The 60,948-nt window shown below is 48.1% G+C and overlaps 2 protein-coding genes and 1 non-coding gene across 9 annotated transcripts; 1 reads left to right on the top strand and 2 right to left on the bottom strand.

Moving 5' to 3' along the window:
* The first annotated feature begins 3,216 nt into the window (after nt 1-3,216).
* Nucleotides 3,217-22,152, top strand: DLST (dihydrolipoamide S-succinyltransferase). Its single transcript, XM_040226087.1, has 15 exons — nt 3,217-3,354; nt 3,934-3,967; nt 6,731-6,779; nt 9,488-9,543; nt 9,677-9,751; nt 9,992-10,047; nt 10,538-10,649; nt 12,170-12,325; nt 12,693-12,769; nt 13,625-13,722; nt 17,000-17,130; nt 18,539-18,612; nt 18,919-19,002; nt 19,395-19,562; nt 20,549-22,152. Exons 1-15 carry the CDS (start codon nt 3,292-3,294, stop codon nt 20,681-20,683), a joined length of 1,368 nt encoding a protein of 455 aa, XP_040082021.1. The 5' UTR covers nt 3,217-3,291; the 3' UTR covers nt 20,684-22,152.
* TRNAW-CCA lies at nt 8,775-8,846 on the bottom strand. Its single transcript has one exon. It is a non-coding gene; the product is annotated as a tRNA-Trp (tRNA).
* A 1,095-nt stretch (nt 22,153-23,247) lies between the features above and the next one.
* On the bottom strand, nt 23,248-39,563 carry RPS6KL1 (ribosomal protein S6 kinase like 1). Of its 7 annotated transcripts, none has more exons than XR_005718627.1 (11): nt 39,420-39,520; nt 37,734-38,018; nt 36,305-36,429; nt 35,274-35,366; nt 29,374-29,421; nt 28,857-28,989; nt 27,320-27,928; nt 26,800-26,889; nt 26,549-26,631; nt 25,065-26,405; nt 23,248-24,807 (listed from the first exon to the last, which is right to left on the bottom strand). XR_005718627.1 is itself a non-coding variant. In XM_040226086.1 (11 exons), exons 2-11 carry the CDS (start codon nt 37,996-37,998, stop codon nt 24,697-24,699), a joined length of 1,653 nt encoding a protein of 550 aa, XP_040082020.1. In that variant the 5' UTR covers nt 37,999-38,018; nt 39,420-39,520; the 3' UTR covers nt 23,248-24,696. The 7 variants fall into 7 exon arrangements, 1 of the variants encoding a protein (XP_040082020.1); XR_005718628.1 differs by having other exon boundaries at nt 25,065-26,400; XM_040226086.1 differs by having other exon boundaries at nt 25,065-25,160.
* Between the last annotated feature and the right edge of the window lie 21,385 nt (nt 39,564-60,948).

The raw sequence follows: 60,948 nt of genomic DNA, 5'->3' as shown, positions 1-60,948 counted from the left end.
ATACCAGAGACTGCATCCTGTGCAGAGCATTCAGGAAAACAAAGTCAACTCTTTCCTCCTGCTACTCTGCCCAGTAGAGGAGACAAACAGGTAAAAATGACATTACACTGCAATGTAGGGATACAGGCCCATGCTTTGGAAAAACGGGAAAGATGTTAACTCTGCTACATGGGATTCGGAAGGGATTCACAAGGTATATATAGAGAGGATGATTAGGAGTGCCTAGGAGAAGGCAATGGCACCCTACTCCAGTACTCTTGCCTGGAGAATCCCATGGACGGAGGAGCCTGGTAGGTTGCAGTCCATGGGGTCGCTGAGGGTCGGGCACGACTGAGCGACTTCACTTTCACTTTTCACTTCCATGCATTGGAGAAGGAAAAGGCAACCCACTCCAGTGTTCTTGCCTGGAGAATCCCAGGGACGGGGGAGCCTGGTGGGCTGCCGTCTATGGGGTCGCACAGAGTCGGACATGACTGAAGCGACTTAGCAGCAGCAGGCAAACGGAAGCTGGGAACAGCCCAAGCAAAGATATGAAGGAGTGAAAGAAAGCTACTAAAGCTCAGAACCTGTGAGAATGGGGGTGGGCAAGTAGACAGAGGATTACAGCATAGCCAGAGGCCAGATTATCTGGTCACACTGAAGAGTTTGGACTTTATCCCACTGATAGGGAGAAGCAATCTAAGGACTTTAAGCAGGGGAGTGACAGGATTAGATTTGCATTTCAAAGACATCTTTGACACAAGTGTGGGGAATGAGTTAAGAGAATTTGGGAATGGCTCTCTGGGTCCTTTCGGGAAGCTTTTTAAAATAATCCAGGTGAAGGATGTCGAGGACTTGATCAGGGGCAGAGGCAGGGCAAGGATGTTTTCTCTATTTCAAGTTACGGCTTCTGCTCACCCCTCCAGAATTCCAGGGGAAGTGCTTTCAGGGTTTGCATCATTGAAGGCACCAGAAAGTTCCTAAAGACCAGGCAAGAGGACTCAACTAAAGAAACCAACAAGAGTAGGCACCAAGTGGCTCATTCATTCATTCTTAATTCAACCAGAAGCATATAGAACACCTTTTCTATTAGGACAGTGAACTATGAAAGTGAATACTCAGGAGCCTGGGACTTTAAGGGAGGGAAAGCTAAAGAATAGAGGGAGTGCCATGTGCTTTCAGTTTGAAGCAGGGCAGTCCAATTCAGCCCAGAAATTTTTACTGCACATCTAAACTATCGCAATCTCTGTTCTAAGTGCTGGGGATACATTATACTTCAAAAACAAACATAGAGAAATCTGACTTGTGGTTACCAGAGGAAGGGTGATTGGACTTCCAGTTATAAATAAGTACTAGGGATGCAACATACAATATGATAAATTATTTTGTATGTTATTAATATATATGAATGTTTTAAAGAGCATAACTGCTAAGAGTTCTCATCACAAGAAAAACATTTTTTTTTAATTTCTTTAATTTTGTATCTATATGAGATGATTTGTTGTTCAGTTGCTAAGTCATGTCCAACTCCTCGAGACACCACGGACTGCAGCACACCAGACTTCCCTGTCCTTCACTATCTCCCAGAGTTTGCTCAAACTCATGTCCATTGAGTCAGTGATGCCATCCAACCATCTCATCCTCTGCTTCCCTCTTCTCCTCCTGCCCTCAATCTGTCCAGCATGAGGGTCTTTCCCAATGAGTTGGCTCTTGCACCAGGTGTCCAAAGTATTGGAGCTTCAGTATCAGTCATTCCAATGAATATTCGGGGTTGATTTCCTTTAGGATTGACTGGTTTGATCTCCTTACAGTCCCAGGGACTCTCAACAGTCTTCTCCAGCACCACAATTGGAGAGCCTCAGGCCTCTTTATGGTCCAACTCCCACAACTGTACATGACTCCTGGAGAAACCGTAGCATTAACTAGATAACCTTTATCCGAAAAGCTTTTCAATACGCTGTCTAGGTTTGTCATCCCTTTTCTTCCAAGGAGCAAGTGTGTTTTAATTTCATGGCTGCAATCACCATCTGCAGTGACTTTGGAGACTTTATTAAGTCTGTCATGGTTTCCATTTTTTCCTCATCTATTTGCCATAACGTGATGGGAATGGATTGCCAAGATCTTAGTTTTTTGAACGCTGAGGTGATGATGCTCGCTAAACTTTTTGTGATAATCACTTCATGAGATGCATAAATCAAATTACACTATCTTAAATTTATACAGTGCTGCTGCTGCGTCGCTTCAGTCGGGTCCGACTCTGTGCAGCCCATAGACGGCAGCCCACCAGGCTCTGCCATCCGTAGGATTCTCCAGGCAAGAACACTGTAGTGGGTTGCCATTTCCTTCTCCAATGCATGACAATGAAAAGTGAAAGTGAAGTCGCTCAGTCGTGTCCGACTCTTCGCGACCCCATGGACTGCAGCCCACCAGGCTCCTCCGTCCATGGGATTTTCCAGGCAAGAGTACTGGAGTGGGCTGCCATTGCCTTCTCCGTAAACAGTGCTACAAGTTAATAATATTTCAACAAAAACTGTAATTTTAATAAATGGCCGGAGATATAAGAAGTGAACAAGATAGACTACGTTCCTAATCTCATGGAGTTTATATTCTAGGGGTAGAATGACAAATGAACAGCCTCCAAAACGCGCAAGAGGTATGGGGAACAACCAGCTCGGCTGGAGTTTGAGCAGGGACGATGAGACAAGGATGCAGAAGGCTTGCTGAACATCTTCAGGTCAGTTAAAGGGCAACGGGAGCCCTTTAGAGGTTCCTCGGTGCTCCGTTTCTTTGTTCCGGGGTTAGGGAGCGAGCGAAGTGTTTTGTGTGTGTGTGTGTGTGTGTTTTTCCGCTCTATCTTTGAGGAAACTGAGGCTTAGGGAAGCAATGTCACCTGACCAAGGCCACACAAAGTGTAAGATCGCACAGGCACGTCAGCCAAGGTGCGAGTCCGAAGAAGCCCACGCCGCCTTCGGCTTTTTGCCCCCCGGGAACGTGGAGGTGGAATGGCGCGGTGCCCTGGGTGGGAAGGTGTCCCAGGAGAGATGGGCGCCGAGTTTATTCGAACGCTCCGCGGAGAGATACGGGGAGGGTGGGAACCCGGGGCGGGAGCGATCTGTCGCCGGACGGTCTCAGGAGCCTTCGGGAGGCCGGGCCTGAGCCGCAGCAGGGCCCCCCCCGTTCCTCCCGCCAGTGGTTCGGTCCGGACACCCATTCGCCCCCCTCCCCGCGCAGCGGGTGCCGCGGCCCGCCCCGCTTCCGGTTGCTGCCGGGCCCGATATCCGGTGTCCGCCCGCCCTCGGCTCCGTCGCCGTGATGCTGTCCCGGTCTCGCTGCGCGTCCCGGGCGTTCAGCCGCTCGCTCTCCGCCTTCCAGAAGGTACGGTCCGACCGGGCCGGGACCCCCGGCGGGTGAGAAAGTCGCCGGCGGGCAGACGAGGTGGGGTGGGGACAAGGGGCGTGGCGCGCCGGCCAGGCCGGGCACCAAGGGCACTGGGACGCGGAGGCCGCCGCCGCGGGGCTGGGCGGCCCGGAGCCGCTGTCGCCTCCGGGGCCGTCTTGTGGAGCCTAGAGCCGCCGGCGCCGCGGCCCCTGCCGGACCCCACCCTGCGTCCGCGCGGGCGGAGGAGCCGCCCAGAGCCGCGCCCGCCGGGACACCAGACTCTATTAGAGCTCGGGGACTGGGGGCGGGAGGCGCCGCGGAAGCCCCCGACTGGATCCCAGGGCCTCTTTTCTAATCTGTTAAAAAGCCGGTGGGTTATCCCTCCCGTGGGGGAAGGTTGAGATAGTCTGGCGGGCCCGGTGTCCCGCCCGCGTTGTTGCTGTTGCCTTTGCCTTTGGGAGGAGGCCCGAGGTTCACCTGTCACCAGTCCCGGGGGCAGCTTTAGGTCTGTACTTGAAAAAGCTGTTTCTTCCCTCACTTTTCGTCTCGGGTGACTGACGTCTTCTTTCTCAACAGGGGAACTGCCCTCTAGTGAGACGTTCCCTGCCTGGTAAGTTCTGCCCTTTTGCCATCCCCTAAAAATGCTCTCGCCTCCTCCTGGGCAGAGCCGCGTGTGAGGAAATTGGGTGCCTGTGTTTCTCCGCCTCGTGTTCAGAGAGAGAGGAGCGAAACAAAAGATTCTTTTATTATTTTTTTAATTATTGATATATTTGGCTGCACCGGGTCTTAGTTGAGGCACTTGGGAATCTAGTTCCCCGACCAGGGATGGAACGGGGATCGCCGCCCCCCTCCATCCTCGCCACCCCCAACCCCTGCCCCGCATTGGTTGGAAGTGCAGAGTCCTAGCCACTGGAAGCCACCCCAAATGCTATTTAGTAACAGCTGCCGTTTGTTCATTTAGCACATAGTTACTCAGTATCTGCTCAGTGTCAGGCACCTGTGCTGCTAGGCACTCACAGGGGATATAGCAGTGAAGAGGGGGTGGTGGGTTTCCCACCCTCCAGGAGCTTACAACCTAGCTAGGGAAAGACAGTACGTAAATTGCTCAACAAATGGACTATCCTGAATGCTGAAAAGGAAACAAATGACGCTGGACACTGAAGCTGTGACCCAGAGGATGTGACAGGCCAGGAGCCATTCAGATGAAGAGCAGGAGAAGGAAAGGGAATGACATGTGTAAAGTCCTTGAGGAAGGAAAGTGCTTGTCAGTATTTTGGAACTAGCAAAAGAGGTGACTTGGCCAGAGCATTTTGGTTGAGGGAGAGAGTGGCATGAGATAGAAGATGGCAGAAAGACGAGTGGAAAGAATTCAAGTTTTTATCCCAATAATTTTTTTATATGCCTGGCATAAATATTCATTGAATGAGTTGATTTTCTTATGGGCATTCTATGTGCCAAGTATTGTTCTGAGTGCTTTCTGTGCATTTTTTCAGTTACTCATCAAGAAACAGTAAAATAAATATTTTCTCTATTTTACAAATGTATGACTCAAGGCTAAGAGAGGTTAAGTGCCTTGACCAAGGTCACTGTGCCAACTATTGGTCAAGCCGAGTCTGCTCCTCAGCCTGAACTCCTAACCCATCATATTATCATTTACTCACAATGAATAGATTATTTGTTGAATTCTCACTACATGCCAGACACTATGCTAGGTGGCAGGGATAGAGGTGGTCTCTACCCTCCAGGAGGGTACAAAAGTACCCTTAATTACATAAGTACATAATTACATTGTGATTACTGTGAAAGAGAAGTAGGGAGTAGGATGATATAGCCAGGCTTGGGAGGGTGGAGAGTGAGGTGGCACCATCAGTAAAAGGCTTCCCCAGAGAAGTGACATTTATGCCAAGTCTTGGAGGATATGTAGGAGATGGCCAAGAGAAAGATATTTTAGACAAAGGGAATGGCTTATGCAAAGTTTTCAGACAGAAAGAGGCATGACCAGTCATAGGAATGGAAAAGAAGTTTGTCTGGAAGGGCTGGACAGGAACTTGTAAAGGTTTTGGACTTCATCCTTAGAGTGATGAGATCATAAGAACTGAGCACAGTGTTAGCTCATAGGGGTCTCTCATTAATAAACTGTTTACCTTGGAATTTTGAAAAATGTCAGTAAACGTTTTCTCCATTTTATAGACTGGCAGGACAATGGGAAGCGCCTTGTTCTTGCCTTTTGTGTTGTGGTTCAGGGCTTCTCCTTGGGCTAGCCACTTAACCTCCAAAAGCCCTACTGATACATGAAATGAGAATAATGGCAATGGTCATTCCACTTCAGGGAGTGTGAGATGAAAATCAAAATGAGGTCATTATGTGAAAGCTTTTTATAAATTCTAAAGCACTGTACAAATGAAACTTGCTGTAGGATAAACTCTAAAGTGAACTTAGAGTTCCAAAAATCAGTATGGGCTGCTTGCTGGCTGCAAGCTCATCTACATGCTGTGTTTGGGATTTGTACTATAGTTGTTGGCTATTGGACATAAAGAGGTGACTTACTTGACTGAAACCTTGAGGATGTTTGTGGGAAGCTGGGACAAGAGAGAATTGTCTTCCAGTTGGTATTTCCTGTGCCCATGGTTCAGAAAGAGTTGTTTTTGATCTGAAAAAACAAGACACATGAAAGAATATAATCAGGTGAAGCAGATAGAGTAATTAGTTGTCTGTTGCAGCAGTGCGATTATTTGTAATAAGGACAATTGGTGGGGCAGAAAGAAGCTCTCACCTTGTTAAGTGTGACCAGAATGGAAGGTCTCGGCAAGAGTGGAAAGGCAATAAATGGAAAGGAGGTGTAATAGTTTGCTTGAGCAAGCTGAAGACCTTGGGCCTGAAGTAGCCTAGTCTTTGCTGTTGGGATTCAGGCAACAAAACTTCCAGCTCAGTGCATTTTAAGTAACCAGGGAAACAAACTCGGACCAAACTTTCCACTGCTTCTCTAGGCTGTGTGTAGTCACAGGATAAGCTATCATGTGTCTCAGGCTTCCATTGTATTTGAAAACTTGGGAAGTAGAGGCATTCTGTCATGAAAACATACAGGGATAATGAAAGTTTATGAATTTCGAGATAAATAAGATTATAGAATTCTCCCCTTTCTTCCTCAAACCCATTCCCCGCAGTCTCACATACCTGTTGTTCTCTGCCATTACGATTACTATGGTGGAAAAGTTTAAGAGGCAGGACTCTGTGTGATACAGATTATATTATTGCCTGCTGTTGATCCTGCCCTATCTCAGAGTTAGGGGGTGAACAACAACTTCTTCATTCCCAGCAGGTATCCTGTATGAGATAAAGAGTTGTTGGTTAAGAGTTGTTTTATTTCTTGCAGGGATCTCCTTATGTCAGGGACCAGGTTACCCTGACAGCAGGAAGACTGTGTAAGTATCACTGGGGAGCACAGATATGTGGACCCGGGGTATTGAAGACACCAGTTTGACCATCTGCTTTCTTTCCTGTCTTTCAAGCCTAGTAATCAAGCTGGTTATATTGAGTCCCTCGACCTGACCTTGATGTTAATTTATGATATGAGCCTGAGCTTCAGCCCCATGTGAAGTATTGGACCAGGAGTGTGTCAGGACCAGGTGTTCAGATTATAATGAAAGTGGAGCTGGAATCCTCTTTTTATGGGAATTGTTAGAAGGGTGCTCCTAAATATTCTGGTTGGATGCAAGTGAAGCTGAAGGACTGGAGGTTATGTTTATTGTGGAGGTTAAGAGCATCCTTTTGGTTGCATAGTTACGCATTTTAGAAACAGTAAAATCAAGAGACTAGTACTTAACTCCTGGGACTTTGACTAGTGTAGAGGGAAGGAATGCTACTATTGCATAATGCAAAATTTGGAGAGAGGCCACCCATGTGTGTTTCAGATTAACTTCTGCTTATGAATGTTGCTTAATGCTACTTTGCATTCCAAGTATTTTCAGGGTGGTAGTAAGAGGACGCTCTTTAGTTTCCTGTTGAGCAGCTGTCAAGCTATTTTTCTCTATAGGTGGAATCTTTAAAATGAAGGGTCAGCAGATTGCTCCTTCTTCACTGTGCATTACAATGGCAATTTGGCATTCATAAGTCTTTGAACTGTGTGTACCTTTTGATCTAGCAATCCCATTTCTAGGACTCTGTACTGAACTCCTAGTGTACCCGTGTTTCTCAGAATGGTCAAACAACAATGGATTGGTTAGGCTATGCTATGTTATATGTTCATTCTGTAAGTGGGAAAAAGCAAGTTATAAAATTATTCCTTTTGTTTTGTATGGTATAGTCCCATTGTAAATGTTCTTTTTGCTCTAAGTTTGCTACTGTTAACATCTAATACTTTTGTAAATTTAAAATTATTTAGGGAGTGTCAAAGTGTGTTTCTCATCTACAGTTTAAATGAAAATTAGAGCGACCACAAATCCTATGCAATAAATAAAACAAATAACTATTTGAAAGTAAATTAGTCTAAAAACCCCTAAACTTTGAATGATGAGGATCACAGATTAGGGTATTACTCTAATCTAGTAACTTTTTGTATTGTATCTTGTCTTTTTTCTGTGAATAAGGTACCCATTTTACTAAAAATCTTTTATTGTAAAACTATGTTTGGTTTTTTGTTTTTATTTAATAGGTTACACATTTACATGGTTGAAAAGTAAAAAGAGTGTCCATGAGAAGACTTTATCCTGTTCTCCCGTGCTACTGCGTTCCTATTCCCAGAGATAGCTGATGTGCTAGATTCTGGGTGTCCTCAGAGAGCAGTCTCTGCATTGACACATTACCCATTAGTTATTGCCCGTGAACATGTACCTATACATGGTTGGAAACTTTTATGCAGAACACTTTGTATTCTGTATTTTTTTAAATAACACATTTTCCCTTGATTTTACATAGAACTTAAAAATACCAAAGGCAACTTAAATCTGTTTTACTTTTTATTGTAAAGGTGCTCATTGTAGAGTATTCAGACAGTCTTGAAGTATAGAAAGTGAAAGTTCCCATCAGTCCAAATCACTCTTCCAAAATGTATGTATGTGACAGATAACCACAGATACCATATACCAGATACCATGATTCTCCATGGTCATATCATTCTCCAGGTTACGTTATTTCAGGTTAGTGTCATATCAGAGAATACCTTGCTCTTTTGAGGTTCCTCTTGAATGAGTCCAGAGTGGACTGATGTGCTGCCTTCTGGCAGGAGAACAGGTGATTATGAGGTTTTCAGTGGGTTTTTTGTTTGTTTTTTATTTTGCGTATAAGTAAGTAAGTAAAGTCACTCAGTCGTGTCCAACTCTTTGTGACTCCGTGGACTGCAGCCCACCAGGCTCCTCAATCCATGGGATTCTCCAGGCAAGAATACTGGAGTGGGTTGCCATTTCCTTCTCCAGGGGATCTTCCCAACCCAGGGATCGAACCCGGGTCTCCTGCATTGGAGGCAGAAGCTTTAACCTCTGAGCCACCAGGGAAGCCTATTTTGCATATAACACCTTGTTTTACTTTCATCTTGCTGTCTTATCTAAATCTTTAATCACATAGACAGAAATTCTGTTTTACTTGGCAAAGTGGCAAGTACCCTGAGGGCACACAGTTTTATCTTACTTGGATTTAGTTAAGAAAAAACCTAATCAGGAAGCTGAGTCCTTTTGTGATTGTGCAAAGGACCAAGACTCTGTCTTTTTCTTCAAAGATGCAAACGTAAGTCTGTTCTGGAAGAGCTGGCATTTCACTGCAGCACATTTCACTCACCCAGGGGCCTCACTGCTTGAGGCACCCAAGTAATCCAGGCTTTACTCTAGACCTGCTGAGTCAGGATCTCTGGGAATGGGGCCTAGACAGGTATGCTTTGAAAAAGTTCCCCAGGTAACAGTGATGGGCGCTCCTAGTCAAGAGTCACTGGTTTAAAGGGAAGGTGAAAGAATCTAAAAAAGAGTGGATATTTGTATAACTGACTCACTTTGCTGTACAGCAAAAACTAACACAACATTGTATATCAACTATACTCCAATAAAAATGAATTAAAAATAAAGGTGATTCATCATGCCTTTTCTAGACTAAAATGTGAATGATTCACCTGTTAAAGGAGTGTACTTTCATGTTTGTTTTGTAGCATTAACAGCAGTAATATCTTCAGCGTTCGCTTCTTCAGAACTACAGCTGTATGCAGTAAGTACCTTCAGCTCCCTGTGTTCTTGGGAATGGAATTTTAATGAGAAGAATAGCAATTGACTGAATTTAATGGCAGAAAAAAAAGGAGAAATATGGACTGTGTGATTTCCCCCCTCCCCTTTTTTCCTAGAGGATGATGTGATTACCGTCAAAACCCCAGCTTTTGCAGAATCTGTCACAGAGGGGGATGTCAGGTGGGAGAAAGGTAAGATTTACTGCCTTCTCACTTTTTAAGTTTAAATACTTTTGAAAAGTCCCCTTTACTCCCCTCACCTTCATGATGATCAGTGGAACCTGTGGCTCCACTCTTTTCTTTACATGCAGTGTACTTGCCCCTGGCCTGTAAGAAAGGGGTCCTGTAACACCTGCCAAAGGGGATTTTATGGCTACTTTTCTTGTTACCCACTGCTCACCCCTAACAGGTAGCCTTTGACTGTCTTTTCAGCTGTTGGAGACACAGTTGCAGAAGATGAAGTGGTTTGTGAGATTGAAACTGACAAGGTAGGCTTGCCCTGTTAGTGCCATCTTTTCACGGTCTCCCCTTGGTGTCTTAACCTAATGAAAGGAACATGGACTTAGTTGTTTGAAGATAATTGTTAGCTGCCTCAGTAAAATTGTTGGAATAGCTCAGTAAAAAGAGAAGCATTTAAAGTTTAATTTTAGATTGTTCTAGGTGTATGTACTATGTACTTTAGTAGCTTTAGTTTTATAGCTTTTATGTGTGTATACATGAACTGTTTCCAGTTGTTTTTTATGTATCATTTGGCAACACTAACTGAATCTTGCTTTAATGTTTCTGGGAGAGGACAGACAAGGTGCATCTTCACAGTAGCATTGATTACTCTTATTCTGAAAGTGTGGCCTTGATGTTTATGCAGGGTCTTGTATATCTGTGTTGCAACTCTTGTGACTCATTTGAGATTCTATACAATTAATTTTCTAATGCTGAGTAAAAATTTGGACTCTTTCTCCATCTGTCTTCCTTTTGAAGACCTCTGTGCAGGTTCCATCACCAGCAAATGGCGTGATTGAAGCTCTTTTGGTACCTGATGGGGGAAAAGTAGAAGGAGGCACTCCTCTTTTCACACTCAGGAAAACTGGCGGTAAAGAAGTTCTCCTGGTTGTCAAGGTCTCCAGTGTTCCCCCTTGGAATTGGGGCTGAGCATAATAGACTAATTCCTTGATACATCAAATACCATTTTGCACTCCCTCTGCCTTTAGTGAGGCAGTAAGAGGAGATATATATATATATACATATATATATATATATATATATATATATATATAGTGTGAGCTTTAAATGTCAAGTTTTAGAAGAAAAGGGTATTAAGAAAATAAACCTCACAATAGTGTTCTTTTTGGTGCTGGACCTTTTCTTAAATAGGAAGGAAGAAGATTCTAGAGATAGTGTTTTTTTTCCCATCCCCTTGCCCCACCCTGGCAGCAGAGTCACATGGGGGCTTTAAAAATAATACAAATGCCCAGATTCTGAGGCCAGGGGATTCTGATATATTAAATCTGGGGTTTTCAGATCCTGGTTATCTATCATAGTTTTTGTTAGTGTCTTTAACACTCTCCAGGGGATTCTGATACATAGCCAGGGCTGGGAGCCACTATTCTAAAGTGAGAAGCAGCAGTGTTTGATTATGTCTATGATGGAGAATTTTGGATTAGTTTTTTCACATCTATTCTGTCACAGCATTTTTTAGGGAGGGTTGAATTTTTCTTGGGAAGAAATGAGAAATAAGGAAATGAATTTATATTGGATCTTATAGTCAGTATATTAGAGATTAGGGAAGACTTTTGATTCTTAGTTAAATGCTGTAACTACTAAAGTCTATTTCATGGTTAAGATAGTTAAGTAGAAAGATGGTAGATGGCCTCATTATGTTCGATCAGGATAAGATTAGAAGCCCAGAATGGAAAGAACATACAGTAGAAGACTAGGGAATAAGATTGATTCTTCTGGTTGGAGAATTTCATCTTCTGACCATTCCTTAAGAGGATGTTCTTCTGATTTAAATATAAACCCAGATGGTGATATCCAAATGGGTAAAGTAAAAAAAATATTTAAAGTTGTGAATTTCATTGCTTGACCACCTCATTGGTTTCTGAGAGTTATTCTAGATAAAATGCTTTGAACTCTTTAAGTCTAAATATGTCCTTCATTATTTAAGCGTTTATTTTTTAATAGTTAAGAGGGTTCTTCCACATGTGATGTTAAAATAGGAGACAATCAGTATTACTGTAACTGGAAAGTTGTTGCTTTTATGTGTGTGTTTCAGCATCTTAAATTGCTGGGTTTCTTTTGCTTTGAAGTCTATTACCATTGACTTAGGTGCTTTGAAAGTACTGGCTGAATTTGATGACTAATATTTATGCAATCAGGAAGGCAGCTGAATTCAGCCAGTTATCTAACGTAGGACGTCTAGGAGTCCTGGGGAAACAGTGCCTTAAATCACTCTGTGTATCTCATAGCCTTACACGTATACCAGGTACTCAGGAAGCATTTGCTGATTTGTGAGAGAGAGAGCTTTTGCTGCTAAATTCTACTTAGTATCTGCAGTTTGGTTGCTTTCCATTCCACATAGTGCCAATGGCATCTATTTTTCTTGTTTTCCAGCTGCTCCTGCTAAGGCCAAGCCAGCTGCAGCCCCTGCTGCCGCAGCCCCAAAAGCAGAACCCGCAGTGTCTGCCGTTCCTCCTCCCCCTGCAGCACCTATACCCACCCAGATGCCACCTGTGCCCTCGCCCTCACAGCCACTCACTAGCAAACCAGGTAAGCCTCTGCCTCCCACGTGTCTTTCTACAGGAGACCATCTCATCTATTGCCACGTTCCCTCAGAGGGCAAAGTCTAAGACTAATTATGGCTCTGGACAGGTTTCATTGGCTGCATTGTAGAAGAAACTCCAGACTTTGTATCAGAAGACCTGAGTTTGCATCTCAGCTTTCTGTGTATAGCTGTGTGACCTTAGACTAGTTATTTAACTTCTCTGACCAGATTGTTCATTTGTGAAGTAGGAATGGCTAATATATCTCAGCATACCTTGAAGCTTAAGTGACAAGTGCAGTATGAAAGCACGGGCATGTACTCAAGTAAATGTTTCTCATTTTCTGATGCAGTGTGCCCTCTCTTCATTTACAGTGTCTGCTGTTAAACCCACCGCTGCCCCTCCAAGAGCTGAGGCAGGAGCTGGTATAGGTCTGCGTTCAGAACATCGGGTAAGCCTCTAAGGACCACTTCCAAGAAAGAAGCCGAGGAGCAGTGTTGAGATTAATAAAATATGGGTATGCTCTGCCTGCCTTTGAGTGGCCGGCAGCTGATTCCCTTGGCCTGGCAAGGAAATTCAGTTTAGGAAGTGACTCGTTCATTCATATGACTGTCAAATGATAAGACTAGAACTGGAGGTCTTCTGAACACTTGTCCATTGGTTTTTTCCCACTCTGTCATGCTACCACTGAAGTGCTGTGGGTGAGAAAGGTGTATGCGGGGGATGGTAGCCTAGTAACGCATCTCCTTCCTCCCACACTTCAGAGAGGTGGTTTAGTGAGCTCTATTCCTGTTCTTCCCGGATGCTTAGCTGAGGGCTGCCCAGTGGCAGTCAGGGGCAGACATAAAACCTCAAGGAAGTATGGTCAAGAGTGTGGGTTCCTCTGCCTGAGAATACCTCCTAAAAATACGATAGCCTGAAAAATGTGTTGCTTCTGAGTTTCCATTCAGCAAGTAGCTATCCTCATGCAAGTCTCTATCATCAGAAATGGCCTTGTCTGTGACGACTCTTGGGCTGGCTAGCCCTGCACCACACTCTTCCTTTCCATAAACTGGTTTTGGTTTATAAACCAAACCATTTCCTGGGCCTCTATTCTTCATCAGACTTCAGGGCACATCTGAGTGAGTAGTTTTTGTCTGTCTTTCCTTGTTTTTGCTCAGAGGAGCAAGCCACCACAGGAAAGAGGAAGCCTGGGTACAGTCCTTAACTGTCCCCTCCCAGCAAGCCCAGTGCCCCTGCAGACTAAGCGGGAGGGCTAGGTCCAGAGGCACCAGGTTGGCAACGCCTGCCCCACTCCCTCTTTCAGGAGAAAATGAACAGAATGCGGCAGCGCATCGCTCAGCGTCTGAAGGAGGCTCAGAACACCTGCGCGATGCTCACCACTTTCAATGAGATTGACATGAGGTGAGAGCTCTAGTCCTCCTCCTCCCTGTGCTCTTTTTCTTCCAAAACACTTGAACTTGCCCAGAACTAACTTAACAGGAAAGAAGTACTTCTTTGCACTGTTTCTTGACTTATACAGAGTGACCCACTGGTTTCATTCTCTGATTGACTTTCCTAATACTATGCCTGCCTCCTCTGTGACTTAAAAAACTTAGCCTTGTAGATGTATACCTGAATCCTGTGATTTCTGATAAACGAGGCTGGTAATAGTCTTAAGCTCTAATGACCACTATTAACAAGTAGAGAGAGGGGAGCCAGGCCAACAAGGCTCCCCGTCAGGATGGAGGATTGTTTGATAGCACGCCCAGAGTCAAGGGGCCATTCCCTGCTTCCTTCTCACTCTGACTGCTCCTTACGTGTGTTCCTAAGCGACTCAGGATTGAGTGGGTAGAAAGGCATAGACTTTTTATATCTATCACCTTTCTCAACTTCGACAATGAAATGGGAAGCAAGTTTTGCTTTTAAAGAAAAAAACCTCAGAATATTAACCAAAGGGGCTGATTCGGTAAGCTCATTTCTATACTGAACTAATTGTTGACTCACTTTTCTTCTTCAAGACTTTGTTTACAGATGTAGGGAAGAGAATGTAGTTAAAGTCAACAGATGGTTTTTGAGTGCTTACTGTGCACAAGATATTACACTATATTTTGGTGGGATGCAAAGATGAGTGATAAAGAACCCTTAGCCTGGAGCTGCCATCTTGTTGGATAAATGCAAAGTAAAATCTAGAAAAACAAGTATCAGAAAAATACAAAAAGTGTGAGGTGGAGGAGAGAATGAGATCATTTGTTTTTGAGGTGGAGGTAGGAGTCAGGAAAGGCTTCCTGGAGAAAAAGATCTTTAAGGGGCCTTAACGATTCACATTTTGACATAATGGAGGAAGGTCATTCCAGAAGATGTTAACAGTATGGACCTGGCACAGATAGGAAAGTACAGGACACATCTGAGAAACAATCACTGTGAGGAAGATGTGTAGGAAAGAATGGTAAAGAAAGTTGCATCCATATTACAGAATGTTTTAAGGGGCCAGGGTAAGAGTTCGTATCTAATACAGGAAGTAAAGTCATCAAGTCTTTAGGTCATCTCTTTGCTTTTTATCCCAAGTGCTTAGTCTGCTAATCTGCATTTCACTAGGGTAAACAGTTTCCTTTGGAAAGGGTCTGAAAAATGTAGAGAGGGAGAAGATTTAGTCACAGCATGCTGTAGCATTGTTCACAGAGTAGGGTTCTGTGGTCCATTTCACTGGACGTCATCCATTCTATTATGAAGCTTCCCCAAAAGACTAGACGTCATCCAAGCCAAAGATTTCTCTTGTATCCATAGGATGTAGGCAAGGACCTTGACTGATGAATCACAAAGGCTGCAGCTTATGTTTCAGTGCATTAGGGCCAAATTGTACACAAATTGAATTGGATTTTGAAATTCTACCCAATTCCTTAAGACAAAACATGTAAATATTTGTGGCCTTGAAAGATGCAGTTGGCCCAACAGCTTTGATTGGAAAGTAAGTACAGTAGTTGGATCTCCTTTCAGCAGCTAATTGAGGTCTCACTTAATGATGGCCTGGGGTCCCTCTGCAGTCAGTAATCTGGTTTAGATTGAGTGCCCTTTGGGTCTTATGCTGATCAGCTAACCCATAAGGGGCCTTTCTGAGACTGCCTCCTCTCCCCTGTTGTCCCAGCCTCTGCCTCCAAGGACAGAACTCTGAAATAGAAACTACTTAATGACCAGACAATAGCATTTGGGCAGTTTTGAGAGCAGAGATGTTTATCGCTTCTCTTTCCCTCTTCTGCAGCTCTTGTGTCTTGGGAACCAGTAATGTCTTTAGGGTGGTAATCCTAGCACTAAATGTAGTTAGACTCAGGAAAACAAACATTTTAAACCCAATCAGTCCCCCTAGGAAAACTTCCGTTTTAAAAAACAAGAGGTCTAAAGAGGGGAGTTAAAGTTATACCATCTTATCTTTCGTGCTAATGTCAGATTAAGCCATTATAGGGAGAAAGAGAAAACTGAGCATTTGGGCCTGAGATAAAGTTAAATTCAATTTCCATCACACAACTGTCTTCCCATAAATACGGAGATTTCTGCAGCAAAATGATGGGAAAGCCATTTCCTGCTAACTCTAGTACATGTGTTGTATGTTTGTGAAAAACCAGCCCCAAAAGAACAAAGATTGGTCTCACTGCAAAGGTTTCCCAGTAGCCTTGTTGCTTATACTTTAAAAAGCTTAGGTCTACACGTGGTCACTTTTCTAAATAACCAAGGAAACTATGTTCATTATATTAATTTTAAGGGCGAGAACTGTGTATTATCTTTATGTCTTGGTGTCTTGCATTGACCACCATGTGTGGTGGGTGTGAGTGCCCATTTGAAGGAACCAAGCAGATGGAACTGCTCACTCTGGGGAGATGCATGAATATACTGACTTCCTCATGAGCCTAACACAACACTGGATTGTATCCATCCATAGGTAGTTAAGACTGTTTTTGCTCACATGAAACCTGTGCACGTGTGTGGTTTGGGGGTTTTTTTTGTTTTCATTTGTTAGGAATGTCACAAGAAAGTCATAATTAGGTTTGGTGGTATTTTGAAAATAAACAAGAAGTATTGAATGAAAAAGTTAGTCACTCAGTCATGTCCAACTCTTTGTGACCCCAAGGACTGTAGCTTGCCAATCTCCTCTGTCCATGGACTTCTCCAGGCAAGAATACTGAAGTGGGTTGCCATGCCCTTATCCAGGGGATCTTCTCAACCAAAGGATTGAACTTGGGTATCCTGAATTACAGGCAGATTCTTTACCATCTGAACCACCAGGGAAGCCTGTTTAATAAAAAGAATGGTGCTTGTTTTGTGGACTTTATGCTTTTAAGAAAAAAAACAAAACAAAAACTATTTTCAGAGTAGATAGCTCACGAATTCAGTGTAGCTGGAAGGCACTTTGTCATCCAGGGTGAAACTGTTGATGTGCTATGAACTCATTCATTTTGTCTGTCACAAAATCTCTGACTTCTGGAGCATGAAATCGTCGTTACACAGAGTAGATCTGATTCCTTTGGATCCAGGCTTTAAAGGAATGAAGTAATTGTGTTAACCTCTAGTGGAGTATTTCAAAACTTGAACTTACATGGTCCAGAGTAAGGGAAAACTTTACCCAGTTGTATGCCTAGCGTTAGAAACCAGTGTGAAAGTCAGAATTGAGGCTTTTGTGGTCAGTTTGTTTTGTAATGTGTTCTTGCAGTAACATCCAGGAGATGCGGGCTCGGCACAAAGATGCTTTTCTGAAGAAACATAACCTCAAACTAGGCTTCATGTCGGCATTTGTGAAGGCCTCAGCCTTTGCCTTGCAGGAACAGCCTGTGGTAAATGCAGGTGAGTTTGTGATGGCCAGAATCAACAGAGGTCCTGGAGGTATGTGTGTAAATACAGAAATTCTCCCCCATGCTCAAGACCCAAAAATGATAGTCCTCCGACTGAGGCTTCTTATTTCAGATGTGTGAGAACTTGAGTAACTTTCCTAGGGTTTCTGGACTGACCTTCCTAAATGGGCATCACGAGTGCTTTCTCCCCACCAGCCAGGCAGAACAGGTTCCCGTCCCAGTGCAGAGCTTGGCAGCGGCTCTGGCGACAGGCAGTTCTGAGCCAGTCCGTCTCTCCAAGTTTCTCATGTCAGTGTGGAAACTCTTGCTGTGGCTGCTGCCCACTCTCCCACAAGCCCTGTAACTTGGGACCTGACTTCTGTACTTGGCATAGCTCCAGGGTGACCTTTGATTTCTGATCAGTGGACTGGATTGGAAGGCCTTGGGCTTGGCCCCTCTTTGGGCTTGATGCTCATTTTCCTTACTTTTTCCTCACCTACATCGTTGAAATGTTGACTTAACAAGCAATTCTCTTCTCCACTGAGACAATTCTCTGTGTCCTTGGAAGATTATAGCACATTGGGTACTTTTGCAACCCTTAGCAGTGCAGGGTCCCAAAAGGGCTAGAAATAGAAGTCCTAATCCCTTCCGCCAAGTGGTGTGCCCTCAGGTAGGGGAAGGGCTTGGTTTCATCCAAATGTGAAACCTCTGTACTTCTTCCATTCTTATGCTTCCTGATGACTCTCTCCATCTCTTCTGCTTGCCCATACATGTAGGCATTTCTCAGAATTCCCTTGTCCTCTTTCTCCCTTTATATGCTTTTCCGGGGGTGTCTTATCTACAAAAAAACATAGAATCCCTATGGAAAAGATTCTCAAGCCTGTATTTTCTCATGAGCACCAGACCTAAATTCTTAGCTATTGGTTTGCTCTCTCAGGCTAGCATATTAAAGACAGACCACACCGCTTCCTACTGAGTCTTCTGGAAAGAGGCTTCCCTCGCTCCTTGTTGCGAGCGAGCAGCAGAATGGGTGACATCCCCCCACTTCCACTTCCTTTACTGACTTGCCCTTTCTGGGGGGCACTTTTAAACCTCAGCTGTTAGCTGAGGGAGGGCTGGAGTAGAGCTGGTGAACGAGAACTTGGGCACATACTTACCCTGTGTTAGCCCATGTACCAATGTTTGTCAGGGCTGCCGAGGAGACGGATGCTCCTGTGGTCAAGCTTAGTCAAGACACTTGGGAGAAGTTAGGGTTGGTTGGCGTGGGAGTAAGAGGGGTGCCGGCTGCCACTTGTAACGCAGTGGTTTTTGTCAGTCCACACCGTACAAAGCATCTCGGACTTCTACTCTATTGATGCAAACGTTTCCTCACTAGCCTCAGCCTGGGGAGTTGTATGTAATGTGTGTTTTCTCTCTCATAGTGATTGATGATGCAACCAAAGAAGTGGTGTATAGGGATTATATTGACATCAGCGTTGCGGTGGCCACCCCTCGGGTATGTTGGAGGAAGAAGTGGGGAGCTCTGGTCTTTGACGCTTACCCATTTGAAGAAGCAGACCTCTTGAGAGACTTTTTTCTGTACTTTCGTTTTTCTAGAAGGGAGTTGTTTGAAGAATAAACTTGTTTTTGACCATACCACATTCTTTTATCTTTTGCAAGTCTAAATATTTTAGACTACATTAATCATGTTGAGTAATTAAGATACTCTGGGGCGGGGAGACGTTTGGCTTGAATCAAGAGAGTTGTAACTATAATGGGTACTATTAATTTACACCTGAAAAGAGCTTTTTACTCTCATCAGGGTCTGGTGGTTCCCGTCATCAGGAATGTGGAAACAATGAATTATGCCGATATTGAGCGAACCATCAGTGAACTGGGAGAGAAGGTAAAATGGAAGGGTGTGTGTGAGCTGCAGGGCAGGTCAGGGAAGAGACCCTGGGAAGGCTGGGCCAGTGAGCGGTGCTCAGGGAGTTGGAGCTTCCCTTTGTTGTGAAAGGAAGACGTGGCCCCTGAGAATGGCAGTCACAAGCGAGAGCCGAAGTACAGCTCTGGTGGAGCTTATGGTGCTCTTGTGAATGAAGATCTCATCTCATCCAGTTAAACCTGCTCGGAAAAGGAAAGGTCCCGGAGTCCTTTCCTCCGGCCTGTAACTAGTCACAGGCATCTCAGTTAAAGCTAGAACTTGGACCATTGATCTCAGATGTGAGCCTTCTGGACTTCCTTTAGGTGGAGGAAGCTGAGTTGACATTACCTTTCAATTATAAAATCTGTTTTTAGGCCCGGAAGAATGAACTTGCCATTGAAGATATGGATGGTGGCACTTTTACCATCAGCAATGGAGGTGTTTTCGGCTCGCTCTTTGGAACGCCCATCATCAACCCCCCTCAGTCTGCCATCCTGGGCATGCATGCCATCGTTGATAGGCCAGTGGTCGTGGGAGGCAAGGTAGGAACCACCCCATTAATGTCCCAGCAGCTACATGGTGAGTGAGGGAAGTCTCAGTTAAATGTTCCTTAAAGATTCGCTGTAATTTCAGGCATAAGTTGAATCTCTTCGTTTCTAATTAATAGCTAAGGTATTGGTTCTCAAATTGTGTGTGGAACAGCAGCACCTGGGAACTTGTTGGAAATGCAAACTCTTGGCCCCTTCCCAGACCTAGTGAAGCAGAGAGTACAGATGGTTCTGAGGCACGTTAAGGTTTGAGCACCATGGAGCTGAGAAAGCTTGCTCCTTCATCTGGGACTAGTCAGCAGGCTTCCTTCTCTAGGGAGCCTGGGGGTGCCATCGAAGGCGTGGTCCTTGCCTCGGGAAGTGGAGGACTGCAATGCAGAGCCACTGCCAGCCTGTCCGCTTGTCGTGATGAGGCTTAGAGCTTTTCTGGGAGTCAGGGAATGAGGTCAGAGGGTCTTGAGCTGGCCTCACGAGCTGTGTTGATAGGAAAATGTTTTCTGGGACCCCTGTGTTTAGAACCTTTTGAAGTCCCTAACTCCTTGAATCCAAAAATTATAGATATCTGCTGAAAATGCTCATATACCCAACCTTGCATAGAGTTTCAGAGAATTTGTGGACCCCAAGTTAAAAAAAAATTTATTATATCTTTAAAGAAAAAACTGCAGGTAGCCAAAACTGAAGAGGAACTTTTCCTTGTAGATGGCAGACAAGTGAGGGGGCAGAGCATGGTTTTTATTTAAAGACAGTTGTAAGGAGACTCCTTTTTTCTTGGGTTAAGCTTTTTGTTTTTGAGTATGTGAGTTTTGCACTCAGGGTCTGGCTTGGTCTTTGGACACATTGTATCTAGAAGCAACAAAGCAAAGTAGGAGAGTCTCTGGGCCTGGGGACTTACCTGTGGGCTGTGCTTAGTCATCTCCCCCCTTCATCAGGGCTTTCTCTGCCCCACTGCAGACAAACCTGTTGACCTCTCTTCTCTGTAGGTGGAGGTGCGGCCCATGATGTACGTGGCCCTGACGTATGATCACCGGCTGATCGACGGCAGAGAGGCTGTGACTTTTCTCCGCAAAATCAAGGCAGCGGTAGAGGATCCCAGAGTCCTCCTACTGGACCTTTAGGAGGAAGCCTTGTGCCCTACATGTCAACCATGCAGGAACTGAAAACCAGTCTTACCCTGTCCCCTCACAGGCCCCAGGTTAGCCTGGTGACAGGCACATGCTGTTGGCCTCAAGCAAGGAAACCAGGGCACTATGTAACCAGCAGTCACAGGCCTCTTTCGGTGTTCCTGCCAGGCTCTCTCCCTCTCTGCACCCTCTCCTACGCGCAAATATCTGATTTCCTTAAGCTTGAGGGAGAGAGAGAGCCTTAATGGATGCTCGTTATTATTCCTGCCTTTCCTCCTGTTAGCCCTCCACAGAGGTGATTTCACTTTCTTCCTGTCCAGTACACTATAGGGAACCTGCCGGGGACCATGTGATTAAGTTTCTATCTTTTGAACATCTGTTCTCCAGAGACGCCTAGGGGGGTGCTCTGCCTCCCAGACTCGGAGCAGCCTCTGTCCTGGCTGTGCATGTCCTCACTCGATTCCACCCGTGTGGAGGTCCTGAGCACAGGCCACGGGGTGCTGCTTTGCTCAAGTGGCACCTGCATTCTCAGCTGTCATTGTCTAAAAGCTGCCTCTTCTGCCTCTTCCAGGAAGCACATGCTGGAGGATCTGGAGGGGCAGAGCCGGGGAATAGGCAGCGTTGAGGTGGGAGAGGGCGGATTCTGAGGTCATGTGTTATGAACGAGACTGGAGCAGAGCCCAGGCCTGCCCTCACACTCTCTGTCATAACTGCACCAGGAAGACCCATTTTGGCCCAAGCACACACAGCTGAGGTGGTGCCGACCTTTCCCGGCTGCTAGGAACAGTTTCTCCCATCCTGTCCTCACGTAGATGCCAGCACCTTTTGGCAGGGAGACTGAGCGTGTCCCAACCGCGGGCTCAGACGGCTCCTGGTAGAGATTGGCGTGGAGGTGACTTCCTGTGGACTGGCTCAGATTGTCTTGAGCTTTTAAATCCCGTTGGTATAAACCTGTGGGCTGCAGAGGCGGTTCTGTTCCTTCCTGTGTTAGTGCCCTTCAGGAGCGGAGCCTCAGCTCTTCCTCCATAGAACGCAGGTCTGGTGCAGGATGGCTTGTGGTGGAAACCAGCCCAAGACGCTCTAAGACGCTCTCGTACACAGTGGGGAAAAGGCCAATGTCACCTCGGAGGTACTGCCTTGGGTCTGGGCCCCACATTGGAATTCTTCGGGGCATGGTTAAATGCACACATCTTGTCAGGAAAGTTACTGGGCTTCATCACATTGTATCCAACTGCATCCAGGCCTGAGGCTGCTGACCCTTGACAACCGGGAGCCATTCAGTGTGGAATGCCCATTTGTATCTTGAGCAGAAGCAAGGCCTGGGGGTTGGGTGGGGGGAGGGGTGGGAGCCAGTACTGAGTGCCTGCAGCAGCTACTACGTCTTCACTATTCAGAACGTAACTAAAATATTTAAAGAAACTGATTTTAAATGCAAATTAAAGGGCAAATGTTCGCAAACAGTGTTCCTGCTTCTGTACTTATTTTGGTTACTGAGGTTGTACTGATGAAGAAAAACTTGGCCCCCCCTGCTTGAGGCCCCTTCAAATGCCGACATTTACATTTTGGTGGGGCCTCGTGTTATTTCTGGGATGGACTGGGGAGAGGTGGAGCGACTCATAATTTCACATTTTCAGTTGATGGCCACATGGGTACCCAGACGCTCAAGGTTGGTCAGAACAAATGAGAATAGATCACCTCCTCGGGGCAGTGGTCTGTGAGGGTTAGCGGGTGGGGCTGAGAGCTGATCTGTGCGGCGTACATGTGACAGTGTCTGGTAGTATCCAGGCTGAAACAGCCTGGCTGTTGCCCACGCAGCCCCTGCCTGCTGACCTTGCTCACAGTGGTACCATCTTTATATGAAGGTCTGTCACAGGAACAGAGTGGCTCCTAGAGGGCAGAACTAGAGCGAGTAGGGAGAAGAAACTTGGGTTCTATGAAAGAATTTTAGAATGATCAGATCTGGGGCATGGAGCTACAAGCTTTCATATCTTTAGTAAACCTACAAAGGAGGTGTATTTAGCCCCATTTTTATCAAATGGAGACCGACTGTAAGCCCCGCTGGGACCACAGTTCTAAACCCAAGGCCTAACAGAGTGCCAGATGTGCAGTGCTTATTGCACAAATGAGGCCCAGAAGTTCCAGAGGCAACTAGCACTTTGTACGGTGCTTGGAGGTGGTCTTGACAGGGAGTGTAGCAGAAGGAACAGACTTGGCACGGACTCCACCAGGCTCTGGCCAGGCCCTTTCATTTACCTCCTGAGTTCCAGCCTTCTCAGGAGCCACCAGGTGTTCAAGGGATCTCTGTGAGGATTGGACCCCCACCCGCAAGCACCATGACCTGAAGACTTTTCCAGTGTCCCCTACGTGCTGGGACTTTTCTGTGGCTTCACAGCTGCTCTGGGGGGTATAGGCTGGCATGCTGTTCACTACTAGCCCTGCTTCCTCCTTCCTAGCAAGTTCCAAACATACTCTTGGTTATCATGGAGCTCCTCTGCGAGAACCCTCCTTTATTTCCATTCTTGCAGGGCCCCTCTCATTGCGTTAATGAGGCAAGGACACCAGAGGTAAGAGGAAGCTTTATTGGAGTGGGGGTGGAAGGGGTGGGCAAGCCCCAGGGAGAGCCAGCACCTCCCTGTGTCCTTTGCCTCAGACTCATCCCAAGGGCCTCCCCACAACACTGGTCCCCAGCCCTTCACAGCCAGGACTGGAGGGTGGTGTCTGAGATGCCCCCCTGGTGGTGATGGAGACTCAGGCGAGAAGGGGTTGAGGGCAGAGGTTGATGGAAGTTTCTGTCTTGGATGCCACACCCCAGTGACAGGGTGAGTCCTGAGAGGAAGAAGAGGGCCCCCAAATCTGGGGAGGGAGTTATCTTTGGGGGTAACTACTTATCCTAGCTCTTCAGAGACCAAAAACTTCTTGCTTCTGGCTAGAAGCTTGGGCAATCATTCTGGGTGTTGCGTGGTTTCATTTCAAAAGGAAATGAAGTCACAGTGGGCAGTGGATTGAGTGGACCCTCAACACTGAAATGCAAAATGGTAAACAGGACAAATGTCCAAGAAGGGAACCCTAGTGGAGACAACTTTCCTTCAAGTGGCTTCAGGCTGGAGTCGGTTTTGTGGTCCCCCAGCTCAGACCCACGGGCCAGGGTTTGCTTTCTCTCCACGTGGGTGGGCTAGCTGGGGAAAGGAGCCCTTTATTCTGTTTACAAAACTTCTGTAAGTGGCAGAGCTGTGCCTTCTCCTCTTTCTCCCCCTCCCTCCTTATCCTTATTTTCCTCCCCTCCTTTCCTTTTGCTCTCAAAGGTCTGTAATTACAAGATAAGCAGCATGGTCAGGAGGGGGTGGGTTGTCCTGTCCCCCCCACCCCACCCCCCACCCCCACCCCGCTCCACCCCATATCCGCTACAGGCTTCTTCCCTGCTTCCCTGCCTCCCCCACCCCCTGGGGAAGTAGCCTTTGGTAGAAAGGGCACACTAGTTTGCGTGGCTAAGATGACCAGCTAGGACAGCCCTGGTTTGGAGCCAGGAAGCCAGGGGACTAGTAACCTGAGATAAGTCTCCAGAGACATCCTGAGTGGGGCACCTGGCAGATCACAAGTCAAGATTTCTCGGCTCAGCAGGTGGTCAGTAGCTCAGAGCTAACGCCAAGGAAGGCACCTTTTAACAGGGCAGGTCCCAGTTCAAGGTACAGGATGTAGACACAGCAGGTGACTGTTGACTGATGAGTGGAGGATGGACATGTGGAGATGTTCAAGCTGCCTAACAGGCTGAGATCTCTGCCCCTCAGCACCGACTAGAAAGCATTTCTCCAAAAGGTGGCTGGGGGAGTCCACAAGGCCCTTCCTGGTCAGTGGTGATGAGACTTCTGAGGCCCAAGGGTGGGGTCCTGGCCAGGAAAGGCAAGCTGCTTTGCATTCTTTGCCCGCGGGCCCCTGCTGGGAAGTGACAGGCAAAGAGACAGAGGAGATCCAGGCCAGTCCAGCTGCTACCCTGCCGACGCAACGCCCTCCTACCCCCCCAGTTTGCTCCACTGGATGGAACTGAAAAAGGGGTGGGCCTTGAGTTCGTGGACGCCGCCTCCTCCAGCGCCCAGGCGCCGGGCCGGGTCGAACTGCAGCAGCTGCGGAGAAAAGCCCAGTCAGCCCTGGGCATGCCGGCCAGGCCCTGGAACCGTGTTACCCTGGGGGGGGGGGGGGGCTGGGGGCAGACATTGGTGTTTGGCCACCGAGGTATAGAAATTTGTTGGCCCTATGACCCTCTTGCACCCATGCCGGACACCTAGTACATAGGGTGACTTGTTTACACACAGGGCTCTGCCCTCCCTTCTGTCCATCCTCAGGCCAAGAAGGCGCCATCAGGAGGCCGCCCACACCTCACCTCAGTCAGCAGGGAGGCCGCCGGGCCACTGAGCCACTCGGGCAGCTGTAGCTGGGTGTGGGGCTGGATTCCTGAGGGGTGGCTCTGGGACAGCGCCTGGGGAGACATGGGGAGGCGGCCCCCAGGAGTCTGTACACTCCAGTGGCGGCCAAGATTTTATTTCTTCCCCCTGTGTTACACCTCACGGGCACAGCCATGACTCCATCGCCTTCTGCTTTGGATCTGCTGCCTGCCGGGCTGAGGAAGGTGCCTGACACCTGTGATCCCTAGTTTCCGCATCAACCTTCAAAGTAAGCAATTGGCAGCCCCATTTTCAGGGCAAGAAGCAGGTTGACGGATTTGTGTTGAGTTCAGGGTTTGAACCCAGGCCCCTACGGCTCCAAGCTTGCTAGAAGCACCGGTCTTGGGTTGCCATCGGGGCAGGCACTCTATCAGGAATAGCACTGAAACCTGTCTCCTTACAGAAGGCAAATCTCCACGGGCGGCTCCTTTGCCACGGCATGCTCCTGCTAGGGTCAAGGCAGGGCTGTGGTGGGAGAAGAAGGCAGGACCTGTGTTCCAGAAGGGTGCAGCTGCGGGGGAGCAGAGGGGTGTGTCTGGAGGTCAGGAAGACAGGCAAGAAGCCACCTGGAGGAGGGCCAGGAGCCCTGAGCTGGACAGGTGGGAGGGCCCTGGCTAATAGGAGAGAACCACTCTGGGCGGCTGTTTGCAGCCAGGGCTCTCAGAGGCCCTGGCCTTGGACCAAAAGCAGGAGGGAGCCAGGAGTGACGGGTCAGCTCTGAACTTCCAGTTACACCGCATCCACTCAAGGCACTTCCTGCTCAAATGGAGCTTGGCCTTTCCCTGCTGCCTGACTTAACCAGCCCCAGGCGCAGCACTGAGCTCATGAGGAAGGACAGAGAGCTGAGCCCACCACCCTGAGCAAGGTTCTTGCGAGGGAAACTTCAAGCTCTGGGTCGACCCAGGCTGGACAGGGCAGCTGCCGGCCTGGGATGATGGAAACCCTCTCTCTGGTCTTCCAGCCAAAGTCTGGGGGTCACAGCTCTGAAGGGTGTGGATGGGGGGACATGGTGTGAGCAGTGGGGAGAAGAGGCCTGTGGGGGATGGTCTGAGGAAAAGGGCCGTGTCACACTCAGCCGCCCTCCAGCCAGGCCCAGGCGCCCTCTTCCAGGAACCTTCCCTGAGCACCGCAGCTCAACTCTCCCTCATCTAAGTTGACAGTCTCCCTAGCTATCGCCACTTGCCTGACGAGGGTCGGGGTGCAAGGTGTGGCCAAGGCCTGGGTGGGAATTGCTTCCTCCTTCTCTCACGGCCTCCGGGCTGGGGGAGAGGGGGCCTGTGCTGACAAGACAATGGGCCCAGTGGCCAGGTATTGAGCAATCAGGTAGACTCAGCCCCCAACACTGACTGGTTGGACTAACCCCAGCCCATCCTATGCTCAGTGACACCAGCCAGGCTCCACACCCTGCCCACACAGAGCTCACCGTCCCGGTCAGCAGTTCATACAGGAGAGACCCAAAGCTCCACCAGTCGCAGGCTTCGGTCAGCTCCGAAATCCCACCGACCTCTGTGGGAGCCAGAACAGTCCTCAGTCTCACTGAGAAGGCAGGTCTCCCCTCAACCCCTTCCCCACCACCCCCACCCCCAGGATGGGCCTGTTGCCTCTCTCATCCTCAGTCCCCCGGCCTACCCCACACACAGACACTCAGGGGCTGCCCTGCCCCTCCCTTCTTGCCTGGGGCGCTGTAGAGGTTGTGCGAAGCCTCCCTGCAGTACTGGGGCTCCACCTCTGACCACTGGCCAAAATACGTGAGCCGGATGTGGCCTTGTCATGCCGTGTTTGTGCAGGGAGGAGCCAGAGGGGACGAGAACCTCAGTTAGTCATCTTGGAGCCTTTGGCGTGGGGCAGGGGACCCCAGGAGCCAGTGGGCCGTGCTGGGCAGAGGTTCCCTAGGGGCTCAGCCCCCCGAGGGCCCCGGGACAACCTGGTCATCACAGGAGCGGCTGCCCCAGAGCTCAGGGTGGGGAAAGGGTCTGCTTTCCAAGCTTAACCGCAGCTGGCCAGCCAGGCTTGGCCGAGGCCTTCCCGAAAAGGCAGGGGGCAGGGGTGGCCCAGGGGAACAGTCAGATACTGTCCGCCTCCTGTTGGCTCTGGGGAAACCTCGAGGCTGTGGGGGCATCCTGCCTGAGGGGTGGGGTGGGGTTAGGGCCCACTCCTCTGCCCCCAGCCCCCACACCCTGCCTGGGGCTCCTACCGGCCTGGTCCAGAAGCAGATTCCGGGGATTGAGGTCCCGGCACAGCACCCCTTGCTGGTGCAGTGCCTCCAGGGCCAGCAGCGTCTCAGCAGCCCACTGCCTCACCTGCTCCTCCTTCAGACTCCAGGCACCCCCGCCGGACACCAGGCTGGCCCCTCCAGAGGCCGAGGGGCGGCTCGGGCCTCTGCCTCGGCAGCAGCCCCCCAGCACCCGGCCGGCCCCGGCCCGAACCCAAGGGAGCCCCCATGGGGGCGCGGGCTCCGAGCTCCGGCCAAGTCCTCGCCCGGTGTGGGAGTGCAGGCGGCCACCTGGGGCCTTTGGAAGGTCCCAGACGCGGGCGGTGCTCGTCCTGGCTGAGGCTTCACCCCCGGCCTCTCTCTGGGGTTTAACAGCCGCCACCCTCCTGGCTGGGGTGAGGCTCTGAGAAGTCCACGGAGGCTCCAGAGGGATTCCGTCCCGCGGGCAGGTGTGCCCTGGGGGCACCGAGCTGGTCCTGAGGCTGAGGTGGGAGTTTAGCGGAGCCTTCATTCTCTCCAGGCTGGAGCCCGACCCGGTAGCAGACTGCTGGGGGCACGGCTGGGAGAGCAGGTGGGACCAGAGCGTACCTCCTGGGCCAAGCAGAGGGAATCGCAAGCGTGGGGACGGGAGAAGAAATGAGTGTGGATGCATCTTTGTCCCACGCCTGCTCCCCCTCTGTCTTGGGCACAGACCCTCTGCCTTCAGGTCCTCACTTGGCTCCCTCCCCTCTCAAAGCCCAGGATGCCCTCTCTCCTCCTCTCCATCCACCCGTGACGGGGCCCTAGCCTTACAAAATAGGCGCTTAACCCCTAAGAAGATGTAAATTATTCTCTAATGTCCTTGGTCTAGGAGGCGGGTTCTCCAGTGTCCGATGTATTATATATTTTTCAAAGGGAGAATCCTGGAGAAGGGCATGGCAACCCACTCCAGTATTCTTGCCTGGAGTATCCCATGGACAGAGGAGCCTGGAGGACTGCAGTCCACGGGGTCACAAAGAGTCGGACACGACTGAGCGACTAAGCACAGCACAAAGGGAGAATAGTGTCATGGATTTAATTAAGTAAAATAAAAGAAGGCTAGGCATGGATCTGTGATGATCTATATGTCATGATCCAGAGAGATGTACCTCATTGAAAACAAACAAACAGAAATCCTAGCTGATCAATAAGTATCTGCTGTGGCCCAGTTCCTGTCCTTACAGCTTTGGCACCATCATCCCATATGGCCACTCGGAGGGGTGGGCATGGACTAGAAAAGTGAAAAGAGCCAAGACTGGGGGAGATGGTGACAAAGGGGACACCTGCATATGTGCCCTCGTTCGTCCAAGATGTGAACGTCCTCCTCGGACGTCTCCTGCCCCCTGGCATCACTGAGAAGCCCACAGCAGGCTAGTCCTGCCTTCACCCTCCAGGAAGGCTGGGCCTGTGGCTGGGTAACAAGCTCCGAATTTTAAGGGAATGAGACAAGACAACCTCCCGAAGGCCTGAGGAGCTGACGGGGCCCCCGGGGTCCACTCACCTTTCACGTGCTCCAGGTGCAGGAAGATGGAGTCCTCAGTCACAAAGTACCGCAGAAGCTGGGTCATGTAGGGGACGCCGTGTGGGATGATGGTCAGCCGCTCCCGGCTCGCCATGTGGCACCTGGACAGGCCCTGAGGAGGGGGCAGCCCAGGCAGATCAGCTGGGGACTGGCCAGAGGCCACTCTGCTCTTCAGGGACAACCAGATGAAGTGTGGGAGCCCCCCTGAAGAGCAGCTGCCTCCCCCTAGTTCCTGTCCTGATCCTCAACCCTCTTTCCACCATGAAAGGCAGGCCCTCCCCTCCCTGTCTGGCCAAGGGTAGGGCAGTATGTGTGTGTGTTTCTGGGAAGTCAGGCACATGCCCGGGGTGCAGAACTAGCAGCTGTGGGATCTGGAGGGAACATGGGCTTCCCATACGGGTTCTGGGTAGAGGTTCCCGAGAGGGCAGGGGTTTCCAAGAGCTCCAAGAAGGTCCCAAGGGGAAGGAGGAATGGCAGGGGGTGGGGTGGCACCTGCCTTCACCACGAAGGTCCCTCCAGTCGCTAGGTCCTGGACCAGCTGTACCTGCAGAGGTCCAGGAGGCACTAGTCAAGGCACAGACTAGTTCCCGGGGCTCCACACCCCCACCCCAGGCCCCACGCTCCTCCACCCAGGCTAGGCAGGGACGTCAGGCTTTGGTGGTACAGAGTATATCCCCTCCTCCACCAACATGACATTGAACCTGTCCGATTCATCCACCCTCATTAGACCTGCAGGTCTTATCAGGTACCACCTCCTCCAGGGAGCCTTCCCAACCTCAGATCAGGCCAGGACTCCTAATCTGTCTGCAGTGCTCTCTGGGCTCACCCCCAGCACACTGTGTGTGATTTCCTGTTGCTCCACTGGACTGTGAGCTCCAAGAGCGCAGGGACCATGCTGTCTAGCTCTATATTCCCAGAGCCCTGCACCGCACAGGGAAGTAGTCAGAGCCTTCCACACATGAGGTGAATGGCCCATTCCACAGGATCTGAGGGTATCATGGCTGGAAGGGACCTCAGGGCCAGTCACCTTCTCTCAACTCTTATTTTACAGGCGAAGAAGCCAAGGCTCTGTGAATGTGGCCCCAGTGGTGCCCCAAACCTCCTTCAGGTCGCACCCCCTGCCCCCCATTCCCAGTGCCGCGATGGTCTTTTGCTTTTTTTAAATGGTCTTTTTCTTTGGACTCTGTCTTTGGCGAGCAACCTCTTCCTTCTCCTGTCAGTTTTGTTTGGAGGGCAGTGGTCTGCGACCTGCTGGGTCAGAGCCTTGCTTGGAGCTGGGCCCTAGACTCATCTCCATTATGGGCAAGGGTGAACCCCAGCCATAGGAGAGCACCTGTTGGGGCAGAACGGTGGAAGATTCAGCCCAGACAGGGAGGCACGTGAGGGCAAGACCCGCACCCTGGGTCATAGCAGTACTTGCTTCAGAAGGCCATTAAGAGGGTGTTAAGTCAGACAACTCAAGTATGGCGGCAGCTCGAGCCTGCTGTATAACATGCTCTCTGTAGTCTTTGCTGATGACTATTAATATCAGCACAGGGAAACTTGTGCATAGTATTACTGTATAGTACCACTCTGTAGAGTATTACTATAGTATAGTATAGTATTATACTGTATACTGTATAGTATTACTCTGTGCTAAGGGCCTTATCTGGAGAAGGCAATGGCACCCCACTCCAGTACTCTTGCCTGGAAAATCCCATGGATGGAGGAGCCTGGTGGGCTGCAGTCCATGGGGTCGCTGAGGGTCGGGCACGACTGAGCGACTTCACTTTCACTTTTCACTTTCATGCATTGAAGAAGGAAATAGCAACCCACTCCAGTGTTCTTGCCTGGAGAATCCCAGGGACGGGGGAGCCTGGTGGGCTGCCGTCTATGGGGTCGCACAGAGTCAGACACGACTGAAGTGACTTAGCAGCAGCAGCAGTATAGTATTATACTGTATACTGTATAGTATTACTCTGTGCTAAGGGCCTTATCTAGTTCACTTAGTTTCATTCTTACAGCCCTACCCGGCGAGGCCCTGTGCTGCTGCGCTGTGCTCAATGGTGTCTGACTCTCTGAGACCATGCGGAGGACCAGAGGCTCCTCTGTCCATGCGATTCTCCAGGCAAGAAGACTGGAGTGGGTTGCCATTTCCTCCTCCGGGAGATCTTCCTGACCCAGGGACCAAACCCACATCTTTTGCGTCTCCTGCATTGTCAAGCGAATTCTTTACCACTGTGCCACCTGGGCAGCCCCAGGTATTACGTGACTCATTTTATTGATGAAGAAATCGAGGTTCAGAGAGGTAACGTTGCCTGTGGTCCCACAGAGCCGGGATGCGAATTCAGATGGACTGACCCGGGACATAGCTACACATGCCTTCCCCTCTGGGCCTGTTTCCCTGCCATCAGTGAGATGAAGGTGGTGGATTCTGACGGCAGGGGCATCAGGAGTGAGGTACCCCTTATGACCACTAGAGGTCTCTCCTCCAACAGCCGGAGATGGAGTCCAGCCTGGTCCCCGTTCCTCCGCCCAGTGAGTTTGAAAGAGAGAACTTCGGGGTCATTTAGGATAACACGGTTTCCCACAAGTGCTGACACCCCGGATAATTCCCTACTGCCTCTTGCCAAGTGGGATTCCCCACCACCTTGTCCTGGGCAAGGCTTCTCGTTTACATATTAAAAAAAAAAAAAAAAACCCAGCAGGGAAAGTCAGAGAGGCCAGAAACAAAACTTGATCAGTACACTGAAACAGTGCGTTAAAAAAGAAAAGAAAACACACACACACACACACACACAAGAATCAAGAATAATTAGGCCACACCATCAATGCTGGTTATCTTGGAATGAGGTGGGATGGTGGGCGATATTTGCTGTCACTGTTGTTTCTGACCTCACTGAATGGCTTGCAGGATCTTAGTCCTCCAACCAGGCATCAAACCTGTGCCCCCCTGCAGTGGAACTGCAGAGTCCTACCCACTGGACAACCAGGAAATTTCCATTTACTGTTTCAAACTCTTATCTTTTACATCCTATTTCAAAAGGGTAGCAAAGGGGGCATCCCCCCCGCCACCATTAAACCAAGCAAACAAAACAAAAACCCCCTTCCTCTTTTGTTCTGTGATATGGGAGACAGAGTACTGGTTTGTCACTTGACCTCTATGAGCCTCAGTTACATTCTCTGTAAAACAATGGTTAAAATGCAGCACTGCCCAGGAGGACCTTCTGCTGTAACAGAAATATTGTCTATTTGTTCAGTATAGAAGCCATGAACCGCATGCAGCTATCAAGCCTTTGAAATACAGTGGGTGCCACTGAGAGAATATTTAGTTTTTATTAAAACTGGACTTCCCTGGTGGTCTAGTGGTTACAGCTCTGCGCTTGCACTGTGGAAGGTGTGAATTCAATCCCCACTTGGGGAAGTTCTGCATGCCACGCGGTGTTATCCAAAAAAAAAAATTTTTTTTAAATAGTAGTATGGGCTTCCCAGGTGGCACTAGTGGTAAAGAACCCGCCTGCCAATGCAGGAGACGTAAGAGGCTTGGGTTCAATCCCTGGGTCGGGAAAATCCCCTGGGCATGGCAACCCACTCCAGTACTCTTGCCTGGAGAATCCCATGGACAGAGGAGCCTGGCGGGCTACAGTCCATGGAGTCGCAAATAGTCGGACACGACTGAAGCGACAATTCCATTCCATTCCGTGTGGCTGGTGACTACTATATCTGACTGTACAGTATAACCCTTCTTCCCCCGCAGGGAGACTGAGCGGGTTTAATGCAGCAGCTGTGGCAACTACAGTGGGCTTAACAGATGCCAGGAGAGATTGCTATCTGGAAGGTGTAAGGCAGTTCTGAGTGCCAGCTCCCATCTTTTAAAAAAAGGAAGTCTCTTTTTAAAAAAATAAAACCCACTGAGCTCTCGGGATGTGTGGACAATTAAAACTTTGGTAAAACACATTAACCCTTTATTTTAAAATGTCCACAGTGTCAAGGCCAGCAGGACTCCCTCCTGGAGCAAACAAATCCAGAAGTTTCAAATAGGTTCTCAAGCACGAAGGTCCCCAGGGGCTGTTCATGTGTGCCAGTGGGCAGGACAGGAAAGGGCAGGCCGAGCGCCTCATTAAAGCGGGCAGCCCTTCATCTCTCCGGGGTTGACAAGCAGGAATGTGAGCCTGCATTTCCAGATCCTCTCATTTCTCAGGAAAAGTAGGAAACTTGGGCTTTCTCTATGAAACCTGCCAATTTTCAAATGCTGATAAATAGTAATAATTTTAAACACCCTCATGTTTGAGCCAAAAACACAGAAGGGACTTGGCTGTCTTTCTCTTTCTTCCCCATCCCTGACTCAGGGGCTAGCTCCTGGACGAAGCTCAGCAAATAGCCAGTGTTGTCTCCTAAGCCCCCCAAGGCTCCCTGAGAGCAGACCCTAGGCATCCTGGCCAGCTGCCCACCTAGTCCCTGACCCACCCACCTCACTGTTCTCTGCCGTCCCCTACCCTTGCAGGTATCTCTTCTGGCCCCAAGGAAACCCTCTTCAGCCCCATGAACCCTCACAGTGGACCTCTCTGGGGGCTCTCAAGGCTTCCTAAGTGGGGCCCTTTGCTGCCCTGAGGCTGGGGGCTGCTGCAGACTGGCACTGCTCTGCCAACCACCCTCCCTGGGCGGTCTGGGCACAGCTATGGAATGAAAGGCAGTGACAGCCATCTGGGCGTGGCCGCAGGGACCTGGGCCCAGTGGCCCTAACATCTCTCTTAATTTGGGAGACTGATTTTCCTGGCTTGCGAATGACAGGAAAAGGCCACAGGATTTTAGGAGGGATGCGGAGTGGCTAAGTTGAGTGCCCAAGAAAGGGTAATAGAGGGAAAAAGAGGGCACTTGTAAGACAGAACGGTTGGGCTTGGCCTGAATCTGTTTTTCCCATATGCACAGGCCTTGAAATACAGGATTCCAAAAATGCTTTGCACATGTGTGTCTGGGGTTAAACAAATTCAAATTCGGGGAATTCTGTCATAGACCTCCCTCTTGGAGATTCACTGTGTACATTTGCATCCTCAAAGCCTGAAACTTCCTAGAATTAAAGCAATGAAGTAATGTAACTTTAACTCACTGTTTCTAAAGCTTATTTGACCCAGAACCCCTCTCTCCATAACACCATCGGTTCAGTGGGATCCCACACGGGTGAACAGTGGTGGCTGTTGCCTCCTTGGTCTACCCACGGGGGCAGCTGAGCCACGTGGACGAACGCGGTGGGCAGGAAGGGCTGGGCAGATGGAAGCTGGCTGGGCCTTGGCTGACAGACCAGGCGCCTGCTCCAGGGAATAGGGAGCAGCCGCTGGAGCGAGGCCAGGGATGGGAAGCCTGCTTCCTGCTGACCCACTCTTGTCATCAGCCTTCAGCCATCAAACTTGTATCAGACACTTTAGCGTGTGCCAGGCCTTTCCCAAAAATTATTTCACTTTAGTTCCCACATCCCCTTGGGTGGGTGGGAAGATCCCTTCCCCACTTCCAGATGAGGAAACCGAGGCCCAGAGAGGGCAAAGAGCTTGCCTGTGGCCACGTGGTGCCCATCCAGACAGCACTTCATCCTCGGCAGTGTGTGAAGGAGCACACACCAGTCCTCTTTTCTCTGCTGGCTCCCACACCCACCCGGATCCCCCAGGAGTGTCTTAAATGACAGATGCCTGGGTTCAAACCTAGAAATTCTCATTCGGTGGGTTTGGGACGGGGCCCAGGCATCTGTGTGGTCGAAACTCCCCTAGGTGATTCTGATGAACGGTTCAATTTGAAAAAAATAAATAAAAACACTTAAGCAAATACTCCAGCTATCTCTGGGTCTGGGCAGAGACCAATCGAATATTGGCTCAAATCTCATTTGACCCAACCTGTCTGTCCTTCTGCTGAGTGTCCAGGTCTAGTTTGCACTGTCGACTCCTGTCTGCCCTGAATTAAGGGAGCCGATCCCGGATTGGGGCACTGCGGGAGAAGCCAGGAGACAGAAGGCAGAGCTGCCAAGGACCTGGACAAGGCAGGTTTCTAGCGATGAGCACATTCCTGCCCCAGGAACCTCTGGGCTGGGCTTGGCAGGGGAGATTCTTGGCTGCAGCCCCTGGAGGAAGCGGGAAGTGGGGGCGCTCAAGGCAGCTCAGGCTGGCTGGGTGCCCCTGCGGCTGCTGTCCTGAACTGCCGAGGGAGCGGTTCTGTGTCTGAGCTGGAGGGTCTGTGGAGAGGCGCTGTCTGCCTCTGTGGCTTCCTCACTTTTTCCTTGCTGGGGCTGGTGTGTGCTGGGCTGGAGGAGGGGTGGGGCACCCCTGGACCTGGCTGCCCTTCTCCGCTTGGACCCCCCGACCCCTTTCCAGCACTGGCCACTCCCAGTCACACACGCTGTGTCCTCCCACACCTTGGGCGTTGCTCGCTCACCTTCTCGATGACCCCGACCACTTTGCAGCCCCTCAGCTGCTCCAGGGCAGAGCTCAGCGTGCGGATGGGCCGGAGCCTCAGGCTGCTGAAACCCTGCGGTGGCGGGAGAGAGCCCTGCATCGGCCTCAGGGTCACAGCCTCCTCACCCGGCTGCGGCGGGCAGGGCTTGGCTTGCCAGGAGACCAGTGGCCACAGAGGGCAAGGACCAGGGTACGGGCAGGCCCCCGCCTCACAGAGACAGACCCAGCCTTGGTCCAGGGTGGCCAGGCCACCCTCTCAGCTCAGCCCCTACCTGGGCTTCCTCCCAGGCTCAAGGAGTCCTCTGAAACCCCCTCTCAAAAGCGGCACCCACAGGAGGCAGATGCTCTGGGGTGGGGAAATAACCTGGGCTACAGGCTTCAAAGACCGAGGCAGGCCCAGGTACCTGAACTGGGGGAAGCATCTTACAAGGTGCATCAGACCTAGAAGGAGTGTGTATGTGCACACCTAGGGGTTGAGAAGTGGGCGTGCATTCTCAACCCTCTCTGAGGGGCCCGCTGGGTCAGGATGTGGGGAGAGGATTTGTGCACATTTGTATATGCACGTATTCACATGTGTGTATATGCACGTGGGTATTCATGTCTGTGTATACGCATGTGGGTGGGTATTCATGTCTGCTCCAAACACTCACTGCAGCCCAGCCGAAAAGCACTCTGGGAGCCTGAGTGTGTACACAGGTGAGCGTGTGTATGGGCAGTGGGGGAGGGTGAGGAGCTGCCTCTGTGTGTGTGTCTCCTCTGTGAGGGTGCGAGACTGGACTGGAGATGATTCACCAAGTGTTAGAATGTGAATGAGCTATGGAGAGTGTGGGAGAGAGAGGGAGGAAGCCAGGAGGAGGAGGGCAGGGCGGCAGCCCCGGGACACGCGCCAGCCTGCCTGTGCTCTCCACCGTCTGCCCAGCCGGGGATGGCAAGGCGACAGCTCCCTGGCCTGATGGGTGGGGGCCTTAGCTCTCTTCCCCCGGATCCCTCAGGCCTCTGGGGGCTCCTCACCTCATCAGGGCTGGCTCCGCTGCCCAGCGTCCTCTGCAGGTGGCAATTAAAGATCTCCTCCGCCCGCCGCAGGTACTTGGTTATCTTCAGTTTTACAGCCTCACACCTCTCCTTGTTGGGGTCGACTGTGGGGGGAAGGGGTCAAAAGGACCCCGCCAGTCCTGGGAGGAGGCGGGGGTTTGGCTCCCATTGCCCACGCTCTGCCCCCCACAGGAGAGCAGCTATTTCTGAGGCTGGTCAGTGGATTCTGACCCCGCATCTGTTCTTGGGTCCTCTTCTGGGTGGGAGACCAGCAGGGGAGGAGGACGAAGGATGGTGGCGGGAGAGCCTGGGAGCGGGGGCGGGGGGGGGGGCTCGGACTATAGCACCTTACAATTGGCATGAACCACCTCCTGACCACTGTCACAGCCTGGGAAGGGATGGAACGGAGTTTCCCTGTCTGTTTTTCAGGAAGAAAGAGAAGCCCCCAGAGAGCACACCTTCTGCTATCTTTGATGCCCAGTATGAAAGAGGCCAGAACAGGCATTGGACCTGGAGGGTAAAGGTGTTCATGGTACAGGCATGAAGCCAGCTGTTGAGAGGCATCATCAGTGCAGGGACTAGAAGTGTGAATTGGGGCCTGACTCTTACCCCCAGGCTGGCCATCAAGGCCCTCGGGTGTCTCCAACTGGCCTCAGGGCCAGCCTCTCCCACAACTTGGAAATGCCTCCTTTTGCCCTGAACAGGCCTCCCCTCTTACCTTCAGGCCTTTGCCTGTGTTCTTTGCCTGTCCTCTCTCTCCCACTCCAGGCTCTTCAGCTGGACAGCATACCTCCCATTCTTCAGGGCTCAGATTAGGGTTTTGACTTTTAGAAAATGCCCTGTGCCAGGCTTGCCTGGCCTCAGTCTCCTTCCCTCCCTTTACTTCCTCCCCATTGTCCTTGCTACCTGGGACTATAAATGTCCATCATCAACTCATCAATCTTCTGCCATTAGAATGCAAGTACCCAGAGGGCAGGACTGTAGCCCAGCTCCAGCGGCAGGAGGGCTTAGTGGGCCAAGCTCACAGCCTCTGGAGCCCAAACTGTTCAAATCTCAGCTTTGTCATTTGATAGCTGTGGTGTCTTAAGCAAGCTATTTAACTGCCCTGTGCCTCAATTTCCTCATCTGGAAAATAGGAATAAAAATCATTCTTATATATTTGGAAGTACATGCCAGAACATACACAGTGGTTTGTATTACTGTGAATCAGAAATGAATTGATACAGGTAAAGCCCTTAGACCAGCGCCTAGTGTAAAGGAACTGCTTTATAAGTGAAAGCTATTATTATCAATACTACTGTCCTTCTCATAGGTCCTGCAGGGCCAGCACAGAACCCTGCTCATCCAGCACAGATGGACAGATGATGGAATGGGCCCTTCCCCGGCCCCTGCCCAGCCCCAGCCTCACCATGCATGCCTCGGAGGAGAACGTCCACGCCGTTCTGGTAGTGGTTGAAGGCGGCCTCGTAGTCCTCACTGACGTCGCGCTCCAGGGCCAGCCGGATCTGAGTGGCTGCATCCACCAGGTAGTCGTGCTTAGTCATGTCAGGTGCCCCCGGAGCCACCCGGTTGCGAATCTGCTCCAGGTACACTCGAGCCTGGGACCGTGCTCGAGAGCAGGGCTCGGGCTCCAGGCCAGGGCCAGGAGGGCACTCACAGGCCACCAGGCTCATGGCTGCCCTGGGTCAGGGACCTGGAATGAGCAGAGGCATTAGGAAGAACCCAGTTGGGGACAAGGTCCCATCTGTACCCTGGTTTCTTCCACTGAGTATTGTGGAGACTGATACTCACCTCCAAGGGCTGAAGGGATCAGAGCTAATGGGGGTAATATCCCTTACTAAGCCAGATCTTTCCTAAGTGGTGGTCATAACGGAATAAAAACATGCTTTGGGCTCTGAGTCGTTTTTACAATTCTTTCCATTCAAATTCAGTTCAACAAGTATTTCTAGAGCACCTACTATGTGCTGAGCATCAGAGAGAGCTGAAAATATTTGTGATACAGAGCTGCCTTCAAAGGGCCTGTGTGCACATTAAACATATGCAGGTCACCATACTTTGAGGCTGAAGCAAAAGCCCGGGGCCCAAAGGCCATTCCTTATACTGTGCCCTGTCTGCCCCTCCCTCCTCCTCCCATGGGAATCTCACTTATCCTTCAGGGTTCAGCTCCATGGTACCTCCCCGAACAGGAGGGATTGCCCCTGCTTTATTTCATTTCCCTTGGTCCCAAGATCAGTGTGGTCAGGGAGTGAGGACCCCCAAGGAGCCAGGCGGAGAGCTGGGCACAAGACTTGGCCTTAAAGACTGCAGGCAAATGAAATGACTGACTGGCAGATTCAGTACCACTCTGGATGGAATTAGATGAATGAGGTCAGAGCCCAGCCAGCCCTAGGGAGGGGATGGCTCTGTCCCCCTGGCTCTGCTCTGAGAAGTCCAGGAGGCCACGTGGCCTCCAGGGACCGGAGGGCAGCTCCACCCTGAGCAGCAAGTGATACAAGTGGCCACCAGGGTTAGAACAGTGGCAGAAGGAAAGCAAAGAGCTCAGAGGCCAGAAAGCTGCCTCTATCCTTCACTGAAGCCTCTGCACCTTTGCTCTCTCAGGCTTCATTGGGAAAGGGCGGGGCCCAAACCCCAGGTCATTTTTACTTCTGTGGAGAGAGGGAAGAGAGAACAGGATGGGGAGTGAGGCAGAGAGGAAAACCCACATCGCCAAGCCAGCGGGCAGCTGAACCCCGGTCAGGATGCTGCCAGGAGGTGGAGGAGGGGAGGAAGGGAAGCCGCGCCCTTCCCATTCGGCCCAGTCACCAGGGCATGCGGCTCGGAGGCCTGTGATCAGAGGCACCCGGGTCGGCAGTGTGTGCTGCTTTGAGTCAGGGCCTAGCTTCAGGGTCCACCCGCCGGGCCGGGTCCTCCTAGGCAGAGCTGCAAAGCTGCGTCTGGACCCAGAAAGACGTGCATCCAGCCCGCGAGTCCCCTGCACGCAAGGTGCACCGCCCCGTGAGGGTCGCCAAGGAAGGGGACTGGGGGGGGAATGAGAGGTGAGGGCATTCTCTCCTAGGGAAGAGGGGATGGAGGAGGAGCCAGGCTAACACCGTACCTGCCCGAGCCAGGAGCTCGGTCCGCGCAGCCCGACTCAGCCCTGCGGCCACTTACCCTTCGCCCCCGCGGGGGACATAGCACCACGGGCGGCTGCTTTCCGCCCTCCTCCTAGGTGCAGGGGTCTGGCCGGTGCAGTCTGGTCATTGGTTGCAGATGAGCTCATCCGCTATCGTTAGAATAAACCACCAATCAGCGCCCGGCTCGGCTTCTCCGGGCTCTTAAAGCAGCAGCGCCGGGAAAGAGGAACTATGCGAGAGGGCAACGGAAGGGATGGGGATGGGCAGGGGGTGCGATGGGGATGGGGATGGGGATGAGGATGGAGATGGAGTTGGGGACGGGTGGGTGGAGCTGCGGAGAGTGGAGGTCCAGACTCTCTCAGGGATGTGAAAGGAGTTGCTTCGGAAGTTTAGGCCGACTAAAAGCACACGCGCCACTTTGGGGACTTTTCTCATTCGTTATTTCATGCATTTATTCAACTATTTGAATATGGTTGAAGATGGTGACTGCAGCCATGAAATTAAAAGACGCTTACTCCTTGGAAGAAAAGTTAGCATATTAAAAAGCAGAGACATTACTTTGCCAACAAAGGTCCATCTAGTCAAGGCTATGGTTTTTCCAGTAGTCATGTATGGATGTGAGGGTTGGACTATAAAGAAAGCTGAGCACCGAACAATTGATGCTTTTGAACTGTGGTGTTGAAGAAGACTCTTGAGAGTCCCTTGGACTGCAAGGAGATCCAACCAGTCCATCCTAAAGGAAATCAGTCCTGGGTGTTCATTGGAAGGACTGATGCTGAAGCTGAAACTCCAATACTTTGGCCACCCGATTCAAAGATCTGACTCATTGGAAAAGACCCCGATGCTGGGAAAGATTGAAGGTGGGAGGAGAAGAGAAGGACAGAGGATGAGATCGTTAGGTGGCATCACAGACTCAATGGACATGAGTCTGAGTAAACTCCGGGAGTTGGTGATGGACAGGGAGGCCTGGCGTGCTGCAGTCCATGGGGTTGCAAGGAGTTGGACACGACTGAGCGACTGAACTGAACTGATTAAACTATTTAAATATTATGTATTTAGAGAATACTGTGCGGGAGGAGCTAGATGGCAAGTTACAGCGACTGAGTAGACAGTCTCTGCTAATGTCTTCCTGGGGTTTACAGTCTAAGTGAGGGGATACAGGGATTAAAGAACTGGAGAATACCGTTGATATTTCATTCCAGGTGTGATCAGAGTTGTAAGAGAGAAGCACCATAGGGGCCGTGAGACTCACAGCAAGGGATGTGACCTAGTTTGGGGGTCAGAAGACCTTTGGGAGGGGGTGATTTCTAAACTGGACACACAGGCTTCATCTGTACCCTAGTGCTGCCTGGACTTATACTATCCTTCCCTAGTACACTTGCTCCCTGCTAGATGTCATTCCATTCCCTTCTGATTCCCAGCGCCTTCCCCCCATCCTTACTGTCAGCCAAAGAGCATGCTTCTTCCATCCCTCAAAAACATGGGAACACAGACCCCTACTCTGCCTGCTGGCCAAGTCTGCATCCACATACCGTCTCCCCATCTCTTTCCTTAGATGACGTGTCTGTGCCGCATCGAAGGCCAGCCTTCCCCTTGTGGTCAATCTTGGGCCATCACCTACTCAAGGAACCTCCTCCAGCAATTCTCCCCTCTCTTTCCTCCACCATTAATTTTTGGCTTCTACTGCATCCTTCTTTCTCATCTGAAACAAACGTCATGCTGATTCTTGAATCTTGAAAACCATACAAAAACCAGTCTTGGCCTCACTTTTCCCCTCTCTATCACCCAGGGGAGAAGAGAAATTGGAGAAGAGAAGCTTCCCACTGGAGAAACTACTTGCTGTCCTTAGTTTCTCTTCTGGTCTTTCTTGAACTCTCTCTGATGAGGCTTTCTTCCCCAGCATTGGTCTGAAATAGCTCTTTGTCATGTTACCATGACCTCCTGGTTGCTAAACCCAATGGTCATTTCTTGGTCCTCATCTTACTGGACCTCTTAGGAGCCTCTCAGACCCAGGGGATCACAGCCTTCTCTCCATGCAGTTTCTCCCTAGGCTTTCAGGACCCCCAGTCGCTGTTGCAGACCCTTCTCAGTCTCCTGTGATGGCGTCTTCTCTTCCAGATGTTTAAGGGTCCCAGGGCTCAGGTGTCCCAGATGCTTGACATCTTTGTTCTCTCTGTGCTTACTTTTTTGATGAGGGATTGCACTTCATCTCATGATTTGAATAGTGTTATTCTATATGTTAATGATTCTGTGCATCTATTTACAGATATCGTATATCTTCATCTCTTAGCCCTCACCTCTCTACTGCTGCTGCTCCTGCTGCTAAGTCACTTCAGTTGTGTCCGACTCTGTGCGACCCCATAGACGGCAGCCCACCAGGCTCCGCAGTCCCTGGGGTTCTCCAGGCAAGAACACTGGAGTGGGTTGCCATTTCCTTCTCCAATGCATGAAACCTAAAAGTGAAAGTGAAGTTGCTCAGTCCTGTCCAACTCATAGCGACCTCATGAACTGCAGCCTACCAGGCTCCTCTGTCCATGGGATTTTCCAGGCAGGAGTACTGGAGTGGGGTACCATCACCTTCTCTGAACCTCTCTACTAGACTTAAATATTTAGAAGTCTAATAAAACACCTCAAATTCAACAAGTCCGGAACCCTTGAAAACAGAAAGCTGAGTGAAAGAAGCCAGACACAAAAGGCCACATGTTGTATGATTCTATCTACATATAATTTCCAGAAAATAGGGGAATTCATAAAGACAGAAAGTAGATGTCAAGGAGGAGGGAATGGGGAGTGGATAGTGGGTATAGGTCTTTTGAGGGAGTCAACGAATTTTCTGGAATTAGATAGTGTGGTGAATATACAACTCATGAATATACTGAGAAGCAGCGAAGCCACATTTTAAAGAGGTGAATTTTATGATATGTGAATTATAATCAATAAAAAAATCATCATAATGAAAAGGAAAAACAACTAAATTCTTGATCTTCCCCCACCTGAAACCTTATCCACCTAAAGCCTCTTCCAGTCTTCCAGCCCCATCCTTCCCATCACTCAGGCCAAAGTTTTGGAGCCATGTTGGCTTCTTTTCTCACGCTCTACTCTAATCCATTAGAATATCATCATGGTATTTTCCTTCAAAATATACCCAGAATCTGACCACTGCTCAGCATCTCCACTGCTATGACATCTTTATCTCATACCTGGTTTACCATAGGGGGTTCCTCCTATCTTTTTGTTTCTGCCCTTACCAGCCTACAGGGAGTTTTCAACACTGCATCAGGGGATCCTTTCGAAGCACAGTAGACTCTGTACCTCTTCTGCTCCAAACTCTTCCAGAGCTCAAAACTCATCAGCCCAAGAAAAACTCTTACGTTTTTGCTATGACCTCCCCCAAGGCCCTCATGGTCAGCCTCCTCTACTATTTTTCCAGCTTCATTGCTTGCCAGGGTCATTCACTCAGTTTCAGCTCCCGAGCTTCCTCACTGATTCTAGAACCCACATGGCAACTCTCACCCTAGGGCCTTTAGCTCGCAGCTGCCCTCTGCCTGGAACAGTCTGCCTTTGAATACCTGCCTAGTAAACTCTGCCCCTGTTTTGAGTCATTTCCCTGATGTCACCTCTTTGAGAGACTTACTCTGAGTGTACCCTCCCTATACCTCCATTTCTCCCTTGCCCTACTCTGCTTCTCGTCTGCTGTGTCCAAAACTATTGACAGGGACTTCCCTGGTGCTCTAGTTGTTAAGAATCCGCCTGCCAATGCAGGGGACACGGGTTCAATTCTTGGTCTGGGAAGATCCCACATGCCGCAGAGGAACTAAGCCCTTGCGTCATAATTACTGAGCCTGAGCTCTAGAGCCCAAGAGCTACAATTACTAAGCCCATATGCTGCAACCACTGAAACCCAGGCGCCTAGAGCCTGTGCTCTGCAACAAGAGAAGCCACCGCAATGAGAAGCCCGCGCACCACAACAAGGATAGCCGCAGCTTGCCACAGCTGGAGAAAGCCTGTGCGCAGCAATGAAGACCCAGCACGGCCATAAGTAAACAGATGAGTAAAAGTAAAAAAGACTATTGGTCTGCATCTGATTTACTTATTTGTTTCATATGCTTATTTCTTCCCACCCCCTACTGTAAGGTAGATCCACAGGGACAAGGCTTTCATCTGCTTTGTTCACTGCTGTCCTAAGTGCCTAGAATAACATCTGGCGCATAGCATTGCTCAGTCAGTATTGATTGGATGAATGAATGAGCTCTAAAGAATGAGAAAGAATTAACAAGGAAAGTGTTTGAAGAGGACTGTGGAGGAGAATGTTTTAGGCAGAGAATAATCATGTATAAATGCCTTAACAAATTAAGGCAGAAAAACAATATTTATACATAAAACAGATGGCATAAAACCAGTTGATAAAATTTAACACTCATTCACAATAAGGATACATTCTTTGCTTAACGAATTCTAAACAAACTCATGAACTTATTTCTAAACTTGATAAAGGGCTATCTACCAGAAACTTAGAGCAAACACTATATGTGAAGATGGAGCATGAGGCACATTCCCGTGGCTCAGCTGTCTTTCTGACACAGGGCAGGATCACACCTTCCTACTCCTTCGGAAGTTAGACTTGGCCATGGGACTTGCCTTGAAATGCTAGTGGACAGAATACGAGTTACTTCAGGGCAGACGCTTCCAAACCCAGTGTGCAATTCCTTCTGTCATAGCAGTCATGGAAGCGCACGTCCATGGAGGAAAAGAGCCTCCATCAGCTTGAGGCTTTGAGAAAGAACAGTAGGGAACGCCTCCCTTACCCACGACTTGTGTTGAATATGAGGTGCAAGTGAGAAATAAAGTTTGATTGTGTTGAGCCACTAGATTTTGGAGCTGTTTGTTATTGCAGCAAGCCTTGACCTTTTTTGAATGATACCCCCAATGCAGTCAGAAATGAATGAATACCTCTACTCGTCAATAGTATACTGGAAATTACAACTAACACAATAAGAAAGTAAAGACAAAGAAGAGGTTTAAGACTGGAAAGGAAGAAACCACATTGCCATTATTTGTGATAATGTGATTACTCACCTTGAAAACCCAGAGCAACAACTGATGTGTTCACCAGATCAATGTTTCAAATCAAGAGACCTTTTCTATATATCAACAATAGCAATTTGATGGGACTTCCCTGGTGGTCTAGTGTTTTAAGAATCTGACTGCCAATGCATGTGAGTTCAATCCCTGGTCTGGGAAGATCCCACATGCCAAGGAGCAACTAAGCTCCTGCACCACAACTACTGAACTGTCATGCCTAGAGTCCTTGCTCTGCAGTAAGAGAAGCCACTGCAATGAGAAACACCCTCATCACAATGAAGGGTAGCCCCCTCTTGCCACAACGAAAGAAAGCCCATGCATAGCAATGAAGACCCAGTGCATCCAAAAATAAATAAATAAATAAATAAATAAACTTTAAAGAAGTTTAAAAACATAGTAATTTGAAAGTGTAATAGTAACTTTAAAATTTCATTCATCAGAGTAACAAAAACTGTGAAATACTTAGGAATAAACTAATTAGAATTATATAAGACATTCTGCTTTTTTTTTTTGCATTTCTTTTCCATGGGGATGGTCTTGATCCCTGTCTCCTGTACAATGTCATGAACTTCATTCCATAGTTCATCAGGCACTCTATCAGATCTAGGCCCTTAAATCTATTTCTCACTTCCACTGTATAATCATAAGGGATTTGATTTAGGTGATACCTGAATGGTCTAGCGGTTTTTCCTACTTTCTTCAATTTGAATCTGAATTTGGTAATAAGGAGTTCATGATCTGAGCTACAGTCAGCTCCTGGTCTTGTTTTTGTTGACTGTATAGAGCTTCTCCATCTTTGGCTGCAAAGAATATAATCAATCTGATTTTGGTGTTGACCATTTGGTGATGTCCATGTGTAGAATGAAAACTGACCTTTTCCAGTCCTGGGTTTTCCACTGCTGAGTTTTCCAAATTTGCTGGCATATTGAGTGCAGCACTTTCACAGCATCATCTTTCAGGATTTGAAATAGCTCAACTGGAATTCCATCACTTCCACTAGCTTTGTTCGTAGTGATGCTTTCTAAGGCCCACTTGACTTCACATTCCAGGATGTCTGGCTCTAGATTAGTGATCACACCATCATGATTATCTGGGTCATGAAGATCTTTTTTGTACAGTTCTCCCGCTTATTCTTGCCACCTCTTCTTAATATCTTCTGCTTCTGTTAGATCCATACCATTTCTGTCCTTTATTGAGCCTATCTTTGCATCAAATGTTCCCTTGGTATCTCTAATTTTCTTGAAGAGATCTCTAGTCTTTCCCATTCTGTTGTTTTCCTCTATTTCTTTGCATTGATCGCTGAAGAAGGCTTTTTTATCTCTTCTTGCTATTCTCTGGAACTCTGCTTTCAGATGCTTATATCTTTCCTTTTCTCCTTTGCTTTTCGCCTCTCTTCTTTTTACAGCTATTTGTAAATTCCAGTTCCAAAGAAAGGCAATGCCAAAGAATGCTCAAACTACTGCACAATTGCACTCATCTCACACGCTAGTAAAGTAATGCTCAAAATTCTCCAAGCCAGGCTTCAGCAATACATGAACCGTGAACTTCCTGATGTTCAAGCTGGTTTTAGAAAAGGCAGAGGAACCAGAGATCAAATTTCCAACATCCGCTGGATCATGGAAAAAGCAAGAGAGTTCCAGAAAAACATCTATTTCTGCTTTATTGACTACGCCAAAGCCTTTGACTGTGTGGATGACAATAAACTGTGGAAAATTCTGACAGAGATGGGAATACCAGACCACTTGACCTGCCTCTTGAGAAACCTGTATGCAGGTCAGGAAGCAACAGATAGAACTGGACATGGAACAACAGACTGGTTCCAAATTGGGAAAGCAGTATGTCAAGGCTGTATATTGTCACCCTGTTTATTTAACTTATATGCAGAGTACATCATGAGAAACGCTGGACTGGAAGAAACACAAGCTGGAATCAAGATTGCTGGGAGAAATATCAATAACCTTAGGTATGCAGATGACACCACCCTTATGGCAGAAAGTGAAGAGGAACTAAAGAGCCTCTTGATGAAAGTGAAAGAGGAGAGTGAAAAAGTTGGCTTAAAGCTCAACATTCAGAAAACGAAGATCATGGCATCTGGTCCCATCGCTTCATGGGAAATAGATGGGGAAACAGTGGAAACAGTGTCAGACTTTATTTTGGGGGGCTCCAAAATCACTGCAGATGGTGATTGCATCCATGAAATTAAAAGACGCTTACTCCTTGGAAGAAAAGTTATGACCAACCTAGATAGTATATTCAAAAGCAGAGACATTACTTTGCCGACTAAGGTCCATCTAGTCAAGGCTATGGTTTTTCCAGTGGTCATGTATGGATGTGAGAGTTGGACTGTGAAGAAGGCTGAGCGCCGAAGAATTGATGCTTTTGAACTGTGGTGTTGGAGAAGACTCTTGAGAGTCCCTTGGACTGCAAGGAGATCCAACCAGTCCATTCTGAAGGAGATCAGCCCTGGGATTTCTTTGGAAGGAATGATGCTAAAGCTGAAACTCCAGTACTTTGGCCACCTCATGCGAAGAGTTGACTCATTGGAAAAGACTCTGATGCTGGGAGTGATTGGGGGCAGGAGGAGAAGGGGACGACAGAGGATGAGGTGGCTGGATGGCATCACCAACTCGATGGACGTGAGTCTGGGTGAACTCCAGGAGTTGGTGATGGACAGGGAGGCCTGGCGTGCTGTGATTCATGGGGTCGCAAAGAGCCAGACACAACTGAGCGACTGAACTGAACTGAACTGAACTGAACTGAAGACCTTCTGCAAAGTGGGAGACCCAGGTTCAACCCCTGAGTCTGGAAGTTCCCCTGAAGGAGGAAATGGCAACCCACTCTACTATTCTTGCCTGGAGAATCCCATAGACAGAGCATCTTGACCCACTGTAGTCCATGAGGTTGCAGAGAGTCAGACTTGACTGAATGATAATGCTTGAGAACACACTTGAACTTTCCTGGCGAAGACAATAAAATTGAAAGTCACCAAAAAGGGAAGAGATGTGTCGTGTTGGGAAGATTCCCTGGAGAAGGAAATGGAAACCCACTCCAGTATTCTTGCCTGGAAAAATCCCATAGACGGAGGAGCCTGGTGGGCTACAGACCATGGAGTCACAAAAAAACAGACACGACTGAGTGACTAATGCTGGACAGCTGTTTTGTTCAATAATGCGATAACTATCATCATAAAAATGTCAATTCTCCTCAAAGTAATGGAAAACTTGAATGCAATCTCAAACAAGATACTAAAAAGACTCTTTGTAGAACTTGATAGGATGCTTCTAAAATCCATGTTTCTTCATTTCCTAAACAAAAACTTATGGAGGGCCTACTTTGGGTCTAACCTTGTTCTAAGTACTGAGGACACAGTGGTAAATAAAACAAAACAAAACAAAAAAAGGCTTCCTGGAGCTCTTATTCTAATGCAGAAAAAAACAGTAGTAAACACATAGACATAGATACCTAATATCTCATGATGATTTTATGCAGTATATATAAATGTTACGTTAGCCCCCCTAAAAAAAAAGACAAATGATGGGAGTTTGGATCCACTTTACCAGATCTAAAGACTTACGATAAAGCTGCAGTTTTAAAAACAACTGGCTACTGAGACCACAACTACTGAAGACCACAGGTCCTAGATAGAGCCTGTGCTCCACAAGAGACGCTGCTGCTGCCGCTGCTGCTGCTGCTAAGTCGCTTCAGTCATGTCCGACTCTGTGCGACCCCATAGACGGCAGCCCACCAGGCTCTGCCGTCCCTGGGATTCTCCAGGCAAGAACACTGGAGTGGGTTGCCATTTCCTTCTCCAATGCATGAAAGTGAAAAGTGAAAGTGAATTCACTCAGTCGTGTCCGATTCTTAGCGACCCCATGGACTGCAGCCCACCAGGCTCCTCTGTCCATGGGATTTTTCAGGCAAGAGTACTGGAGTGGGGTGCCAGTGCCTTCTCCACAAGAGAAGCTACCGCAATGAAAAGCTTGTGCTTCAACAAAGAGTAGCCCTCCACCCCTGCTCATCGCAAACAGAGAAAGGGTTCAGCAACAAAGACCCGTGTGGCCAAAAATAAACAAATAAATTTGAAAAAAGCAGTTGGCATCAGTGCACATAAAAACTGTGTTGGCTAAAAATTTCCTTTTGTTTTTAAGCTTAAAAACAAAAAGACACCTTTTTCATTTTCACCAAGAATGTTATGGAACAACATTTTCACCGTTTTGTTCCACTACTTCCTGCCATTTTCCAGGCAATGTCACATTTTCAATTTCTCAAAACCGATTCTTTTTCAGCAAAGAACAATTCCAGGTGACTTTTAGTTTTCCAGAGAATTGACATTTTTTCCATTTAAGAGAATTTTGTAAAGACTGAAATAATGGAAATCTGAAGGTGCAATGTCTGGTGAGTACGGTAGATGAATCAGAACTCCCCAGCCAAGCTGTGACAGTTTTTGCCTGGTCATCAAAGAAACAGGGTCCTGTGTTACCCTGATGGAAGATTACGTGTTTTCTCTTAACTAATTCTGGATGCTTTTTGTTCAAATGCTGCTTTCAGTTGTTCTAATTGGGAGAAATACTTGTTGGTATGAATTGTTTGGTTTTCTGGAAGGAGCTCATAATAGAGGACTCCCTTCCAATCCCACCATAAACATAACATCACCTTTGGATGAAGACCAGCCTTTGATGTGGTTGGTAGTGGTTCATTTCACTTGACTCTTCTATTCTAAATTATTCTACAGTATCCACTTTTCATCTCTAGTCACAGTTTGTTTTAAAAATGGAAGTTTTTGTTATGTTTAAATGGAGAATTGCTTCTGGAAATATGGTCAAGAAGGTTTTTTTCACTTAACTTATGTGGAACCCAAACTTCCATGCAATTAACATACCAAGCTGGTGCAGATGGTTTTCAAGGCTTGCTTTGGATATTTTGAGTGTGTTGGTTATCTTGCGTGGTATAACATTGATCATTCTCAATGAATGTCTAGATTTGATTGCCATCAACTTCAACTGGTCTACCTGACAGCTGAGCATCATTCAGTGAGACATATTCAGCACAAAACTTTGCAAACCGTTTTTGACTCTGATCAGTCACAGTACCTTCTTCATATGTTGTACAAACTTTTCTTTTTTCCCTTTGCATTTTAATTGCATTTTTACCTTTCTTGTGATAATAAAGCATATGCTGAAATGTTCCTTCTTTTTCCATCTTCACTATTAAAATGGCTACACAAAAATTCACCAATTTTGATACTTTTTTTAAAAAAACACATGCTAATATAACAGCTGTTACAATACAATCCAACAAAATTGTTTTGAATGAAATTAAAGACAACTATGTGCTACAAGAGGCTGCTAATAGAAAAAAAATTTTTTTGGTCAACCAATTCTGTAAGAAAAGACTAAAGTCCAAAAAAAAAAAATTGATAAAAGCACTTCATGCATCTGAGGGGGATTTGACTTAGGATAAGGAAGGCATTTTGAACCAGTGGGGTAAGGACAACTCTTCATGAGAGGTGTCAGGACAATTGACTTAAGGAAAAAAAATTGATCTCTTCCTCACAATATATACAAAAACAAATTCATGTTTAAAATTCTAAATTAAAAAAAGAACAACCTCACAATTTTATAAGAATTAAAGAATATCAGCAAGATCTTCAGGTATAAAATACCTTTAAATATTCTTGGTGGAGAGGGATATATGAATTAATGCATTTTGGAGGGTGATTTATCAGAACTATTTAAGTGGAAATACACTTAACCTAAATTATCTATAACCTATCAATTCTACTTCTAGATATTGAAGAAAAAAAAAAACTAGCCCAGATTCATAAGGATATATGTGGATATTCATTGCAGCATTGCCTGCAATATTTAAAAAATTGGGAAAAATTCCAAATTTCATGTATTGTGGAATATCAGTGTAGACTAGAATTAATAAAATGAGATATATTTATATGTTGATTTGTTATTAGTTATTCGGCATTTTAAAAGAATGAACTAGGACTAAATCTATATGTACAAACATGCAAGATCTCAAAAATGTTTTGTTGAGTAAAAACAGTTCCTAAAAGCTACCTACAATTTGATGCCATTTATAGTTACATTTTTAAAGTACACACCAAGACAATACTAAATGCTATCCGCATTTTGCAGACTGTTAGGACTCTCCACAGAAACAGAACCAATATGATGGATAGACGGTAGATAGATGGTTCCTCTTACTGTAAGACATTGACTTGCAATTAGGGAGGCAATTATCCCAAGATCTGCTGCTCTGTCTGCATGCTGTAGACCTAGAAAAACCTGGCACAGTTCCAGCCTGAGTCTTAAGACCCGAGAACCAGGCGCAATGATGGTCTAAGTCTTAGATCAGTGTCCCAGCTCAGTCAGGCAGAGAGAGTAAATTCTCCCCTCATCCATTTTATTGTTCTATTCAGGCCCTCAGTGGATTGAATGATGCTCATCCACTTTGGGGGCTTCTCAGCTGCTCAGGGGTAAAAAACCCACCTGCCAATGCTGGAGACTCAGGAGACGGAAGACATGCATTCAATCCCTGGGTCAGGAAGGTCCTCTGGAAGAGGAAATGGCAACCCACTCCAGTATTCTTGCCTGGAGAATCCCCTGGACAAAGGAGGCTGGCGGCCTACAGTCCATAGGGTTGCAAAGAGTTGGATACAACTGAGCGACTGAGCATGCACACACGCACCCACGTTGGGGAAGGCCATCTGCTCTACTTAGTCTACCAATTCAAATGCTAATCTCATCTGGAAACCCTCTCACAGACAGATCCAGACATAGTGTTTAACCAAATACCTGGGTACTCCATGACCCAGTCAAGTTGACACATAAAATTAACTATCACCGACAGTAATAGCTAACATCTATCCAGCACTTACTACGAGCTTGGCACTATCCCAATTATTTACCAAGGAACACCTTATGTGAATCCTAATCCTACACTATTGGTTACTATTATTAATTCTTACCTTACAGACGATAGAACTGAGGTTAAGTAACTTGCTTAATCTTACCCACTTAGGAAGGAGCACTGGGAGTCAAATCTAAGCAGTTTGGCTCTAGAACCAAGCTCTGGACCCTTATGCTGATCATATTAAGCTTCTAACAGTGGTGTTACCCAGGGAGTGGGGGAGGCAGGGACCGAGACTTGGGAGAGGAGATGGTCAGTGGGCAAATAAAGCTCTACAATACCTGTAATGTTCTATGTTTTTAAAGGGTAAAGTAAACTGGTATATTATTTGTGATAATAAATTAATTTTAAATATAGGTATTTAAAATGATATTAACTATTATATTGGGTGGGCCAAAAAATTTTCTCTTACCAACACAATACAAGAAATTAAAGAATTACTTTTTGGAACATGGTGATTCACAGGACTTCCTTGGTGCTTTCCAATGTACAGGGATGTAGGTTTAATTTCTGATCAGGGAACTAACATCCCACATGCCACAGGGCAACTGAGCCTGTGCACCGCAGCTAGAGAGAAGCCCACGTGCTGCAACAAAGACCCAATGCAGCCAAATAAATAATCAAATATTTCTAAAAGCAGAATATAGTGGTTAATGCTAGTAGGTGGTGCTCCACAAGCCTCTAATGGTGGGCTGTACCCAGTTTGATGGGGAGTGGTGTTTGGGAAACTTTCTTTGAGCTGAGCGGTGGATGACGTGTATGTGTCAGTCAGCAAGGGTGAGGAGCCGGGTGTGGGCAGGGGGCGGGGCGGAGGGGGCGTAGATTTCCTGGCAGAGGAAACAGCGTGAGCAAGAGCCCTGAGGGGGTCACCACACACCCCCGGAACTAAGACAAGTGTGTTGGACTCTAGAGAAAGAGGGAACATGGCTTGAAATGAGGCTGGAGAGGTGGGCAGGCGTCCGACCTCATGGAGGCTGGTAGGCTGAGGAAAGGCCTGGGAATTTAATTCTCAGAATAGTGTGTACTGTTGGGTAAGGTGAAAACTGGACGCTGATGGCATCACCGAAATCCCTGGAGTCATTTTTGCAGAGCTGTGTCCCGGCAGTGGGTAGAAAAGCCAAGAAAGAGACTGAAGATGTAGTGGTGTTGCAGTCTCTAATTCACGTCTGAGTTTTGCGACCCTATGGACCAACCCGGCTCCTCCATCCATGGGACTGTCCAGACAAGAATACTGGAGTGGGTTGACCTCGACAGCTCTCAAAACATGTGGATCTGAAAGATGAGGCTGGGATAGAGAGGCCCCTGGAGGGTGAACAAGCCACTGAAGGCTGAGGTTAACTTTGGCTGGCTGTCGTTATCTTTATTTTTTTTTAATTTATTTTTTATTTTACTTTACAATTCTGTATTGGTTTTGCCATACTGTCGTTATCTTTATGATGCGAAAGATTTACACCCAAAGACACATTCACAAGAATGTTCACCATAGCATGGTTTATTACAACAAAAAGAACTTAAATATTCAACAACAGTTCAATTAACCGAATAATGGAGTATCTAAGCGATGCAAAGCAAACAATAGTATACTCAGACTCTTGTTTCAGACAGTGAGTGGTCACATCTTCCTCTAAAGCAATTCAGTGCTTAAAAAATCATTTTGTAGAAGAATATCTATTGTTGTGGGGGAACGTATAAAGTTCTATAGCATATTAAGTTTAAGAAGCCAGTTATAATGAGTATATTATGATCTCATTTTGGTATCGGGAAGTCTCCTCCATCTCTACCTTTCTCCCCGTCTTCATGCCTGGTGAGGTAAGAGGAGGGGGTCTTTTGACATAATGCACCATGGCAAAAATTAGGCCAAGGGAAGTGATCCACTTTATCAAACAAGAGATCTATTTGTCTTATGGATCCTTCATGTCGGTTCAGAGGAGCTAGGATGTTGTGGCGAGGGCAGAAGGGTAAGAAGGAAGGTCCTTCTGGCCCCAGCTTAGGCCAACTTTATACCAAAGCTGAAAAGAAAAAGGTATTGTTCATTCTCTAGACTTTGTGATAGGTTATAAGAAAGATTTGGAGGTGGGGGGAAGTTTTAAAGGAAACTGTGACCACTCACTACCTGAAACAAAAGTCTTTGAGTCCACTGCTTGCTGTGGACAGCAACGGAGAGCTATTCCGGAAAGGCAGTCTCTGAGCAAGGCAGAGGGGTCATCTCACACGACTTTGGGGAAGTGAGGAGTGCAGCACTGGGTCAGCTTTCAGAGAGTTTAGGAATGGTTGACCCTCTAGAAGCACGGTCAATGGAGTGAGGCTGCTGATACCTGGTTGTTCTCAGAAGGGTGGGCTATTACTGGTTGAGCACGAGATTCCAGGTTACTGAAGCAAGTGCTCATAGAAGTGAGGTTTATACCTGGTGTTAAGAGTTCAGTTCAGTCGCTCAGCTGTGTCCAACTATTTGTGACCCCATGGACTGCAGCATGCCAGGCCTCCATGTCCGTCACCAACTCCCAGAGCTTGCTCAAACTCAGGTCCATCGAGTCGGTAATGCCATCGGTGTTAAGAGTCACCTAACAATTTATCTTTGTGTGTATGTGTGGCCGTGCTGCCATGGCTTGTGAGACTTTAGTTCCCTGCTCAGGGATCAAACTCAGGCCCCTGGCAGTGAGAGCATTGAACCTTAACCACTGGACCACCAGGGATTCCCAACAATTCATCTCTTCCTAAGAGGATGGGAAATGTTATTTCCTTAGGGGAGGACTGAGACGGCAGGACAATCTACACATACATGAAGATGAATGGTCTCAGTGAAATAGCCCAGGCGGGGCCTCTGTGCTGGAGCTAATCCCGATTAGCCAGGACTGGTTTCTAAAGAAGGATCTCAAAGACATCCAGAGTTTCCTGGATTTGGACTCAGGATGTGGTCGTGAGGGAAGAGTCTTACCCGCTCCTTACCTCCCCCAGTCTGGTGACAGGGTGTATTTCATGTTGATGGTTGGGGCGGTGGGGAGTAGCCCCTGGGCACTCCCCACCCTCAGGTTCTGACTGGGCCCTCCTCCCTCCTGAGTGATGCCCTCCAGGACCCCGCAGGACCAGCCGCCCAGTCCACAAGCAGATCAGAGCCTGCGAGGCTTCGGTCTCTGCCTCTGCCTCCCCCTGCGTGGCAGCCGCGGCCAGCTGTCGGGCCCCCCTGACCCTCCAGAGACTCTGGGGCTGGAATTCCCTGGGCAGATTTCTCACCCTCTCAGTACTTCCTTCCAGCTTGTCTGGCAAACGAGAAGACTTCACAGGCTTCAGAAAGAGGGCTGTGGCAGAGACAGCTTTGAGAGGGATCAAGAGCTCAAGGAGGGGAGGATATCACTGTTACAGTCTAAACCTCAGGCCCCGCTGGGGGCGTCGGACGATCACATGTCTGTAAACAACCAGCGCTGCTGGCCCGGCTGTGTGAGTGCAGAGGCTCGCGTTACCGAGTGGCCCACGTGGTGACTCACGGGTCCCTGGCTGACGGCTGGGTGGGTGGGACAGAGGGGAGAGAAGGCGGGAGACTTCGAGATAGGGGTCGGGAGTGAGCTTGGGGTGGGGGGGTCTCTCCTATTCTGAGCCCAGTGAGAACAGGGGGCTGGACCTTCTGCCTGTCATCCAGGTGACACTCTCTCAAGTGGGAGAAATGGAGGCGGTGGGGGCGGGGGCACCCAGCTCTGTGGGGAAGCCCTCACCCTCCTCCCTGCCTGGTGGTTTCTATGGTAACAGAGTTACCTCAGAAACTAGAAACAGCCATCTTGTTTGCCTGGAGCCCCATGGCCTGTGCGGTGGGGCCCACAGACAGCCAGCAGGGACCGGGCTCTCATCCGCCTCAGTCACAGCCAATGTTGGGCGGGCGGTGAGGGGCCGGAAGGGGAGCTCCAGGCTCCCCTCAGGAAAGGGAAGGTTCAGCTTTCTCTAGAAAAAACAGCTGCTGGGCTCCGGTGCTGACAGAACCTTCTTTCCACACCACGGCCCTGTCCTGTCACCGCCCTGTCTGGAGCCTTGGTTTCCCACCAGAGTGTGCGGAGGGGCCTGTTCTGTGGACCCACCTCATAGATGTCTGGCCTGCTTCTCAGATTTGGAGCAGACACCATTTGCTTCCCCGCCTCCTCTCCTCTGTGCGCTATCCTGAGACGAGATAATATGGTGAGGGGTAGAGAGCACAGGTTCTGTATTCGGATCTGTATTCAAATCCATTCCAGTCACTGGTCAGTCATGAAATTCTGGCTCACTTAATTTCCATAGCTTTGGACACAACTGGTCCTCAGCTTTGGGGCTTCCCTGGTGGCTCAGAGGGTAAAGAATCTGCTTGCAATGCAGGACTTCCAGTTTGATCCTTGGGTCTCAGCTTCTTCATTTGCAAGATAAGGAGACAGGAATGGATTATTTCTAAGTTTTCTTCAACCTTGAATGCCAAGATCATGCCACACTCATGCTTAAAGCATTTCAGTGCCTCCCACTGCTTTGCAAAGTCCTAATTCCCTAGGATGGTGTCTGGGGTCCAGCCCACCTTCCCCTTCCTGCCTTTTCCATCTGCTGGTACCTTAGGTATCACATCAGCTACACTGAACCACTTGAAAACCCCTGGCTTTTCTACCCTGGGTCTTTGTTAATGGGTTTTCTCCAACCTGTTGATGGGTTCCCCAGCCATCTCTCCACACTCAGTGTGGCCTATTCCTCTATGTCACTGCCTTTGTGAAGCTGACCCTGATTTTCCTCATGTGTAAACCGGTTCAGACTCCTTTAATAGCACTCCATCTGCATTTGCTGACTCTACATGCACTTTTCCCCTCTATTGTGGTCATCTGTGCATATCTGATTCCTTTGACTCTCTTTTTAGGGTCAGGGAAAGTGTCTTAGCAATCTCTGTATGTGTGTGTATGCACGTGCTAAAGCGCTTCAGTTGTGTCCAGCTCTTTGTAAATCAATGCACTGTAGCCTGCCAGGCTCCTCTGTCCATGGATTTTCCAGGAAAGAATACTGGAGTGGGTTGCCATGCCTTCCTCCAAGCGATCATCCCAATCCAGGGATCGAACCTGTGTCTCTTATGTCTCCTGCATTGGCAGGGGAGTTCTTTACCACTAGTGCCACCTGGGAAGCTCTAGCCCCATATATATCTATATATACAGAAAAATATAGAAGCCCTGGCCCTATATATATATATATATCCATATATATATAAATATATAGCCCTATGTATCTATATAGATATCTATATATATAAGAAGCCTTATATATATCCCTATATATATCTCTGTCCAGCTCTCTCTCTATATATCTCTGTACAATCCAGGTTTTTCACTGGGCTCTGCTTCACCCTAAGAACATTAGGGCTGGACATCCCTGGTGGTCCAGTGTTTAAGAATCTGCCTGCCAATGCAGGGGACATAGTTTAGATCCCCAGTCCGGGAAGATTCCACATGTGCTAGGGCAACTAAGCCTGTGCGTCACAACTGTTGAAGCTCATATGCCTACAGCCTTGTTCTGCAACGACAGAAGCCACTGCAATGAGTGACCTGCCCATTGCAACTAGGGAGTAGCCCCTGCTTACTGCAACTAGAAGAAGCAATGAAGACCCAGTGCAGCCAAACATAATTAAGAAAATAAATAAAATTTAAAGAAAAGAACACTAGCACCTTTGGGAATTCCCTGGCAGGACAGTGGTTAGGACTCTGTGCTTCCACTGCCAGGGGCTCAGTTCCAATTCCTGGTGGGGGAGCTGTGATGCCACAAGCCGCAGAGCTAAGAAACCAAAGCAAAACAAAAAAATTAGGGCCTTCGACATTATCAAAGTAGTGTAGCAACACTTCCCAAGTCACTTCCTTCACACCCCATACTTATTATCAGAAGCTCCAAACAGAACACCAAGTTCTTTCTCTAGCTCTGACCCTGATGTCTTTTATTTCCCTCTCCCATCATGCCTTCTCTCTCTTGGTTCTCAGGTAGACAACTTAGCCTTTCTAACTAAGACCTCTCTCTTTATCCTTCTTTCTTCCAGAATGGGGTTTTCTTCAGTAAGTGGGAAACTTGAAAGACTTTGAGGAGATACCCCACATCCAAGGGCAAAGGAGAAGCCCCAGTGAACTCATCTTGGGAAATAATACAGTATCCATCCTTTCTGGCTTCATTATGTTGATTTTATAGCCATATATAACAAGAGATTATGTCTTCTTGCCAGTGGGAAGAGGAAAAAAACAATGAAGAAGAAAATTTTTGAATAAACACTTCATGAAAGAAGATATAAAATCTGAGGCTCTGGAAGATGGCCACTGCATGACAGGAGTGAGCCTCAAGCCCTGAATGACACCATGGAGCAGAGCTGTCTCTTCCAATTTCTTCACCTTGGGTGAGACAGAAATGAAGAGACGTTTCTGAAGCTGGTTGTTTCCCTTTCCCCCCATCAAAGTACAATTTAAGGAGACATCCCACATTCAAGGGCAGAGAAGCCCCAGCAAAATAGTAGGTGCTGGAGCGACAGCTGTGTGGTGCTGGAGCGACTTTGAGGAGATACCCCATGTCCAAGGGCAAAGGAGAAGCCCCAGCAAGACGGTAGGAGGGGTGAAATCACATTTAGAATCAAACCCCATACCTGCCACAGATGCTCAGAGGGCTCAAACATACCTTGCGCACACCAGGACCCAGAGACTCTACAGAGACTGAGACAGAACTGTGTCTGGGTGTCTCCTGCGGAGGTACAGGTCCGCAGTGGGCTGCTGCGGGGGCAGGGGCTCTGGGTGCAGTAGACTTGCGTATGGCATGAGCCCCCTTGGAGGAGGTCACCGTTAACCCCACCATAGGGCCGCCAGAACTTACACAGGACCGGGAAAGAGACTCTGCAAGGACACAAGCAGAACCTTGTGCGCAACAGGACCTGGGGGAAAGGAGCCGTGACCCCACAAGAGACTGATCCAGACTTGCCTGTGAGTGTCCAGGAGTCGCAGGCGGAGGCGTGGGCGGACGGTGGCCGGCTGCAGGGGTGAGGGCTCTGAGTGGAGCAGTGCATGCGTGGGACCTTCTGAAGGAGGTCGCTGTTATCTTCATTACCTCCACCATAGTTTGGCCTCCCTCAGATAACAGGAAGGGAACACAGCCCAGCACTTCGACAAAAAATTAGATTAAAAATTTACTGAGCATGGCCCTGCCCATCAGAACAAGACCCAGTTTTCCTCTCAGTCAGTCTTTCCCATCAGGAGGCTTCCATAAGCCTCTTACCCTTCTCCATCAGAGGGCAGACAGACTGAAAACCACAGTCACAGAAAACTAACCAATCTGATCACATGGACCACGGCCTTGTCTAACTTAGTGAAACTATGAGCCAGGCCATGTAGGGCCACCCAAGACAGATGGGTCACGGTGGAGAATTCTGACAAAATGTGCTCCCCTGGGGAAAGGAAAGACAAACCACTTCAGTATTCTTGCCTTGAGAAGTCCATGAATGGTATGAAAAGGCAAAAAGATAGGACACTGAAAGATGAACTCCTCAGATCAGTAGGCGCCCAATATTCTACTGGAGATCAGTGGAGAACGAACTCCCAAAAGAATGAAGAGACTGAGCCAAAGCAAAAACAACACCAGTTGTGGATGTGATGGAAGTAAAGTCCGATGCTATAAAGAGCAATATTGTATGGGAACCTGGAATGTTAGGTCCACGAATCAAGGCAAATTGGAAGTGGTCAAACAGGAGATGGCAAGAGTGAACATCAACATTTTAGGAATCAGTGAACTAAAATGGACTGGAATGGGTGAATTTAACTCAGGTGACCATTATATCTTCTACTGTGGGCAAGAATCCCTTAGAAGAAATGGAGCAGCCATTTCTCCAAAAGAGTCAACAAAAGAGTCCAAAATGCAGTACTTGGATGCAATCTCAAAAACAGCAGAATGACCTCTCTTCATTTCCAAGGCAAACCACTCAATATCACAGTAATCCAAGTCTATGCCCTGACCAATAACACTGATGAAGCTGAAGTTGAACAGTTCTATGAAGACCTACAAGACCTTCTAGAACTAACACCCAAAAAAGACGTCCTTTTCATTATAGGGGACTGGGATGCCAAAGCAGGAAGTCAAGAAATACCTGGAGTAATGGACAAATTTGCCTTGGAGTACAGAATGAAGCAGGACAAAGGCTAACAGAGTTTTACCAAGAGAATGCACTGGTCATGGCGAACACCCTCTTCCAATAATACAAGAGAAGACTCTACACATGAACATCACCAGATGGCCAACACCGAAATCAGATTGATTATATTCTTTGCAGCCAAAGGTAGAGAAGCTCTATACAGTCAGCAAAAACAAGACTGGGAGCTGTCTGTGGCTCAGATCACGAACTCCTTATTGCCAAATTCAGACTTAAATTGAAGAAAGTAGGGAAAACCACTAGACCATTCAGGTATGACCTAAATCAAATCCCTTGTGGCTATACAATGGAAGTGAGAAATAGATTCAAGAGACTAGATCTGACAGACAGAGTGCCTGAAGTAACTATGGACAGAGGTTTGTGACATTGTACAGGAGACAGGGATCAAGACCATCCCCAAGAAAAAGAAATGCAAAAAGGCAAAATGGCTGTCTGAGGAGGCCTTAAAATAGCTGTGAAAAGAAGAGAAGTGAAAAGCAAAGGAGAAAAGGAAAGATATACCCATTTGAATGCAAGTTCCAAAGAATAGCAAGGAGAGATAAGAAAGTCTTCCTCAGTGATCAATGCAAAGAAATAGAGGAAAACAAAAGAATGGGAAAGACTAGTGATTTCTTCAAGAAAATTAGAGATACCAAAGGAAATTTTCATGCAAAGATGGGCTCGATAAAGGACAGAAATGGTGTGGACCTAACAGAAGCAGAAGATATTAAGAAGAGGTGGCAAGAATACACAGAAGAATTATACAAAAAAGATCTTCACGACCCAGATAATCACGATGGTGTGATCACTCACCTAGATCCGGACATCCTGGATTGCGAAGTCAAGTGGGCTTTTTTAGGAAGCATCACTATGAACAAAGCTAGTGGAGGTGATGGAATTCCAGTTGAGCTGTTTCAAATCCTAAAAGATAATGCTGTGAAAGTGCTGCCCTCAATATACCAGCAAATTTGGAAAAGTCAGCAGTGGCCACAGAACTGGAAAAGGTCAGTTTTCATTCCAATCCCAAAGAAAGGCAATGCCAAAGAATGCTCAAACTACTGCACAATTGCACTCATCTCACACACTAGCAAAGTACTGCTTAAAATTCTCCAAGTCAGGCTTCAACAATACGTGAACTGTGAACTTCCAGATATTTAAGCTGGATTTAGAAAAGCCAGAGGAACCAGAGACCAAATTGTCAACATCTGTTGAATCATCAAAAAAGCAAGAGAATACCAGAAAAACATCTACTTCTGCTTTATTGACTATGCCAAAACCTTTGACTGTGTGGATCACAACAAACTGTGGAAATTTCTTCAAGAGATTGGAATACCAGACCACCTGACCTGCCACCTGAGAAATCTGTATGCAGG

The sequence above is a fragment of the Oryx dammah genome, unplaced genomic scaffold, assembly GCF_014754425.2.
Source record: "Oryx dammah isolate SB20612 unplaced genomic scaffold, SCBI_Odam_1.1 HiC_scaffold_26, whole genome shotgun sequence".
Taxonomy (NCBI): domain Eukaryota; kingdom Metazoa; phylum Chordata; class Mammalia; order Artiodactyla; family Bovidae; genus Oryx; species Oryx dammah.
The sequence above is the reverse complement of the archived record's forward strand: the minus strand, read 5'-3'. Positions and strand labels throughout refer to the sequence as shown.

Coding starts and splice junctions, on each gene's coding strand:
- DLST (XM_040226087.1), top strand. CDS start 3,292: ATGCTGTCCCGGTCTCGCTGCGCGTCCCGGGCGTTCAGCCGCTCGCTC. Junction 10,048..10,537: donor GTGAGATTGAAACTGACAAG/GTAGGCTTGCCC, acceptor TTCCTTTTGAAG/ACCTCTGTGCAGGTTCCATC. Junction 10,650..12,169: donor CACACTCAGGAAAACTGGCG/GTAAAGAAGTTC, acceptor CTTGTTTTCCAG/CTGCTCCTGCTAAGGCCAAG.
- RPS6KL1 (XM_040226086.1), bottom strand. CDS start 37,998: ATGAGCCTGGTGGCCTGTGAGTGCCCTCCTGGCCCTGGCCTGGAGCCC. Junction 26,632..26,799: donor CAACCTCTACAGCGCCCCAG/GCAAGAAGGGAG, acceptor TGGCTCCCACAG/AGGTCGGTGGGATTTCGGAG. Junction 25,161..26,548: donor ATGAACTGCTGACCGGGACG/GTGAGCTCTGTG, acceptor ATGTCTCCCCAG/GCGCTGTCCCAGAGCCACCC.